Source organism: Sceloporus occidentalis, unplaced genomic scaffold (genome assembly GCF_023333645.1).
Source record: "Sceloporus occidentalis isolate IW3139 unplaced genomic scaffold, rSceOcc1.0.p SCAF_1, whole genome shotgun sequence".
Lineage (NCBI taxonomy): Eukaryota > Metazoa > Chordata > Lepidosauria > Squamata > Phrynosomatidae > Sceloporus > Sceloporus occidentalis.
This window is the reverse complement of record NW_028316981.1, coordinates 20,805,118-20,866,065: the sequence shown is the minus strand read 5'-3', so window position 1 is coordinate 20,866,065 and position 60,948 is coordinate 20,805,118. Positions and strand designations below refer to the sequence as shown.

General features: G+C 42.4%; 1 protein-coding gene and 1 long non-coding RNA gene across 4 annotated transcripts; one reads left to right on the top strand and one right to left on the bottom strand.

Moving 5' to 3' along the window:
• Positions 1 to 10,754: 10,754 nt before the first annotated feature.
• LOC149321089 (uncharacterized) lies at positions 10,755 to 28,511 on the top strand. 3 transcript variants are annotated; one of them, XR_016277390.1, is made up of 4 exons: positions 10,755 to 11,599; positions 22,220 to 22,406; positions 25,777 to 25,896; positions 28,293 to 28,511. It is a non-coding gene; the product is annotated as an uncharacterized LOC149321089 (long non-coding RNA). The 3 variants fall into 3 exon arrangements; XR_016277379.1 differs by lacking the exon at positions 22,220 to 22,406; XR_016277389.1 differs by lacking the exon at positions 10,755 to 11,599 and having other exon boundaries at positions 22,079 to 22,406.
• Positions 28,512 to 33,769: 5,258 nt separating this feature from the next.
• On the bottom strand, positions 33,770 to 53,947 carry KLRF1 (killer cell lectin like receptor F1). The gene is made up of 5 exons (XM_089508112.1): positions 53,860 to 53,947; positions 48,755 to 48,853; positions 38,099 to 38,253; positions 37,235 to 37,347; positions 33,770 to 33,890 (listed from the first exon to the last, which is right to left on the bottom strand). Exons 1-5 carry the CDS (start codon positions 53,945 to 53,947, stop codon positions 33,770 to 33,772), a joined length of 576 nt encoding a protein of 191 aa, XP_089364238.1.
• Between the last annotated feature and the right edge of the window lie 7,001 nt (positions 53,948 to 60,948).

Below are 60,948 nucleotides of genomic sequence, written 5' to 3'. Positions count from 1 at the left end.
TCCTCTCTGAAACATGTATGTGTATGCACTTCTGGAAATGACAGTTTGGAGCATGTGCAAAAAAGTTATTTTGAAGCTAGTAATGGGATTTGTTCTCATCTGTCTGAAACTCAAATTCACATTCAATCCACTTTCATGTCTAAGTAATGTGCTTTGAACCCTTGTTGTGCTCTTGGTGTGATAAGCATTACCAAATTTGCTTGCTTTTCCAGGATGCCAACACTTTAACCATTTTTTGGATGGAAGCACATAGGTCCCCATGTGAAAATGTCCAGTGTCTGTGTCTGGAAAGCAAAATGGCAGGTGTGCCTCTCAGCCCTTCCTACATTCTTTACTGGACTGCAGATGCACCTTTAAAGCCTTACATGGTTTGGGTCCAACATATTTGCGGGATCGCCTCCTTCCATACAATCTGCCCCACACACTCAGGTCCTTTGGGAAGCATCTCCTTCAACCAATAAAGACAAGGTTGGTTGCGGTTACCCAGAGGGCTTTCTCATCAGCTGCTCTCAAATTGTGGAAAAGATCCAAAACATTACCAACCTTGACAGCTTTAAAAGGGCTGTCAAGACGGCTCTCTTCTGACAGGCCTTCCCTGAATAACCCACCTGGTTTTCCATGGACACAGAGCATCACAGAGAATGCCCAAACTGCCCATCCTCTTGTCTCTGACTGGCTTGATTGTTGATTATTGTAATTATTTTAATCCTTAATTTTAAGGGGGGGGAGGGAATTAATGGGATGTATTTCAGTTGTATTTTATACTGTGTTTTACCCGATGTAAGCCGCTCCAATCGTACGGGGAGAGGCCGGCATATAAACATATTATTATTATTATTACTTCCCTTGTTTTTGATTGCATTTAAAAAAGGGAAAAAATTGAAAGAGTCAAGGGGGGGGGGATGAAGAAGGAGTGCTTAGTTCAGATGGATCCAAGTAATCTCCTCCGACCTCAAGCTGGCTAGATGATCCTGGCCCCTAGCCGTTTTACACCCCATTAAGCTTGCCTGATTGCTAATGTTTCAGGAGAAGATGGAGGGAGGTAAGGCAGGGAAGGGCACAAGAGTTCCCTTCTGTTTTTGTGACTGACTAACTGGGCTAGCGTTCTTTCCCCCACCTCCAGATCTACAGCTCCTTTCCTCTCCCCCCTCCTCTTTGACAGAAGCTCATTTGCTTCTGTGAAAATGCCACTTCAATAGTATGCTCCATGCAACAAAAGTGGATATGTAGCAAATCTGCTTATGGAACCTGAACAAAGCTTGAAGACTTCCCAACACAAATGCTTCAATGGACCAGAGCTTGGAAGTAACATGTCATCATTTCAAAAGCCACATAATAATTGGGAATATCATCTATCCAGTACAGTCGGCCCTTCTTGTACACAGATTTTTTTATACATGGATTCAAGCATCCACAGTTTGAAAATGTTCAAAAAAGTCTAAATTTCAAATATCAAACCTTGATTTTCCATTTTTTATAAGGGACACCATTATGCTATGTCATTATATTTAATGGGAGTTGAACATCCACGGATTTTGTTATCCACGTGGGGATCTTGGAACCAAACCCCAGCAGATGACAAGGGTCCACTGCATAATAAGTTAACTTTCTCTGGTTATCTTATTCCTATTATTCCTAATGTGCCCCCCTCCCCCCGGAAAAGCATCAAGCGATATAACAAGATGCATTTTATTTTCTTCTTGGGCCTCAAGTTACATATTTGAAAAGTTTGACTAGCCACAGAGGCTGCCGTGCCATTGCTGAGAGAGGGCTTTAAAAATTACTTTGAGTTCCCAGAATTTTTTGTGTGTAAAACTAGTTTCAATTTCTTCTCCTGCTGGATAATGCTGGAGGAGGTGTCTGTGTGCAAAGGGAGGGTCTGGCACAGCCTGTTTGCCCTAAAGATTAATTTTCAGTGATCTGCTAAAATAAAAAAAGATCTCCAGTATCTATAATATCATAGGAGGGGAGTGTCTGTCAAATCGGATGCATAAAAAAGTGCAGTTCAGCATGTTTCTGAAAATATTTTATTCACTGCTAATCATATGCACATGAGAACTGAAGCAATCAGGTCAGGTAAGCTTTGTCTGAGTTTTTTTAAAAAAATAATAACTTGAAAACTTCTTCCAAAACACATTTAGGTATGACTTTTTTTTTTCTCCACCCTCCACTAAATGATTTTCTTTCTTTGGCCAGATGAATAGATCCATGGCAGGATCCAGACTGGCGCTTTGCGCTGGCCTGGATACATGCTAGGGTTGCCTCGGAGCGTCCTTTAGAGACGCTCCCTAACCCTACCACATAACTGGGGTGGCATAATGGCAGCACCCTGTGTACATGGGTGCCGCCATTATGACATCACAGTTGCACCACCTCTAAACTGCACGGCGCGGGCATGATGTCCCTGCAACGCTGCAGGGTGCTTGGGGAGCCCTTTCAGTATCGCAGGAAGGAGCTCCAAAACGGAGCTCCTTTTCGCCATACGTATCGCTGGCGCAACCTTTAAATGGCCATGCCAGCGATGCGGAGTGGCCCCTATCTTTCCCTGCCACTGTTGACACCTATTTTCAGGCCATGGGGAAGCGGTGTTTTGCCACTTCCCCAAGGCCTGGAGAAGCAGCAGATTGGGGCCTCTGGGGTGCTGCTGTGGTTGCTCAGGCCTCAATCTGTCGGGGAAAGGGTGGGTGCAGGCCACCCCAAATAGGCGGTCTGTATCCCACCCATGTTTCTTTAATATTTTGGAAGGTTTAACTGGTGATGCAGGCTAGTCTGCTCTCTTCTTTCTGTTTTGCTGTTCCCACATAATCTGTAAGGAATTCTGGATGCAGCTGCTATTTACCCTGCCTCTTGTAGGAAAGCACACCCAGCTATAGTAAGATTGTCTAAAGTAGCATTCTTTTTCCCCGCTCAAGCTTTATTGCAGTTACTGCAGGCATGTTGGTGCAACCAGTACCAAAAATCTGTATTTGTCCAGCCCTTCTTCACCATCCTCCCAATGCCAATGCTGCTAAAAATGTCCAGCTAGACAGAGGACAATGAGTTTTTAATAGTTTTCTCTGCATGCGATTGAAGACTTAAAGTGGAACTCCTCAATGCAAAAGTCACCCAATCAGAATAAATGACATAATCAAATAGAGTCATATCTCAATTAACAAAGCCTCTGACAGTGAAGCTACTTTTTACATAGTATTCTCAGCACCCTCATCCTCTGTCTAGCTGGAAGATTTCAAGTATCATCAGCAATGAGAGGATTACAAACGAAGGCTGAAGAAACACTCACTTTTGGTGTTGGGTTGCAACAATATGTCTGCAGTAAACCATGCAATAAATATCAACCTAACTGACAATGCATGAACAGCAAAACAAAGAGAAAAAGAGAAAGCAGATAAGCCCACCTCACCAACTCCCAGCATGATTTTAAAAAATAGACCTATAAATCAGACAATGAAAGTGGGATTCATAAGAAAAATGGAAGCTAGTGAAAGAAAATGTCATCCTTCTGGGACCAAGATTTTTGTTAAAGAAGTAATGCCCAGGAACACTTTGATTTAATTAACAGAGGCGTACAAGTATGCAAATGATTTAGGAAAATAGGAATATTCTTAACTAGAGGTCTAAATGAATTACAACACTGGTGCCAGGGGGATCTTGGTGCCTTGAGTCTGAAGGTATAATTGTAATTTTGTTATTGTTTATATAATTACTATTGCCACTACAGCCAATGATATACAGGAATCACGATTGATATGTAACATTGATACAAAAAGCATTACTAAGTACAAAAAAACATTCTGTATGGCCTGTTATGGGAAGGAAGTCCGTGTGTGTGTGTGTGTGTGTGTGTGTGTGTGTGTGACAACATGGGTTACCACACCGGGTGACACCAACCTTATTGACGCCCCTGAGGATCTTAAAACTTGGGCAGGCTTATATGGGAAGATATGGTCTTTCAGATACTGTGGACCAGGAAGAACATGTTTCACGACTGAAGACACACTACTGAAGATCTGGAAAGTTGTGGCTCTTTAAAAAATATGGGCTTAAGGACCCAGTGTCAAATACACTGCTGCAGTCTCCAAAGACAGGATTGACTTTAGTTCTAACTAAAATCTGCCAACAAATATGGAAAACAAAACAATGGCCCACCAATTAGAAACAATTGATATACATTGATCCAAAAAAGAAGACACAAAAGACTGCAGCAACTACAGGAACATTGCATTAATTTCCCATGCAGAAAAAGCCATGCTCAAAATTCTACAGCAAAGACTACTTCCATATATAGAGTCAGAAATTCCATAGCTACAAGCTGAGTTCAGGAAAAGAACACGCACTAGGGATCACATTGCAAACATATGTTGGATAATGGAGTATGCCAGAGAATTCCAGAAGAAAATCAGCATGTGCTTATAGATCCTTTCATACTGCACTGTTGTAGCACTATGATTCCACTTTAATTGTCATGGCTGTGTCCTATGGAGTCCTGGTGTTTGTAGTCTGTTGACTCACTAGTGCTCTCTGACTAGTAATTCTAAATGTCCCTCCCTAAATTGCAAATCTCAAGGATTCCATGACATTTAAAGTGGACCCATAGCACTATAACTGTGTAACATGAAATTGTATTGCTATGGTGTACATTAGACAAAAATGTCCAACTACTTCCATGGGGGGACTTATTCAGGCATAAGATACAAACTAGATTCCATCCACTTATTTAGATGCTGTAGCTTCCCTCTCCTTCTTGACCCGCTACTGATTCAACAAGAAAGCTTTCATTTAGTCCTTAAAAACTAGTAAATGCACACTTAGCTTGCCATTTTGATGAACTGGTTTTTGTGTGGAAGTTGTGAACAGCTCTCCTCATGATGGTCAGGCCGCCAAGTGGTTTAAGGTTTGATGGTGACAATAAAATTATCAGATTTCAATGAAAGAAATACTTCTGAAAGTCTGATGTATATAGTTTGATTTGAAGAAGAGCTTGTCAGTAGCAGATAGAATGTGTTTTCCTCTGAGGCCTTCCTTAGCTCCAAAAGGAACAGCTATCATCCTTCCATGTAAGTTTAATAATGGGATTTATGTAGCATTTCCAAGCTTTCAAGGTACGTCACAGCTACTATATCAGCAATCTGAATAAATCTGTCATCATTATTATCCTCATATCACACCCAATGTTTCTTCTTGCTGTGCTGAGTTGTCTTTACCACAGTGCAAACTACTGCAAATTGCTGTATGAGGAAGAATCCAGAAGGAAGTGCACATGAAAAAACATCACACTCCAGCTCCTGTAGAGGTCCTTCTGCTTTCTTTAGAAGAGGAATTGGGAACATGTGCCTCTTTCAGAGTTTGTAGGGTTCACAATGTTATTAGCCTTAGTCAGTCAGTGCAGCTGCAAATCAAGCATAATGGGAGCCAAAGTCTAACACCACTTGGAGGGTATGGTTTGCATCTATAAAGGGAGATAGACCACCAAAATTGCATTTTTAAAAGGCAAGTTTTGATGTCCTCCAGGATAGGCTGGGAATGCCTGGGGGTGGGGGGGGGGGGACAATAGAAAAGTTTAAGAATAATCTTGATCACATTTATGGATTCGAGGAGAGTCCTGCCTCGAAGGCAGTCTATTCCACTGTCAAACAGTTCTTACAGTTAAGAAATTCTTCCTAATGTTTAGATGGAATCTCTTTTCTTATTTGAATCTATTGGTTCATGTTCTAGTGTCTGGAGCAGCAATAAACAAGCTTGCTCCCATCGTCTATATTTAAAGACAGCTATCATATCACCTCTCAGACTGCTCTTTTCCAAGATAAACTTACCCAGCTCCCTCAGTCATTCTTCATAAGGCTTGGTTTATAGACCCTTGATCATCTGGACATGTTCAAGCTTGTCAATATCCTTCATGAACATGTATTGTAAGCTGGTTTGAGTTCCACTTTAGGAAAAAGGCACGATATAAAACATATTATAAGCAATGCAGACTGTGATATGAAGAGTTTTGTTTTGTTCTTCAATTAAAACCAAGTTGAAGCAGTAGCATTCTGTAGGGTGATGCCAACCTTACTGACGCCACTGGAAGAAAACAGATAGGAAGGACATTAATTAATTCAAGAAGAGTGCTGAAGATACCATAGACAGCTAAAAAGACAAACAACTGAATCCTGGAACAAATCAAGCCTCAACTCTCCCTGGAAGCCAAGATGACTAAATTGAGGCTGTTCTTCGCCAAATAATGAGAAGGCATAACTAATTAGAAAAGAGATTGATGCTGGGGAAAGTAGAGGGCACCAGAAAGAGAGGAAGACAGCATGCCAGATGGAGAGACTCAATCAGGGAGGTCATGGGTATGAATTTGCAAGACATAAGCAGAGCAGTGGAGGATAGAGGGCCTTGGAGACGTCTCATTCACAGGGTGGCCATGAGTTGAGGTTGACTTGGAGGCAGCTAACAACAGCAAAACAGATTTATTACTTTAGAAGCTTTTGTGGACTGTGAAGGCTAAGTCCCTTCAACCAGGGTTTTCAGTCTCTGATCCACCAGGTGTTTTGTACTTCAACTGCCAGAAGGCTCCACCAACATGGCCAATGAGGAGCAGTTCAGGGAGTTGAAATCAAAAACATTTGGAAGGCCAAAAGTTGAGAACCATTGTCTTAAATTCACTGAACAGAGCTAACCATTAAATGTGTGGGGTTTGCTAAATCAACACATACTTAAATCCCATGAATGTACAAAGTTTGTTGTAGCTGGAGGTTAAAAAAGCAAACAGGATTTAGCCCTAATCCACTTCCTTATTTCAAAATACTGTTGAAAAATCAGCTTCTGTTTCATTCTTTCTGTGGGATACACATAATTTTATTTTAGTTCCTGTTCAAAAGTAAAGAAATCATCTCAACAGCAATCTAAGTTTTATTTTTTGTTTTTAAATAATGCAAGGGAGCAAGAGGAGCCTAGTGGCCACTATCCAAGTGAGTTCTGTCAACAGAAGGTAACCAATTTGTTTCTGGCTATGGGTGTAACTTGGCATGTTGACTGAACAACATTGACATCCTCTTTACCTTGTGAATAATGTTAACTTCCTCTTATCTTACAACGGTTGTTTCCAGTTGCTTGTGGCTCGTAGGACATAGTGCTTCTGCATGAAAATCCGGAGTGAGTGCAACTGTTTAGGGTAGGTCTATATGTTTGATATTTGCCTCTTTTATCAGTAAAGCGACAAATATAATACATGGCAACTCTGAAGGAGTCTATAAGGGTGCTTCTACATTGCAGAAATAATGCAGTTTGACACCCCTGTCACTACTGTACCTCTATCCTGTGTAACCTTGAGATATGTAGTTTTACAAGGTCTTTAAGTTTTGCCTCCAAAGAGGGCTGGTGCCTCACCAAACAACAAACTTCAGGATCCTGTAGGATGGAGCCATGGGAGTTAAAGCAGCATCAAACTGCATTGTTTCTACAGTGCAGAGGTCCCCCTGAGATCTACCAGTTAGGCAAGAAAGGCTGACTTCTAGCTTGATGGGACCAGAAAAGGGTGGGTCCAGCTGCCTTTGCAGGGAGCTGGTTTTTGTAAGTGGAGCTGTCCAAGGTGGTCTCTTAGGTTTTGTCTCTAGAACAAACCATCCAGAAGAAAGGAGGATTGGCGGTCTGTCTCCTGCAGTTGGCTTTCTGTGCAGATTAACATGGGGGCAAAGGGAGGAAAGAGGCTAAGGGGTGGGGAGAGGGCTGGACCCCATGGCAGTGGCTCCGGTGTCAGTGGGGCAGTGAATCCACTCCGGGTTTCAGTCTGAACTATCAGAGCCACTGGTAGGTGGATAAGCTTCAGCACTTTGGGCTATTCCTGTAAATATCAGACTGAAACCCAGAAGCAATACAGTGCTCCTGTTGTCCTCAGAGAGAGATCAGCACTCCTGGGCAGAAGAGGCTGAAGACCTTGTGGAACTACAAATCCCAGGACTCTGACGGATGGTGCTGCCGCACTTAAAGCAGTGTCCAACTCCATAAATTCTACCATGCAAATGCACCAAAGGGGTGTGTGGTGCATGTGTTTCAGAAGAAGCTCTCTTAATGCAAAGAACCACTGCCTCTTTCACACAGTTTCTCTGAGGGAAATTTGCACAACAAGGAGTGTTTTTGTTTTTGTTTTTCATCTTAAAAATACCCTGCTTTTCTGGGGTGGCCTTTTTTTGCAGAGGAGGAAACAGAGAAAAGTCAATTTTTCATGGCTGTGGAGGGGGAGAAGGAAAGATCTGCAATGTAACTTGAGCTTCCCTGAGTAAAGTAAACCTTTACAGACACAGACAGGTGTCGGGGGGGGGGGGGGGGGGGGAGAAAGCTCTGCCACGTAACCTCTGCCTTCCCTGAGTAAACATCCCTGAAGAAATTTCAGTTGACATCCTCACATACCAATTGCTTATATATGTCTGGGCCTGGCTTCCATTAGACCAAATGCACCTGAGGAAGTAGACTGAAGTCTAGGAAAGCTCCTGCTGTCAACTTCTTTCTCTCAGTTAGTCTCAAAGGGGCTACAGGACTGACTAGCTTCAAAGCTAAGCTAAAGACTATACTGTTCAGGGAAACATTCCCAGGCATTGCATGATTATTATTTGATGTTTTTAATTTGTTGCCTCCTTTGTATTATTAATATGTATTATTTTATTATTTCGTAGAATGTATGCCATAGGCAGGATAATTTTTATCTATTTTATTGATTTTATATACAGAGCTGTGTAAATATACAGTGCTAGATAAATAAAGCGTAATCATCATCATCATCTCTCTACATACTGATTCTAACAGACTAAAACGCCCATAGCATTGAATTCCCCAAAGAAAGTAAACTTGGCAGACTGGGCTGCCAGCCTCTTTTTCCTTTCTGAGCAAACATGGAGGCAAGCCAAAAGTGAGGTGATAGCAGTCATTGGTAAAGAAGGGTAAAGATCTTGTGAAACTACAATCCCAAGATTTCGTAGGAAGGCGCTACAGGGCTCAAAGCCATTTGTCTATGTGCATTGTTTCCACCTTTTGGGTTTTCCTTTCACCTAAGCATTCCGTAAATATATTCTCTAGTAACTGGTCAGTGGGTGAGGAGAGTGAGCCGAGGCCCTTATGCATGAGGAAAACTATTGTAACATAATGGAGTGCCACGGCTGCCCTCTGGGCTTTTTTCACATGCCATTGCAAAGGAAGAGTCCGTGTTTTCAGACTCATAATTGGTTGTGGGAAGTGACCTCTTCTCAGTCACACTGACCAAATGACCACAGAGATAGGCAGCATTTCTGTGTAAAAGACACTACCCCTTCTCAAGGAAAGAAACATAGATCTACAAAACAAGCATTGATGCCAATACTGCAACCATAGAGGGATGGAAATGGAAGAGCGAAGGCTAAGGGGTGCAGAAGGGGTGATATTTAAAACTTCTTCAGAGGAATCCATGGAAAGTGATGTCTGGCTCAGACAGATAAATTTGACCAGATCATAATCTGTCCATGACAACAGAACTGCTAAGAATTCCTCCACACCAAGATCACTATCAACTCACCCTGCAGAGAAAACAAGGTCCGGAGTGTGCCAAACAGTATGAGTAACTGGTGGTGACACCTCACCTCCTGCTTTGCTCCCAGTCAAAGAAGCAGAACATGGACATCAGAGTATAGCTGGTCAAGATGGCAAAGGTTCTTCATGAGGAAGAGCAGATGAGCTAGGACAAGCTACAGCAGTTTGCTTTTGCCTGAAATCTGTAGAGAAGGGCAAGGACACCCCCTCTCCCCCAAATCTTATCCTCCGGTTGAGTCACATGCCAGCTTCTCTTGCACTTTCAAGTCAGTTTACAGCAACTAAAGCAAAATGTCATCCCTGTTTCAACTCAGGTAACCTCTGTTATCTTGTTTCAGCTGCTGTAAACAGAGTTGAAAGTGCAAAGCGTACCCAGGGAGTAGGCAGCCAGGGGAACCTTTGCCTTCTACATCAGCTGTGATTATATAAATCTGCAGTTGACAGCATCTCAGTTGAAGCGTTCTCTGTGAAGGTAAGCCACGCAGGGTCTCTTCTGATTCGTAACTGAGTTTCCAGCCCATTCTGTAGGGCCTTTTGGTTGAGTTTACTCCAGGGATTGTTTTAACTGTGTACTCTGGAAACCCAGTTTTAATTTGTTTTCAATCAAAGTTGACAGAAAAGGATCTTGGGGTTTTAGTAGACCACAAGCTAAATTTTAATCAAAAGTGAGATAGAGTAACTGAAATAGCCAAAGAAATTCTTGACTACATCAATGGAAACATAGCATCTTATTTTGCCACCTTCTCTTGCTTTGGTCATACTCCACCTGGAATACTGAATTCAGTATATTTAGCTTGGAAAAAATGATAGCTGTCATATTGAAGATAAAGGAAGATTGTTTTCTGCTGCTACAGAGACTAGAACATGATCCAACTGTGAATGATAAAAAAGAGATTCTACCTTTGAAAGAGCTGATTTACTGTTTGGCAGTAGGATGGTATGCTTTGGGGAAAAGTGGGACACTAATTAATCAATTTTTGAAGTGGTGGGTGCTAGGATCTTGCATTTGAATGTATTTAAATGTGGGAGGGGAGGTGGAAAGCAGAAGAAAAAAGCCTTTCCATTTGAGAAAATTGTATGGGAAAGATGGTTTACAAGGAGCATGTGAAAAAGATCATAGCAGCTGAGCCATAGACTGACAGGTCACTTTGGAAAAGTTGCAGTCTTTCACTGTTCCTTATTTAGTTCAGACCTCTCCATTGACGCCCCCTTGTCGTGGGGGAGAGGCTTGCGTACCCTAATGAAGCTGTGAGCTATGCTGGCGGTAGTATAATAGCCACCGGCAGGGCCTCCCATGCCAGACAGGTCACAACCAAAGGGTCTGACCAAGAGCGCCAAAGGGCAGGATGGGCTCTCTAGCCTTATGGCAACCATCCTAGGAGAAGGAAAACTCTAATCCCAAACCCGGGCAGATGGTGACTATGTGACGAATGTTGCTGTCCTTGAGCAAGCAGGGATCACAAGCATTGAGGCCATGCTATTGAGGATGCAGCTATGCTGGGCAGGACACGTTTCTAGGATGAAAGACCATCGCTTCCCCAAAATAGTATTCTACAGTGAACTCGCCACGGGTCAGCGTAAGAGGGGCACCCCAAAGAAGAGATACAAGGACTCTCTGAAACAACATCTCAGGCTTGGCCAGATAGATCACCAACAGTGGTCCTCCCTGGCCTCTCATCGGGAGGCATGAAGACGCACTATCCATGACGCTGCAGCCTTCTTCGAAAGCTCACGCCGAATGAGCCTCGAAGAGAAACGACAACGCAGAAAGAACTGCAACCTGGAAACATCACCCAAGGAGACTTTCTGTTGTGCTTTCTGCAGCCGGACCTGTTTATCCCGAATTGGCCTTTTTAGTCACCAACGTGCTTGTACAAAGCGCGGGATGAATCTTCCTGAATCTTCATTCGCGAAGCAAAGCCAGAGAGAGAGAGATTTAGTTCAGACATACACACCTGTATACCTACCTCTGCCATTCTGCAATTCCCCAATTAAGGTTTCATGCTGATATAAAGCAGAATAATACAGAACAGAACTATGCTTCTTCAGATTATAGGTGAGGATGCTTTTTTATTATTATTGCCTGACAGTTCACCGCTCAGCCATAAAATCCACTGGGTGACCTTGGGAAGCAGCAATAGCAATAGCAGCTTTATTTGTATACTGCTTCATACTGCCTAAGGAGTCTCTAAGCAGTGGTTTACAACTGTAAGCCAATTACCCCCAACAAGCTGGGTACTCATTTTAGCAACCTCAAAAGGATGCAAGGCTGAATTGAGCCTGAGCCCTGACTGGTATTGAACTCACAACCTTTAGTAGCAGCTTTGTGACTAACTGAAAGAAAGAAATTGGCAGCATGAGCTTTTGTAGACTTCAGTCTACTTCCTCAGATGCATTTGGATTTGTGAGTGAGTGGCTGCAGTACAAGCATTTAACCACTGCACCACCACCAGGGCTCTAATAATATTCTCTCAGCAATTGCAAACGTCTTCTGAACAAATCTTGCCAAGAAAATCCTATGATATGGTTGCTTTAGGATTGCCATAAATCAGAAGCAACTTGAAGGCAGGCAACAAAAAACAAAGACTGGAGTTCCAGCTTCAATCCACCACTCAGGTATCATTTATTATATTGGTGTTCTGCCCTTCTTCAAGGAGCTGGTGTTGAACTACACAGTGCTCCTTATTTTTATCATGGTAATGACCCTCAGATGGCATATAAGGAAGCAGCCTTCCAATGCCATGGTACAGACCTGTTATTGTAGGCAGGAGCAGAACCATGGAAACACAGTTCCTCCGGCCCCAGAAAGATTGAGCCAGATCCCAAGATGCCATGGCCCAAAATACCCAAAGGCAGTGCAATAAGAGCACTCTCTCCCTCTGTCATCACGGCTAATTCAGTCCCAGTCCCAGATCTGAACCCAGAACAAAGTGAGTCTAGATACTATTATTGTTCAAAGGCTCCTAGAATTGCATTAAGACAACTCTTTCAAAGGCAGGGATTTGCTGTCCAGTGGGTTACCAAAGTAAAATAAAATTCAGTGAAACAGCTGCGTTAGTCTGGATCAGTAAGCAAAGGGATCTACTTGTAACCCAACCTCTTTCAGTTGTATTCTAAGGTGCTACAAGAAGATGCCTTTGCGAGGCAAAATAGCTAAAAGAGAGGGAATGCTGCCATCTAGTGGACAAAGTGGGAGGATCAGTATTAACAGACATGAACAACAGCTAGTTTCTTTTGCTTATGCAGATATTTGGTTTTAAAAGATGTGTCCTGTCTTTCTATTAATTTTAAAATCCTCAAGGTGATTTGTTTGTTTGTTTATGCAGTTATTTAGTTTTAAAGGTTTAAAAGGTGTGTCCTGCCTTTCCCTTTATTTTTTTAAAATCCATAAGGTAGTTTGCAATGGAAATAAGTAAATCATAATCGTACAATAAAATCAAATTTCTAAAAAAATATTAAATGAAAATTTTTTAAAAATGACTCAGTAGGACAAAAGAGAACCAGCTAACCATAAAATCGTATACAAAGTCATGACTTAATGTTTGTAGGTGTTATTTCACTAGTACAAGTAGCATAGCACTAGCAGATGCCTCTTTTTAGATCAGAAGTGGACAAGGTTCAGGTATCTAGGGGCCGATTTTGCCACAGCCACTTTGGACTTGTAATGGGACACAGTGACTCCTGAAATACAGTAATTTTGCTAGCTGCCACCCCAAACTGGAAGTGACTGGGTAAGTAAACTCAGCTTAGGCCACTGCTTTCAATAGCTCCGCCAAGGCCTTTAGTTTTGGCTGCTGCAGACACTGGGGTTAATGCTCAGGTAGTGAGGACTGAGGTACAGCTGGCCATCCAGGATCTCCCAAGAGAGAACAGGAGCAATATTTGTGAGGAAGATGAAGAGGCCTAATCTCTACTTGGGTTCTTTCTTTGGGTAACATACTTGCCTACTAAATTCATATCTTATAATGGAATACACAAATAGGTGGCTTGCCCTAGTATGCATCATCTAAGCGGCGAGGCACTATAACTCAAGAGTAACAAGATGAGGAAGTTATTTATTTGATATTTCACCTTTCTTCCAGTGCAGGACTCAAGGCAATTTACAACAAGGATTGAAATAAAATAACAGCTAAAAGTCAGGCTTTACTATCTCAGGAATGAAATGTGTGATTAAAAAACCCAAGTATAGTATATGGCACCTGAAGTGAAATATGCATTCCAAAGATAGTAGTGTAAAAGTCATTTGGCAGAGAAAGTGTGCCATTAAAATACCCATGCACATTTCAACGCAAACAAGCCCACTTATAGTTCTTTCTCAATTCCTGGAAGATGTGGGTGGGAATCTAGAGACTACATACATTCCATTGCCTATGAGTCTTCAAGCTTCCTCTTTCCAAACTAGAGCCTCACTTTCCTTGGAAATCAATCTCCACTAAAAGCAGGAATTGATATGGACATTTTGGATTAGAAAAGATTCCAAGTTAAATGGAAGCACTTCAGGTGTGCCCAGGTGTCCATTATTAGTAGGGAGTTCTGTATAAAAATACTGTTGAGAATTTTCAGGCCCTATTAGAGAATTTGGGACATCGGTTGTTAAACTCTGGGTCACACATAATGTGAGTCATTTGTATCAGTCCATTTTCAACCAGGAACCCTCTTTCCTTGTTTGCAATGTGTTGGTCTAATCATGATGGCTTGGACATTACAATGAGAAAGCATTGCTTTGAAACCCACATGTGAATTATAGATTGATTGATATTTGATGGTACAAAATAAGAAAAAGGAATGACTTGGCATTGGTTATTCAGGTGGGCCTTTAGGACAGATTTATTCCCTTCAACTAGGAACATGCAGAATTGGTCATTCAGTTCTTGTAGGTGCTAACTGAGCTCCATGGAAACCAAAATAAAGTATGTTAGTTATCCCATAATCAAAACCAAGGGCGTATAGTTGGAAGACAAATAACTGTCTTTACAGTGTTGAAGTAGACACTGTGAATTCTACACTTGCCCACATATATTTGCATTTTGAATTCTCCATATCAATGGATGCCATTTCTTTTATTTTCTCCATTTGGCCAGTAGATTGTCAGTTTTTCAGTAAATTTTGAGTGGGATTTTTTTGTCGCCCTAAATTAATTTTAATCAAATTGACGATACTTTACCTGTTCGTCTCAAAGGTGCTACAAGATCCCTTTGCATACTGATTTTCCCTACTAACATGGCTATGCCTTTGAATTTTGACCTGTATTAATACATTTTTAAAAATGTTTTGAAGTATGGGTTCTTAATTCTACAGGCTGTAGAAATGTTTCAAGGTTTTTCTAACAGGTGAACGTATTTTAACTGAAATATTTGGTTTGAACACAACAACAACAAACCTATGCAAACCATACATAATGTTTTCTGAATATTATTCAGACTTTTATTTTAAAGTATTCAGAGAGTGAAAAAGTTCCCACACATGATAATTCTGTGACTTACAATAATATTTCTTTATGTGGCTATTATGGAGTACAATAGTAAGGCACAGAAGACATGTTCACTTTAGTATGCCTGAAACCTATAGTTATATAAGCTTCTGATAAGCTTCTAATAATCCAACACCAAGGTAATTAATACTGTACTTTGAACCTGAAATTTGATTAATACCATATTCATTCCAATTGCCCAGATTGTAATGGATTCATTCATTTTGACTGATTTTTTAAATTTTATTTATTTTTTGAAATTATGTCCCACCTTTCTCCCATGGAAGATGGAAGTTTTGAACATATATTTATATATGGAAATTCTTCACATAGAAAATTCCCCCCTCCACATTGCAGCATTGATTTCCACTTCAAACTGCTTTTTTTGCCTTGAAATTTCTGCATTTGTTATTGCATATATGGAGGTAGGCAGAGTACATCCCTCCAGATGTTGCTGGACTGCAAAGCCCAGCATTCTCCACCACATGCTATATTGGCTAAGGCTACTGGGAGCTGCAGTCCAACAATATCTAGATGGCTGCATTTGGCCCATCCCTGAAATAGATGGTTGAAATGAAAACATTTAAGTCTATTTGGATGTGGAAATCAATTAAGCATATTGTCTTATCAATGTGCATAGGAATGGAGGACCTATACCTACTTTCTCTACTTGGACTTTATCCTGCTTCTTTCCACACTTTCACACAGTTAGCATAGACAGCATGACTTAAAATAAATAAGCCATCTTCTTGCCTGTGACTCTGTTGAGTTGATTGGTCACTTTGAGACCACAAAATAATCCTTTGATTTTGTTGTTTATTGCCTTAAAGTCAACTTTGATCAATGGCAACCCTATGAATGAGAGACCTCCAGATTACCCTATCCTCAGGTATCATAGACTCATGGCCATGGGATCTCTGATTGAATCTGTCTTGTATATGGTCTTCCTCTTTTTCTGTTGTTCTTCACTTTACCAAGCATTATTGTATTTTTCAGTGAAACCTTATTATGATATGGGCCAAAGTAGGGCAATTTCAGTGTAGTCCTTTCACAATACAGATATAGGGGGTAGCTGTGTTGGTCATGTAACAAATCCAAACAAAAATCCATCCGTGATACCTTTATTGGCCAACCAAAATGCACAATATACATGTGTGTTCATAAGGAGCCCTAAGTAACAGGGAGTTCAGGTCCATCCAGAACAACATAAATAAATAATAATAAAATAAAATTTTTATTTTTATACCGCACCTTCCAAAGATCAGGGCGGTTTACAGTAGGATAAAAACACTACAGGTAAACAACATACATTAATATAAAAATACATACAGTGAAATAAAAATAAACTAAAAGCCCCGTTAGCCGATCCTCTTGCTCTTAAAGAGGAAGGGAGGTCTGTTAGGACTTTACTCGGGGAACGCAGACTGAAATAGAAAGGTTTTTAGGTCCTTTCTAAATTGGGCCAGGGAGGTGGCCGAGCGGAGCTCTATGGGCAGCGTGTTCCAAAGGGCCGGGGCGGCGATGGAAAAAGTCCTCCTCATGGTGGAGGTAAGCCTAGCCCCTGGTACCCTAAGTAATTGCTGCCCAGATGTTCTGAGGGTGCGAGACGGAATATACGGGGAGAGGCGGTCCTTCAGGTACCCCGGGCCCAAGCCATTTAGGGCTTTATAGGTAATCACCAACACCTTACACTGTGCCCGGAAGCGAATGGGCAGCCAATGGAGGTCTTTTAACACCGGTGTTATATGGCTGGCCCTGGAAGTACCAGTGACCAGCCTGGCTGCCATGTTCTGCACCATTTGTAGCTGGATCATGGATACCAAATCCATGATCAAGAGAACCACCTCTCCAGGGTAAAATTCTGTGACAACCCATCAAACAAGAATCATCAACTCAAGCAAAAATCACCAAACATTACCTTTTGGAGTGATCCACCAATTATCAAGGGAACCATTGAAGTGTGATCCTTCATTTTGCCATCTTTGATAAGCAATACAGGAGGATGCCATGAGTTATAGTGTTACCTCAAAAGATGGAAGGGACCTGGAGTTCCTGCCAACTGTGTCAGCATCTTCCGACATGTTTGGGGAATTGCTTAGCTGAAAGGACACTTGCAAGAGGTAGGGTAACTTGAGGATCATTTTTACCTGTTTATATCAGTACTAAGTGTGCAAGGACTCCAAATTAATGAATAAAGGTTTTATTATAGAAATGGGCAAAAGACCATACAAACACACAGAAACAATTCAGTCTGAGACATCGTATAAAGCTAACTGAAACAGAGGTATAGAAATGTGTGAGTGAAGGCTGAGGGGTGTAGAAGAAGTGATATATACAACTTCTTCAGAGGAAGAACTATTTTTCTTCAGGCACTTGATCCGATATGGTTGAAGGTAAAAGACAGTGGCAGCAGCTAGCATGATGACAATAACCCAGCTATGGCTAGCAACCCAAGGCCAATATATACACCTATATTGGAGGAAAGGGAAAACCAGAAAGAAAAGAGTTTCAGTATTTTAGAGGAACAACAAACAGCTGATTTAAAAAGCCATCTAGTGAAACAAGCAACATTCTTGGTGGTGGCGGTGTTGTTGTTCCTGTTACTACTATTATTCATCTATATCTGGCCTTTCTCCTAATATTAAGACTCAATGAGTCTTATAGAATATTAAACACAAACAGATTAAAAACATACAAAAATCACTGGAAATATATAAAAAACTATTTTTAAAAGCAATGAAACAATATATAAAATTAAAACTATTTAAAATGGCTGTAAAATAGGATATAAAAAGAAGCAAAATAACACACCTATTCAAAGCATGTTATGGCCCATACCTGAATGCCTGCTAGAATAGGAAAGTTTCTTCTTGATGGCAGCAAGAGAACAAAGAGGGAGACATATTAGCTTCCCCTACAGAGGGATTTCCAAAGTCGGGGAGTAGCTACTGAAATGGCCCTGTCCCTTGGACTCAGCAAATGTGCCTGGGAGAGACAGTCCACCCCACACACTTTGGTCCTCTGGGAAGAATCTGCTACAACCTAAGAAGACCAGACTTTCAGCAGTGACCCAGAGGACCTTCTCATCAGCCGCTCCCAGGCTCTGGAACGACCTGCTGGACGAGATCCGCCATATTACCACCTTGGAAGCCTTCAAAAAGGCTATTAAGATGGATCTCTTCTGGCAGGCCTTTCCAGACTAGGTAAGATCCATTAGATTCATTAGACTTGCCTCCCCCTCTATTGATACCAACACCAAATTGACTGATACCATCAATCCCATCCCCCCTCATCTAGAGGAAGATTCATTTCTTGTGCTAATCTGCCCAAAATTTTAATGTACTCCTATTGGATAGTTTTAATTTTTTTTTATGTTTAATCTTTTCTTATAGGTTGATCACTGTTTTTATCACCAGGGAGAGGGTTGGGGTTTGGGGGTTTTGTAGTTGTATTTTTTAATTGTTTGCTGTTTTATTTATACTGTTGAAATCCACTTTGATTCCTTTGTGAAAAAGTGGAATACAAATAATAATAATAATAATAATAATAATTATTATTATTATTGGGCGGAGGCTGATAGAAGGGCCTCCCCCCAAAATCTTGGAGCTAGACAGATTCATTTAATGATACACAGGTTAAGGTTCATATTTGTACTTAATTTTAGTTATATTAGGTACTGTACCTAATAATATTTACCTTATCAGTAATACCAGGTATTGTATCTAATGCCTAATATTACTCCTACAGGGCACCCACATTCTGTTCCTAGTAGAGTCAAGAGGCAGCAGATTCAAATGACTGAGTAAATTTTTGGAGACATGTGCAGAGATGGGCACATCTGAGAACAAAGACACAGTTTCTATTTTGTCCTGACACTGGTTCTGAAGGGCACTGTATTGCAAACTGAACTTTGAAAAAGAACAGGTTTATCCCCTCTCCCTTCCCATACTTACCATTGCTTCGAAAAGGAGATACTATGGATCTAACATACATAGTTACATTAGATGGGGGTGTTATATCTGCAGATGAGGGAGGATCTGGAAAAGAAAATGAAGTTAGAGATGGTTCCTAAATATTCCGTTCATTAAAATGTTGTACTGAAGTGTATCTTGGGCAGGAGATTTTTCATTGCACAGAAAGCCCTTAGGTTTCCAGGGACTGCACAAGGGGATGCATTTGTCCTGCCTTTAGGGTTCCTCTTAGTGGTAGCTAAGCCACACAGCATTATGGGGGTATGGGGGTGAGAGTGTTTACATAGTCCACACAATAGCATTCGCAAGTGCACGACTTTACTTTCTCCTGCACATAGTAGGGTACATCAAGGGTCCCACTGCAATGGAGAATAAATCTTCCCCCAGGATTAGTAGATATATCTAATTTACTTTGTTTCTACTTCACAGCATAAAACAGAAGGGCTTTTGCTGCATATGGCAGCTGACTCATAAATGTACCATGTCCTGAAGCCTCTTTTAAAGCAACTCTTTCCTTCCTTGGAGCCCAGCACTGACAACAGAGTGCATCCCTCTGCAAGACTGAGTCTCTGCCCAGACTGCCATCATCTTACTCATGGAGTCCTTCCATTCTATCCTGTGAAAAAGTCAGGCAAGCATCAGAGTCAGGAAAAGAAGGATGAATTCTCTTTCTCCAGCTGCAGGGGCAGCCCGTGTGTGTGTGTGTGTCTGTGTGTGTGTGTATCTTCACCCCAGCGTATGTGTGTGAAAGTCAGGTAGAAACCCTGGCTCAGAGCATGATTTGCTGGTTTCCCGCTCTGTTCCAGATATCAACCTATTTACAGATCTCCACTGACTACTACTATTTCTGTTTAACTCACTCTTCATATTAGAGTGCAGAGAGGGGATATGACAGAAGGATTCCTCTCTATAAAAAAACATGTACCCCACCCTATGGCCAAACCTGCTCCAAAGATACTAGGAAAGTTTCCCCTTGCATTGTTAGGTAATCCGAAACCTATGAAAAGTGGCATTTGGGGCTACAAATCACCCTTAGCCAACATAGCTAGTGCTCTTGCTGGCTATGGTGCTCTGGGAACTGTAGTAGTAAAGGGGGATTTTTCCATGTTCAAGATGACCTTGTGAAATAAGGCACACTATTTACTCCATCTAATGGTAACAACTAGATTGCCTAGGCCTAAGCAGAGCTATTAGTATTGTCAAAATGCAAACTAGTCTGCAGTCTAGTCTGCTTGGCTTTTGGACACCGTCGTGGCAATGCATTTATACCTTTTCTCTAGGCATATGGACACACGGTTGATCCTTGATCCTTTGACATGGAAAAATTCAGAGGGTTGCACTTTCTTCTACAGGTCCAAATAGCTGTATCAGTGTAGACAATTTGTACTAATACACAGTTTTTGTCAGGTTTTATCCAGAACCACATTACAGACTCTAGCTGTAAACACTCTCTCTGTAAGGAAAAATGTACCCCTCTCTATAATCTCTATGGCCAAATGTACTCCAAAAGTACATAGTAGGGAACTTTCACCTGGGGAGATTTTTTCAGAACTTACCAAGAACAGTTAGATTTACTTCTACCAAGCATGTTCCAGGATTGTACCATGAAATTCTGTAGAGGCCTTCATTTGTCTTTTTTGCATCCTTCACTATAAATTTTTTGTTGATCAGAGAAACTCCTCTTTCATTTGCAAGATTGTGAAGATTCTCGGGAAGACCAATAGAAATGTCTTCTTCTTCACCGATCTGGAGGTCACATCTGGAGAATGATATCTGTTTTCTTAGATTATACTCAAGAACAGATGACTTACTCTCGCCTTGATATATGCACATATTGTACTTGCGGAGACATTCTTTAGTTTCTGTCAAAGCAAAATGTTAACATGATGAGATAGTGGCATTATTAGTGTTAAGGGCATAATAGAAGCCAGGTGACAACCAGGTGGTCTGCTGTCCATGTCATTTTGCGCACACCTTTCCAGTGCTGAATTATCTGATCTGGCTCCCAGTGAGTTTCTAAGACTAAATATAGAGATAAAAATAGTGCCCTCTATGCATACTGTTGCAGATTATATTTTCAGAGTGAAGTATTTTGAAAACTGTAACAGAAAACAATGTTACCAACTGGAGTTACTTCAGATAATTGAGAATTTCAGGTCAATAAAATATCATATATACTTTAGTTTTAGTCAACCTCATGTATAAATTGAAGTCAGGTTTGGGGGACAAAATTAAAGATTTTATATGACCTGTGGATAGGTTGAGAGTAAAACTTAGTGAGATAGCTGGGTTGAGGAGGAGGCTTGAGGGACAAGCCTATTGTCCTACGTATAAATTGACCCAGGTTTTTTGGGTCAGTTTTTGGGCACAATTTTTTTAAAACTTATAGTTGATTATATATGGTAAGAGACATTTACAATTAATCACCAGGACAGAGTCAAAAAAGGTGTGAGATAGATAACTGTGGAAGCTGTAACTGTGGTCCAAAAATATAGCTTTTCCAAATTCCAGCTTGGTATTTTAAAGGACAAGAAAACCATGTGGTTGTGTATCTTCTTAATAGTTGCTTCATACAATAGTAACTGTTCTGATTTTAAGATGTGTGCAGCGTCATTTTCAGGATGGGGTGCACAAAGCAAGACCACTCCTAGGCAATCAAGACAGTTTTGTCAACACATTCTTTAAACAAGAATTTAAATTTTCTTATATATGCTTTTTATAAGATTGGTGGGGAGGCTTTGTTTTTGTGTTTTCCTATTGAAGAATACCTTTTGAGGTCCAAATACATTCACGCTTATTGACACATCTCTATTTTCATGTATGTTATTGTTATTCTATTTCATTCCTTAAGTTTAGTTTTTTTTTAAAAAAAACCTTAGGGTATTCATTTTGATTCCGTTTGTATATTTCACTTAAATGGATATTGTTTTGGTAAGCCTTTTTAGGTGGCTGTTTTTCAGGATAAGTCATTTTGGGTTCTAGATACCCACAGAAGCTTTTAAAAATTATCCAATGGGTATTTCTTTGCACCTTTTTAGGAGAGCTTTAACCTTTCTTCATTTCTAAACTTTATTTTTGGAAGGGTCTAGAAACCATGCCTTATGAGGAAAGACTTAGGGAGCTGGGTATTTTTAACCTGGAGAAGAGAAAGTTAAGAGGTGATGTGATAGCCCTGTTTAAGTATTCAAAGTAGTGCCACTGTAAGGATGGAGCAAGCTTGTTTTTTGCTTTCCAGAGACTAGAACAGGGAACATTGGATGCAAGCTACAGGAACAGAGGTTGCACCTAAACATTAGGAGAAACATCCTGACAGAAAGGGCTGTTTGACAGTGGAACCCACTTCCTTGGAGTCTGGTGGAGTCTCCTTCTTTGGAAGCCTTCAAACATAGGCTGGATGGCCATCTGTCGGGGATGCTTTGATTGTGAGTTCCTGCATGGCAGAGAGTTGGACTGAATGGCCCTTGCGGTCTCTTCCAACTATACAGTTATATGAAGATCAATATTAGAAAGTTTATTCCACTCTGAGATATCATGCACTGATATCAGAGTACTTGAACCAGCTGTTGTCTGTAAAGCAGCAGTGATCATTTCTGCAAAATATTGAATTTGCATGTTGTGCTTCTGACAGACATAAACGTAGTTGCTTTAAAGGAACCAATTTAGGCTGCTTTCACAACAGGAAGATGCAACTGATTGTTCTTTATTATGATCATCAATCTTTTTGATATTGTTAATCATTCAATGCGCTTCACTTTTTGAAATAAGGTTAGATTTTGATGGGGCTGTTTTAAGGCTCAAACGTTTGTCTTTTGGGGACAACTGCTTTAAACAAGTGCATTTTGATTTTACAGATTCATTGTTAGATTTTCTTAGAAATGTAGAGTGTAATTATTGTAGTTTGGAATACCATTGTTTGGAAATGCACCATTTATACGACCACTTAGCACTAAAGAACATGTTTTCATACTAAATTGTGGCTACACTAGTTACAATCTCACAGGTTAGAAAAGCAGAGAAATGTGTGTGTGTGTGGGGGGGGGGGATTAAAACCATGTAATTCCCCACTTCAGTGCTACAGTGACTAAAGAACATGTACACTATAGCCTTGTTCAGTTATGACTTCCATGAATAGGGCTAATGGGGGCATGGAGAACAACTAGCAATTAGAGTTGGCAAAACTGGGGGAGATGGACCCTGAATATGACTCATTTGTACAAAGGCACCTTTCTATGGTCCTATTGCCCTGAATGTTGGACAGACACTTTACATCTTGACAAGCAGGACTTTCTGGCTCTTGCTGGGAACTATTTTATTATTATTATTATTATTATTATTATTATTCTGCATCAGAATAACTATTCATCAGATACATACCCTTGGCCCTTGTAGTTAATGACTGCTGTTGTTTTTGTCATTATTGTATAGACTGCATGTGTTTTATTGTAAAAACTCAATAAAAATTGATTAGGAATAAAAGGCCAGTTTTGCAGTGCTGTGGTCCTATGGGTGTTTATAGCAAATCAGTCAATGAGCTTTATTCTGAGCAGTTATCCATATGAATTTCTGGAAGTATTACAGTGTAAGATTAAACAGGTGTTGTTAAGAAGCATCTCAGGACTGAGGAATTAACAAATCATACTTGTTAAATATGATCAACAAAATTAAAGTACAAGACAGAAATAAACACTGGAAAATAATTTTATACATGGTCTCACTGGCAAGGATCCTCATAGCACAAAGATGGAAATCTCCAGAAATTACAACTATCGAAGAATGGATGATTAAAATGTGTGAAGGCATTGAAATGGACAAACTAACAAGATCGATAGAAAGGCACTTATTCAGATGGGAAAGAATGGGATTTATTCATTTTTTACTTTTTGTAAGGAAAAGTGGAGTTGACAAGGATAAGCAAAGGCAAGAACTTACATGAACAACAAATCAACTTTCTAGATAATTATAAACAAAACTGTAGGGGAATTCACATTTCCAAAGGCTTCAGCCCTTGGTAAGGAAACAAAAATATCAAAACGATCAAAGCCAAGCCTGTGGGTCTTGCTTGTAAATCAGCAGAGCAGCAGAAATGGTCTTTTGCCTTAAGATGCTTCTATAAGAACTGAGGCTGACACAAATAGCTTGTCGTTTAAAAAACAAAACTTTACTAATGGCTTAAATCTACATATACATGGAAGCTACATCCTTAACCTATCTAGTGAATAGTTCAGGTAAAAGAATAAATTTGTATCTCACCATCTTTCTGAGGAAAGATGAGAGAACATGGTGATGGAGAGACTGAAGGGAAAGCAGGAGAGATCAATTGAGTGAGAGAACTTCCTAAGGAAGTTACTTAGATCCCATGATCTGTTTACCAACTTACAAAGGTATTTATTGCCCCTGTATTTTAGCAGGACCAAATGGCATGCAAATAGAGATAGAAGACAGTCGAGATGCATGCAGGAAAATCCTATCTATCTGAGGAGGGGGAGAGAGAATGCAATGGTTTTCCAACAAAAAACACATATTAAGACAGAGAAACAAAGATATTACAGTTGGCCCTTCTTATATAAGGATTTTTTATACACGGATTCAAGTATCTATGGTTTGAAAATGTTCCAATGTTACCTTAAATGACAATATATATATATATATATATGTGTGTGTGTGTGTGTGTGTGTGTGTATCATATACAGTTTCAGGTTTGAAGGCATCCTTCCCAGCGGAATAACTTAACTGGCAATCTATCGATATATTTATATATTATATATTGTTTTAAGTTTGAAGGCATCCTTCCCAGCAGAATAACTTAACTGGCAATCTATCGATATATTTATATATTATATATTGTTTTAAGTTTGAAGGCATCCTTCCCAGCAGAATAACTTAACTGGCAATCTATCTATCTATTTATATACTATATAAAGTTTTAAGTTTTAAGGTATGCTTCCCAGCGGAATAACATAACTAGCAATCAATCAATATGTATGTATGTATGTACGTACATACATAAATACATACATATTGATTGATTGCTAGTTAAGTTATATAGTTAAGTGTGTGTGTGTGTGTGTACACACTGGCAAGCGGAAAAGATGGCCGACCATCTTGGACTAGCGAGTGAAGGGTTTGGCTCAGTAGCCAGGGCCAGGCTTTGGGCATGGGGCGTTGGCAGGGGCAAGGAAGCTGGTGCCAGTCGGTTAAAAACTCAATGATATTCAGCAAAAGGGCTCAAAAAAAGAAAAGGAAAAAAGGGTCTGATTCCTGAGCCAGAAGGCTGGAGCGGGACAAGGCCAGGGACCCAGTCCACCCCACTTTCCCCAGCGCCATCCCTCCTTCCCCCTCCGTTGGTTTCATCTCCTGCATTCCGGGGGGGTCTTTACCTCGGCATGGTCGCGGGACGGAATTGCCGGACAGCAGGAGAAGGATCGCCCCAAGCAAGCAGAGCCCCTTCCTCTCCATGGCTCTCCTTCTCTCTCCAGCCCGATGGCGAATGAAGAGAAAGAAATGGCTGGGGATGGCATGTGGGAGGAACACTCCTCTACATCGTTGCTCTTGGCGTGTTCTTACCGCCCCCAAGTGATTTCTGTTCTATGGTGACTCAGAGGTTTATATTCATATGTATGTGTACCTGTCATTTCTTCAGAGAGGATTTTTTTAGATTGTAAGCCTGAGGGCAGGGAACCGTCCAATTAAAAGATTGTATGTAGAGCGCTGTGTAAATTTACAGTGCTTTATAAATAAAGGTTAATAATAATAATAATAATAATAATAATAATAAATGTCTTTGCTTTTCAGATGACACCAAATTCAGAGGAGTAGCTAATACCCCAGAGGACAGGACCAAAATTCAAAACGACATGAATAGATTAGAAAGTTGGGCCGAAGCTAACAAAATGAATTTCAACACGGAGAAATGTAAGGTCCTTCACTTAGGGTGGAAAAATGAAAAGCACAGATATTGGCTGGGGGACACCTGGCTGAATGAAACCATGTGGGAAAGGGATCTGGGAGTCCAAGTAGACCACAAGTTGAACATGAGTCAACAGTGCAATGCGGCAGCTAAAAAGGCCAATGCGATTCTAGGCTGCATCAATAGAATCTAGATCAAGGAAAGTAATAGTGCCACTGTATTCTGCTCTGGTCAGGCCCCACCTGGAATATTGTGTCCAGTTCTGGGCACCACAGTTCAAAAAGGACATTGAGAAACTGGAGCGTGTCCAAAGGAGGGCAACTAAAATGGTGAAAGGTCTTGAAACCATGCCCTACGAGGAACGACTAAGGGAGCTGGGTGTATTTAGCCTGGAGAAGAGAAGGTTAAGAGGTGATATGATAGCCCTGTTTAAATATTTGAAGGGATGTCATATTGAGGAGGGAGCAAGCTTGTTTTCTGCTGCTCCAGAGAACAGAACCCGGAACAATGGATGCAAGCTCCAGGAAAAGAGATTCCACCTCAACATTAGGAAGAACTTCCTGGCAGTAAGGGCTGCTAGAGAGTGGAACCCACTCCCTCGAAGTGTAGTGGAGTCTCCTTCCCTGGAGGTCTTCAAACAGAGGCTGGATGGCCATCTGTCGGGGATGCTTTCATTGTGATTTCCTGCATGGCAGAATGGGGTTGGACTGGATGGCCCTTGCGGTCTCTTCCAACTCTACAATTCTATGATTCTATGTTCTATGAAAAAGCATTACAGTTGAAGAAGAACTTGTAGGAATGCAGGGTGCAAGTGTAGCATCCATTGCTAATAATAATAACAATAATAAATACTTTTTACCTCAGAACACATGTGTGCAACCAAATAGCAGCACCGTCGTGCAAGTTTTTAAAAAGCAAAAGCCTGCTTATCAGAGAACATCAAAAGGAGGGCCAAAGATTGTTGCTATTAATACAGGAGAGCCAGATCTTACAAAAAATAAATGGAAAGGAGACAGAGAGCTGAGGTTTTTTATTGTGTTGTTTGCTAGTGTTAAATATGGGATGCAGGCAGTTGACCTTTTCTCAACGAAATGGGCACCACATCCCAATAAAATTAATTCAAAAATACAAACATGGCATACTTTAGTTATGACTAGTTTAAGAACTTTACATTACATTGAGTTCACTGTAAATACATCCAGGGTGTAATTTAGTCCATGGAAAGAGGACACCACCAGATTGCTGCATTTTCAAAAGCTTGCCAAGTGGCAGATTGTAATATTTGAATCAGGAGAGCTCAGAGCATGGAAGGTTTGGATCAGTATTAGGCAAGACCTTAGAAAAGTTTATTTTCGTATTGAAACTCCCAGTATCCTCCAGCCAACACAACCACTAACCCTGCCACTAATCATGCACCGATTTTGCAATTTTTAGTTCAAGGCTGCATCTGCCCTGCAGAAATAAAGCAGTTTGACACCACTTTGGCATGGAAACAATAAGATTGAAAAGTCAAAAAAGGCCAAAAGCAACATAAGTAATCTTTTATTTCTGTTGAAAAGAAACAATGTACAGTACATAGCAAAAGTATTCAAAACTAGTACAGCCAAAAGAGAAAAACATGAACGAAGGCAAGCAAAGTAATACAAAATAGCAAATATATCAAACAATGTCAACTACACTGAAGCAGTGTAAGACAAAATGTAATGCAAAGGGGGAAAGGGTAAGAGAGAGTAAGTCACAAAAGAAAGCTAGTCTTATAAAGGCTCAGTAGCTGATTTAAGATTATGTAACAATAACAACAACAACAACATAATACAACTGAAGGCCATTTCTATCTCAGCAGCTCACCATTAACTCAATAATGACCAAACTTCTAGATTTTGCCCATATTCCAACATTTAACTGTCATGGCTCAATGCTATGGAATCCTGGGATTTGTAGTTTGTTGTGGCACCAGAGCTCTCTGATAGAGAAGGCTAAATATCTCACAGAACTTCGAATGCCAGAATTCCATAGCGCTGAGCCATGGAAGTTAAAGCAGCGTCAAACTGCATCATTTCTGCAGTGCAGATTAGACCCTAAAAAACCTTTTCAAGCCTCTGAGCTAATGTAGACACTAAATAAGGAAATACTGTTTGTTTGTTTTTAAAGTTGATAATCAACTGGTGAAATCTATCCTGTATTTTTACTATGAATTAAAGTGTGGATAGGTTTGCATTAAATCCTGGGGTGGATTCACTGCCCAAATGAAACAGAAAGCCTTTAGCTGTCACTGAAGACCCCCAGTGAGTTGCAAGTTACAGGAAAATTAAACCAATCACAGTTAGAATAACATTCTGTAACCAGTTTTCTCTCTTCTCCCCTGTTTTCTGACCGTATTTCTTTTATCTCTTTTGCCCAGGTTGCTAAGCCATGCTGGGACATCCTCAAGGAAGCTGTTCATTGCATTTGATAGCATTTAATGCTTTCTTCAAGGATAATCTCATAATGAACAGAGTGGAAGGAGCCCAATCCATCTTCCTCAACTGTTCATCTGGGACTATAATGAAGTCTGGAGTTTCCATACCTTGCTTCTCCCTGGATCACAGCCATCATTGGCAGATGGACCCAGAACCCAAAAAACAGCCTGAAAGTTAATAAATAGCACACATCTGATGGACAGTTAGAAATCAGTTCTCAGCAGATATCCTTGGATGTATGGAATTATTTTTGTGGTTAATCTACAGAATTTACAGAATGATTTATCTGAAGAAGCAACATATTATTGTTTTGATTTACAGGTATGTATGTATAGATGATTTTAATTTTTTGTCTATATGTTATATTCTATATTACAGCCTCCTCCTATTCATATTTTCTTTGAGAATGATGAATTCCCGATGGGGCTTACTTCCCAGTCAGTACATGGTTAAAAGTGTGCCATGCTTGACAGACAGTGTGGTGGAGTGGTTTGAGCATTGGACTAGGACTCTGGAGAACAGGGTTCAAATCCCAGCTCAGTCATGTAAAGCCCATTGGGTGACCTTGGGCAAGTCATGCTCTCTCAGCCTCAGAGGATGGCAAGGGCAAAACCCCTCTGAAGAAACTTGCCAAGAACACCCAGTGATAGGTTCGCCTTAGGGGCACCAAACCTAACTGAACTAACCCTAACTAAAAGCCTATTATTTCAGTGCACATCCTGGTTTCCTGTATATTTACACACATCTGTAGCAAATCCCAACACGTTCAGATCTTGTTGTTAATAATAATAATAATAATAATAATATCACCACCACCACCATCACCATCATCTCCTCCTCCTTCTCCTCCTCCTCCTCCTCCTCCTCCTCACCTTTTTCAGTTTGGGACTCATGGTGACTTATAACAGTTAAAAAAATACTTTAAAATAATACATTAAAATTCACAGCATCCAAAAACTTCAGAAATAATGCAATTATTTCTTTTTTTATTTATTAGAGTACTTATACCCCGCCCTTCAGCCCTAAAGGCTATCAGAGCACCTTACAATTATTATTTTTAATTAGACGGTTTAAACACTGTTTTAACTGCCCAGGCTCAATGCTCTGGAATCCTGGGATTTGTAGTTTGGTGTGGCACCAGAGCTCTGTGACAGAGAAGGCTAGAGATCCCAGAATTCCACAGTATTGAGCCATGGCAATTCAAGCGGTTTAACTAGAAAATTATTAATACCAAATGGAGAAATGTAGTTTGTATGGTTCTCTCAAGAAGTTACTTGATTTGTTGTTGTCTTTGGCTTTTATTATGTATGACGTGGGTCTTTGTGTTGTTATTGTTTTTAATCAATAAAATTATACTAAAAATTAAATTAAATAAAAAACGTTTTGTAATTGGATTTCGATGCTCTTTTACCTTTCCATGGGGTGCACCTACTTCCTCTTAAAGTATATTTAAAGGCTGGTGGTGATGGTCGCATCCCAGTTTCATCATTGAAATCATGTTTCTAAATGGCTGAAAATCTATAGGCTCCAAACATCTGCAGCAGAGAGCCTCATTTCTCCCCTCTACTTATTTTATTTTAATTGAAATTTTTATTCTTTCATATATCTTGACCGAAAAGACAATTGTTACAAATGTTCACACTAATGAGCATGTACAATAAACACAGCGTTTTCTTTTTGTTTCCTTTTGTCTTCTTTATGTTTCTTCCTTTCTTCTTGACTCCTGTTAACTTCCTTATTACACTACTCTGGGTCCGTCTGATTTCAAGTGATGTTGAAATCAGGGTCCGCCTGATTTCAAGTGATGTTGAAATCCTCCTGTGGTGTTTGTGCCTTCAAGGCTTTTCTATTAACAGTGACAACGCGAAAGGGAAGAGCTTATCAGGGTTTTCTTGGGGAAATTTCTTGCTAACGGTTGGCCATTGCCTTCCCTTGAGGCTGAGAGAGTGTGACTTGCTCACTGGGTTTCCTTGACTGAGCAGGGATTCAAACCCTGGCCTCCCTGCTACTTTGGCAAACGAGAGACTGAACGTGGATAGTATCTCTTAATGCAAGTGGTTTGGGCACAGGTTATGAGTGGAGAAGGATGTCGGGTTTGTATTGTAAAGGGAGCAACCTTCATCACTGGGTTTTGAAACTGAATGGAGTGGCCGAAATCATGGATAGATTTTCAATATTGCTTACGGGTCTTAGATCTTATAGAGTCATTTGTAAATGGCTGGAAACCTCCGATTGATTATTTTTTGGTGAAGGAAAGAAAACGATTTGGTCGTTGTGGGTTTTGGGAATTCAGTTCAATTAAACTGTTGTAATCCGTTTTGATTCCTCTGCCAAAAGCAGAATATAAATATATTATTATTATTATATTATTATTAAATCGAGTGGATTATTGGAAGAAACAGGCTACAGGGAGAGGCACTGCATCTGTATGCATTATTATTATGATTATCATTATCATAACCACCGGAAAGAAAGTCGGAAGCCGCTTTTCTTAACTTTATTAGTCGTTACTATCTATAGCAGTCGTTTCGATCTACGTTGGTTTTCTTTCCTTGTTTTATATTTTATCTATGACTTTTAGAATATACTGAAAACGTCAATAAAAATTGTTTGAAAGAGCCAGTGCCATCGACCTGTCAGACACGTGTCTTTCAAAGGTGTTGCAGAACACGGTACAAGACTTCGGGATCTAACCCTCAGGGATTAAGGGCTGCATCCACATTGGAGAAATAACCCGGTTTGGCATCACTTTAACTCTTTTTTTTTTTTTGGCTCAAGGCTATGGAATTCTGGGAGTTTGTTGTGGGCCGTCCAAAACACACTGCTAGGGAATCCTGGGAACTGTAGTTTGTTGTGGCACCAGAGCTGCCTAAGAGAGAAAAGGCTCGGTGTATCCCAAAACTCCACTTCCCAGGATTGCCTAGCATTGAGTCAGGGCAGTGAAAGCGGTCTCAAAGTGGACTATTCCTGTAGTGTGTTTTGAGATCCAGTTAGAGAAGGGGAATTCCGGCTGGCGGAGTGGGCTGACTAGGGCTCCTTCGAGGGGGCTACGGTTGGAAACCCCCTCGAGCATGGAAGCTGATCTAGGGCGAGTCACACTATCTATATATATCTAGATCTATCTATCTTTAGCCCTCACACCAGCATTTTCTGAAGATACCCGCTGGCGAGGAACAAGGGCCCCAGAGCCCGAAAAACCCACCAAAGGCCATGACAGCCTTGGGCTTCCCCTCGCTTGATACTTATTCCTTCGATAAGGGAGTGTTTCGCAAAAGATCTGCGGCTTTGGCAAATGACAGACTTTTTTGTTTTTGCTGCCAACTCCGTGACTTTGGGCACAAGGGGCGAAGAATGGAGAGGGACCTCGGACTATTTAAAGAAAAGGAACCCTGGATCCTTGTGTTTTTATACTGAACGGACTGCCCAAAGCAATACCGGCTCGCGGCTAGGGAATCCTGGGAAGGGGCCTTGACTGCGGCTTATGGGAGTTTGCCAGAGCTTTCTCACAGAGAAGGGTAAATGATTCACAGAACTACAGTTCCCAGAATTCCCTGGCATTGAGCCAGGGCAGTTGAAGTGGTCCCAAACTGGATTATTTCCAAACTGGGGGTTTTTAAATCTTTTTGTCGGAAGGCTCTTTAGAGTCAATTGTAAACGACTGGAGACCTCTGAGGGATTTTTTGATGAAGAAGAGAAAATGGTTTGACAGTTGTGGAAGGAAGGAAGGAAGGAAGGAAGGAAGAAAGAGGAGTCAAAGGCTCCTCCTTATCTTTCTTCCTTCTCAGGTTGCTCCTGGCTTCAGCAGCGAAGGATCGGCTTCTCTTGCGGTAAAGAGGAGGAGGGGGGGGGATCCGGGAGGGAAGGGAGACCGAGGACCCCTCCTCCATTTCAGCCTTCTTCTCTAGGAGGCGTTTCCAGGACTAAGGGGCCGGGATTGACATTTCTAGATGCCTCTTTTTTTGAGCTCTTTTCTGGGTGGGGGTAGTGTCCCTCTTTTTTCTGGAGGATATCCTCCAGAAGGAAGGTGGGAAGCCAACTGTCCACCCCTCTCTCCCCAATCGGTTTTCCCATGACACCAATCCTAGGGATGACACTGATCCATATATAAATCAGTGCATGTTTTAAGATCTGCAAAGGAGGGCTTTCCCTCAGTCTGACCACCTTCGCAGGTGCTGTTGCTGAGGACTCAGAGAGAGCCTTCTGTGTGGCTCTTCTGTGCTCCTTTGCACAGGTGGTCCCATTGGCCCCTTCACTGTTCTCTTTCCACTGGCACTAGTGTAATGTTATTTCATTATGTAAAATAATATAATGCATTTATTATGTAAAATATATAAAGAGATCTTTTTAATGTTGTTTTAACTTGTGTTTTAAAATCTGGTGTTTTAACTTTTGTGTTGATTGTTTTTAAGTTTTAAGATATTGTGTGCTGTCTTGAATTCTGTAGTGAGAGAAAGGCAAGATATAAATGAAATAAAATATAAAATGAAAATTTCGCAGCACATGTACTTTTGTACCTTAACAAACTATACTGGAATGTAAGAACTAGTGGCTCAGGGCTCCCATTCTCCTGAGATTCTGGTCAGAAATGTCAGGGTGGGAGACAGAAGAACATTTCTTTTCCTTAATAAAGTTGGATTCTTGATTCACCAGGCCTGGTCTTCTGATTTCTCCTGGGTGATAGGGGAAGGGAAGTCCCTTTCTGTACACATAGTCCGAAAAACACAGAAAGGAGTCTGGCATACTGTTAGTACCATGGTGTAAGCTGGGCCTATACCATTACAATTTACTTTTATAGATGTTGCACAGGTCAGTTTTCCATGCTCTTCAACATGTAACAGATTAAAACTGGAACAAAACTGGCCCTGCAACATTAGAGTGTGGCCAACTTGGCAAAATGAGAAAAAAACCCACACAAAGTAGGAGGGGCTGCAGCAGTTTGCTTTTTCCTGAGCCTACTGGGAAGGATGTGATTCCACCCTTTCAAGTATTTAACCTATCTGCATAGGAACATAGCTACCCTGGCTTCCATGCTTCCTCTTGCTGCTGCCCCACTCACTCACCTGCCCATCTGATCCCCAGTCAGGGCTGCCAGAGTGCTGCCAGGCAAATGAGGCAGTGGGAGAGGTTGCCTCTGCTGCCTTGGCTTCCACCTCACAGAGAGAGCCAGGGCAGCAGAGAAGACGGAATGGGCACTGGGCAGCCCCAGTGTGTACACAGCACAGCAGGAGGAGGGCCCAATGGGATTCTCACCCTTCTTAGGAAGTGTAACCCAGTGCAGCAGTACACACCTCACACAACCCCCTATTGATGCCGCTGAACTCCTTTTTCTTCTTAGAAATAATTTTTATATTGTTATTGTCATTCAGGACATCTGAGGAAAGGCAAGGTGCTTTATTAGCACATTAAAGTTGGTCGCATGTCAGAGCAAAATGGCTTCTTTTTCACAAATCCACCTAAATTCAGCAGTGCACATTTCAGAGCGAGGTTTGCTCTTAATGACTCCACAGCTGGCCCCACCTTCTGCAGGAAGTAGCTGGATCCTGAGGAGAGAAAAGGAGAACTTCTTTTTCATATGCTGTATTTATAACCAGGGTATGTGCTGCCTATCTGTGGAATATTCACAGCTGATAACTGTGCAGCCCTCCAGGTGCTGTGGAACTGCAGCTTCAGCATTCCTTACCAGTGGACCAATAGTTAGAGATACTGGAAGTTGGAGTGTCACAATATCTGGACAGCATCACAGTTTCCACCTCTGACTTAAACCATAGACATTAAACCATATTCTCAAAGTGAAGCGCAGTTTCTGACCTCAGGATCCCTTCCCACTCTTGATTCTAATACAGGAAAAGTTATTGGATGAAATAATTTTGAAAAGTTACACTTTTGGACTGCAATTCCCAGAATCCTTCTGTCAGCACAGGCTATGTGCTATAGGGATTCTGGAAGGAATAGCAAAAAAGGGCATATTTCTAGCAAGCAATTTTGGCAAAGGCATTTTGTTTATGTTCATCCATTGATAGTAAGATAGCAGGCTTCATTGACCAGCAATAAACTGAATTGGAGGCCTCTTCCAGCCTAAGAAATGCTGCAAATAAGCTTCCTTGTAATTGGGGTGTGTGTGGGGTGTGTGTGAATTCAAAAACAAACAAACTCAGATGGAGGGAGCTGCTGTCTGCAGCAAATCCAAATATGATAGTATAGTCATCCCTCTGTATCCACATATTCTATATCAATGTATTCAACCATCCATGGATTAAAAATATTTTTTAAAAATACAAAAAGCAAACCTTGATTTTGCTATTTTATATAAGGGACACCATTTTATTATTTCATTGCACTTAATGGGACTTGAGCATCCATGGATTTTGGTATCCACGGGGGGTGGTGGTGGTGGTGGTGGTCCTAGAACCAACTCCCAATGGATATCAATGGTCTCCTGTAAATCCTTCTCTCCAAAATCCAGTAGGATGTGCTGTTGGACTACAAGTCCAATCAGCTAGAGCCAGTATAGGCAAAGGTGAAGAATGCTGGGAATTGCAGTCTAGAAACATTTGGAGAGCCACATATTTCCTCCCCTGTCTTAGAGTGTTAAGCTGTTGAACCTCCACCTATTATCAAGCTGTATACAGGTATGCCTCAGTTAATGAAGCATATGTGCTCCTTGACATTATTTCCTTAACAGAAACTTTGGTATAAGAGAAAGAAATAACATGGAAAGAGTAGAAGTAGGTTCCTATGCCACAAAATGAGGAGCAGTTCACCATGTGTCGGCAAACATTTTATTTGATACTGTCAATATGCACATGTGAAATGAAACAACAGGCCAGAGGAGCCATGCACAGGGAATTTTGAATCTAGACACCCCTTGAAGGTGCATCCAAAGATAGCTTTTTCTTTCATCAGCCTCTACTTTTTTCTTTTTCTTTTTGGTTGTTAATCATCCTAGGTTCACCTTGTATGCAGAAAATATCATACAAAGAACAATTTTAGAATCAGAAGAAGTAGGAGTGAAGATAGAAGGAAGGAACATCAATCTAAGATATGTGGATGACACCATACTAGTTGTGGAAAGCATCACAGACTTGAAACAATTACTAAAGAAGGTCAAAGAAGAAAATGCAAAGGCTGTGTATTACTGAACATAAAGAAAACAAAAATAATGACCACAGAGGACCTACATAAATTCAACCTAGATGATGAGAAAATCAAAACAGATAAAGACTTCCCATACATTGATCAGAATGGAGATTGCAGTCAAGAAATCAGAAGAGAACTAGGAATGGGAAGAGCAGCTATGAAAGAACTAGAGAAGAAAATGTACAGCTATATGACAAAACACTATAGTTAGAATCATCCAAGCCATTATATTCCTCATCACCATGTATGTATTTGAGGGCTGTTCATTGAATATTAAGCAGATAAGAAAATCAACTCATTTGATATATGGTGATGGAGAAGAGTGCGGAGGATGCAAAAAGACAAACAAATTCTCTGTGAACACACCAAGCCTGAACTTTCCCTGGAAGCCAAGATGATCAAGTTGAGGCTGTCATACTTTGTCCATATCATGAAAAGGCATGACTCATTAGAAAAAAAATAATACTGGGAAAGGTGGCAGGCAATAGAAAGAGAGGAAGACCCCAGACTAGATGGACAGACTCATTCAGAGAGGTCACATGTATGAACTTACAGCACCGGAGCAGAGCAGTTGAGGACAGGGAGTTTTGGAGATGTCTTATCCATAGGGTCACCATTAGTCAAAATTGAATTGAGGGCAGTTAACAACAACAACATTTGTCATGTTATGGTATTCTCAGATGATAAAATGTATGTCTGAGAAGGTATCAAAGATCCAAATGACACAGGCAGATATTTCATATTATCAGATATTGGCCAAGATCTTACAACAGATTAATGGAGCATAATGCTCTGCCCATGCAGTTCCACATATCCGCTCCTGCCCTGTAAGTTGTCAAACACTGGCTGCTGTGGCTGCTCCTTACTAATGGAAAAGGGAGATATGGGAAGGCAGTCTAGAGGGTTCTCCCTCTAGATGCTGCTTGTCCAGGCTCCTAGGTGGGAAAAAATGAGGATTCCTTCTCTTGGGACGAATGACAGCCACTGCTTCTGTTGGAAAAATATTCCTTTAAACGGTGATGAAAATATTTTGGCTGACAGGATGCATCATATATCCTATGAGACTGTCCTAAAAATGCTGGGTCAGAGCACATGGCATGATGCAACTTACTGCAAAAGGTTGCATCATGCTGTGGGGCACAGGTTGATGATTCATAGCTATCACAGTATATAAGTGCACCAGGAGACAGGTCATTTGTGGCTGGTGATTGTGGTTTGGATGGCTTGTGGATCGTTGTGTAGTTTGGAACTGTGTGCTGAGTTACAACAGACAGCAAATTTGATAGAAATCAGTGAGAAGACTCTGTAAATATTTGTACATATTGCAACTCAAGATAAAGAACCTCCATGGACATGGAAGATATCAACTGTGTCTATGAATTTATTTGTTTAAGTGTGGAATGTGGTTAGTAAGGAGCAGCGCCAGCAGCAAACTCGGCCAGGACTTGACAGCTGTGGAGGGGGAGATTTTGGATGAGAGACAAAAGGACAAGGGGATAGCCCCCTGCATCTTGTGCAAAAAGAGACATTACACACACATACACAACTCTTACACAAGTGTAGGTCATTAACAGGATTCTACTCATTGTGTCTCAGACATAAGGCTTAGTAATTGAGATGTTTCATATGTGCTATGAGTCATTGTCACCACTCCAATCAAGTGGCAATATAGGAATGGAGAGCTTATAATTCAGGTCACTCCAATATGAGATACAGTGTGTTTATGGGAAACAAGAGAAACACTTACAGGGTTTGATTTAATGTTGTTCCATCTACCCAAGTCCAGGATTTCACTGAGGGTGTAAAATTAAGTCCAAGCCAAACAGGATATTTCTCTTGAACACTGTCATAGATGAACTTCTGCCAAAAACATTAGGAACAGTGTCACTCCTATCTGTGATTTTTTAAAGTTACATTTTACATGATATCCATGTTCTTATTTCTAACCAGTGAGGCCAAGGTTGACCTAAAAGCTTAAACTCTCCATTAGAAATTGCCTGACCGTTATCAGTTATCAGTCTGCAGAGGTTAGTAAGGGAAAAGGGATCAGATAGGGCCTGGCAACTATTTTCTATCTCTCAGAGCACTTCAGCCACACCAGACACTTACAGTAAAACCGAAAGTGACCAAAGATCACTTCTGGTTACTCAAAGTCTGGAGGAGGGAAGGACTAAAAGAAGATTCAGGAATCATCATATCCATCCATGGAGACTTCTGGAGACATGGTTTTCATTTTTACAATGGGAAAGATTTGGAAGGCCACATGTGGCCCCACTACTCTAAACTGTTGGTGGGATAATGATACGATTACGGTGATGTCACATGACATCATTTGAAAATCTTCACACAATTGTGAGATAGTGACAGGATCATCCTGCTATGCTCCCGTCACTTTTGGCCATGTGAAAATCTCCATTGTTAATAAAATATTGTTAGTATCACAGCATTATGTTTTGACCTCAGGAAACTGAATTGTGCATCAAGATGCAGTGGAGCTATAGAGAGCTTGGTTTCATTCATACCTACAACATCAGAATTTGCATTTTAGGGTTTATATTCACCACATTTTGCTGAGCTTACTCTTGGCTTTCAAAACAATTGTTCATCTTACCATTTCTTCTGTGTCTTTGATCACAAGCATTTGGGCTCTCTTCCTGGAACAGTCACTGTAGCCCTCAGACCAATCCCTTTTCTCCTTTGAAAACCAGTAGCAGGTTCCTTTTTCTTCTCTCCAGTTGGCTGGACAAAGCTTACATGTTGCATTCTCTAGAAGAAGGAAGAAGATAAAGGAGTTTCTCTTATTACTGACTCTAGTCTGTTTGTTCCTTCTGGTATAAATAAATTAAAAGCTGAACTTGTCCAGTGTGAGGGACTTCTATCTCTCTTTTTCTACACTGCACAAATTCCTTAGTAACTAATGTCCCTTTCTCTCTCTCTTCAACTTACACCTCTGTGCCTTTTGACTCACAGTTTAGCAGTGGCATCTCTGGAGAGTGTGTGTGTGTGTGGGTGCAAACTGTACTGGGTGACATCTCAGAGGAGATGTCCTCCTATGGCAGGGGAATGTGTGATCAGTGGTGCTGCTGTGCCCACTGCCCGACTGTCTGCACGAGGAAGAAGCCGAGAGGCAGAGAAGGGGATAATTTACACCCCTCCTCCTCTGGAATAGCCTTGAGGTGTGACCATTTGCACTTGCTCCTCTGCTGCTCAGTTTCCTCCTTGTGCAGAAGGAGAAAGAGGTGTGAAGGCTTGCCCTTGGGTGTTCCACTGCACAGCTTTCTCCTGAGGAGGAAGCTGAGCAGGCAGAGGAGGAGGAGGAGGACTGGCAAGTGTGCCCCTCCCATTCCCTCCTGCTGTCTCACTTGCCTGTTCATCCCTTGTCTGGGTAAATGGTGTGTGTGTGTGTGAGAGAGAATGAATGAGGCAACGGGGGCAAGGAGCCCTGGAGGAGTGCAAGGAGCCCTGGTAGCGCAGTGGTTAAATGCCTGTATTACAGCCACTTACTCTCAAACCATAAAGTTGCAAGTTCATTACCAGCCAGGGCTCAAGCTCAACTCAGACTTTCATCCTTTCAAGATTGCAAAAATGAGTACCCAGCTTGTTGGGGGCAATTAGCTTACAGTTAGAGACTGCTTAGGCAGTATGAAGCGGTATATAAACGAAGCTGCTATTGCTATTGCTATTGCTATTGCTATCATCCCCAACCATAATGGCTTTGTTGAGGAAGCTTGATTTAGAACAATCTCCCTTTTCATAATCATTTAAACAAAGAAATCGTGAAGCGCCTTTGAGATTGTGGGAAAGAATTCAGAGACATAACTGTGTTAGTCTGGAATATCAGTATGCAAAGGGATCTTGTAGCACCTTTGAGATTAACTGTGTGAAAGAAGTTGGACTGAACATTTTCATAGACTTGAATCTGAGGAAGTAGACCAAACAGTGTTTGGAGAGATTTTAGTAATATGAATTTTAACATTATTCTTATTTTCCTTAGTGTGTAATCCCCACTGAACTCAATGGGACTTACATGTGGATATGTCAAAGTCACCTGGGGAGGTTTCTTTTTCTTTTAAACCTGCATCTTTTACAAAATTAAAATTAACTCATGCATTCTTCCTACCCTTCATTGTCACTGCTTTCATGCTGAGCCTCTTGCTGCTTGTTTTGCTAACCACACAAACCACTTCAGCATCTCCTCCATAAACGTTAACTCCCACTTTGATACCAACTACATGCTGTGAAAAAATGTGTGCATTTCTCATAGAATCTTACAATCAAAGAGTTGGAAGAGACCCCAAGTGCTGTCCAGTTCGGCCTCCTGCCATGCAAGAAGATACAATCAAAACATGCCTAGCAGATGGCCACCCAGCCTCTATTTAAAGACCTCCAAGGAAGGAGACTCCATCACACTCTGAGGGAGTGTGTTCCATTATCAACAGCCCTTACAGTCAGGAAGTTCCTCCTGATGCTGAGGTGGAATGTATTTTTGTAGCTTGCATCCATTGTTCCATGTTCTATTCTCTGGAATATCAGAAAACAAGTCTGCTCCACCCTCAATATGATACTCCTTCAAATATTTCATCAGGGCTATCATATCACCTCTTAACCTTCTCTTCTCCAGGGTAAACATAGCCAGTTCCCTAAGGGGCTCTACAGACCGCCCCAATAGAGTGGTGTCCTGCTGCCCCTTTCAGCACCAGATTGGAGCCATGGCACCTGCATACTGTGGTGCTGATCTGGTGCTTTGCTGGCACTAAAAGAAACAGCAAAATGCCACTTCTTTCAGAGCCAGCATAAAGCTGCCCTTGCCATCACCGTGCACTTTTTGGCTCTCCTTTTGGCGTGTGGTGTATCAATGCTGCGTGAAAGGAGCACTGTGATTCTGCCTGACGGGCAGCCTGGCAGGCAACATGATGCTGGTGTGGGGGTGGTGTCAGGGCATGCATAATCCAAATGCTATGCTCCCAATGCCACCCCCATGCTGGGGCTTCAAGACAGTCTGTACAGCCCCTAAGTCTTTTCTCATAGGGCATGGTTTCCAGACCCTTCACCATTTTGGTCACTCTCCTCTGGACATGTTCAAGATTGCCAACATCCTTTTAAATCGCGGTGCCCAGAACTGGATGCAGTATTCCAGGTGAGGCCTGACCAAAGCAGAATAGAGTGGCACTATTACGTTCCTTGATGTAGACACTACACTTCCATTGATACAGCCTAGAATTGCATTGGCATTTATAGCTGCTGCATCACACTATTGACTCATGTTCAAATTGTGATATTCTAGGACTCCTATATCCTTTACACATGTAGTCTTTTTAAGCTAGGTGTCCTCCATCCTACATCTATGCATTTCATTTTTTCTGCCTAAGTGCAGTGCATCTTACATTTCTCCCTGCTGAAATTCATTTTGTTAGTTTTAGCCTAGCTTTCTAATCTGTTAAGGTCATTTTGAATTTTGATCCTGTCCTCAGGGGTATTAGCTACTCCTTCTAGTTTGGTGTCATTGCAATCAGATAAGCATACCCTCTATTCTTTTGTCCAAGTCATTGATAAAGATGTTGAAAAGCACTGGGCCCAGGACAGAACACTGTGGCACCCCACTTTCACTTCTTTCCAGGATGAAGAGGAGCCATTGCTGAGCATCCTTTGGGTACTGCCTAGTAGCTTAGTCTAAAGGAGGAAAGGGAAAGAGAATCAGGGAGAGAAAAGGGGAGATAAGTGTGTGTGTGTGTGTGTGTGTGTGTGTGTGTGAGAGAGAGAGAGAGAGAGAGAGAGAGAGAGAGAGAACCTTCTCAAAAGGAAAAGGATGTTAGTGTACTGAAATAAGGAACTTTGTGTGCATGTTTCTTCAAGTTGCCTGTTGACCTATGGTGACCCCATGAATTTCATCGGGTTGCTTTAGACAAGGGATATTCAGAGGTGGCTTTTCCAGCCTAAAGCACCTGGTATTTGTTTGTGGTCCCTCATCCAAGTAGTAACCAGGGCTATCCCTGCTTAGCATCAAAGATCAGATGGGATCTGGTGCCTTAAGGTATTTAGGGGTTGTTCTCACTAGGTGAAACCCCGCGTTCTGAATCGAATCCAAGGAGTGGCGTTCCTATTAGGATCCGATTTAAACCTAGAACGGTTCTAGAGCAACCCGCAATCGTCTCCACTACAAATCGAATTGTAGAGCGGAATAAAATTTTGATTCGAGTTTTCCTCATTTAACGCGTGTTAAAAAAACACTAGGGTCTGACCTACGTTTTTCCATTGATTCGATTTAGGAACCGGAGCATTTAAATAGGAACGACAGCCTTTGAAATTGCGTTAGATGAATGGGAGGAGCGGAGTGCGATGGGGCTGTCCTTGGGGGAGTTGCCCTTTCTGTCCCCATCCATCTGGCTGTCGCCATTTTTGCTTCCCTCACCCCTTTGTCCGCTGTGGTCTTTCAATAAGAGATAAGGATTATTTTTATTTTTTATTTTAATGGTTTACAGGCGCTTAATCTCTTCAGCGCTTTAAGCGCCTGAAGTCCCGGCTGCTCAAGCGCCTGCATCTGCCAAAGGAGTACAAGGCTTCCCCCGGTGGATTGCAACCTCCCCTCTGTGTGGGGAGAGCCCATTTCTAACGGAGGAGAGGCAGGAAGGGAAGGCTCCTCTCAAAGAGGCATTCCCTGCCCGCTTGGGCACTGATCTCGCCCAGGCAGGGAAGGGAAGGCTCCTCGCGAGGAGGCATCTGATCTCGCCCAGGCAAGGAAGGGCTCTGATCAATGGCGGGGGGGGAATAGAGCCTTTCTCCCTCTCTTTCTCAAACGGAATCTGCCTTCTCCTCCAACCCTGGAAAGAGAATCTTTGGGAAGAGTGCTCCCTCCCTGCTTTTCCAGCAGCCTCCTTCATTGATCTCTGTGCTCTCTGAAGGGATTCTCCCTGGCTGTCTTGGGAGACAGGATGCTGCCCTCCAAAACCTATCCCATAGTTCCTCTGGAAAGAGCTTCGCTTTTTGCCAGAAGCCTCTCCCATTGATCTCTGTGCTCTCTGAAGGGATTCTCCCTGGCTGTCTTGGGAGACAGGATGCTGCCCTCCAAAACCTATCCCATAGTTCCTCTGGAAAGAGCTTCGCTTTTTGCCAGAAGCCTCTCCCACTCTGTGCTCTCTGAAGGGATTCTCCCTGACTGTCAATGAAATGGAAACGATGCCAAAAGATATAATAAATAAATAAAATTTTTATTTGTATACCGCCCTTCCATCGGATCAGGGCGGTTCACAGCAGTTAAAACACAATAAAACATACACTTTAAAATCATACATCATTACAAAAACATAAAAACAAAAGGCCCCAGGTTAGCCAATCCCGTTGTCAGTGCGGCGGGGGGAGGCCTATAGGACCTCATTCGGGGGATGCAGTCTTGAACAGGAAGGTCTTAAGATCCCGTCTGAATTGGGCCAGGGAGGTAGCTGAGCGGAGCTCTGTGGCCAGCGTGTTCCAAAGGGCCGGGGCGGCGATGGAAAAAGTCCTCCTGGTGGTAGAGACAAGCCTCGCCCCGGGAACCCTAAGTAGTTGCTGCCCAGATGTTCTGAGGGTGCGGGACGGAATATATGGGGAGAGGCAGTCCTTCAGGTATCCTGGGCCCAAGCCATTTAGGGCTTTATAGGTCAACACCAACACCTTATATTGCGCCCGGAAGCGAATGGGCAGCCAATGGAGATCTTTTAATACCGGTGTTATATGGCTGGCCCTGGACGTACCAGTGACCAGCCTGGCTGCCATGTTCTGCACCATTTGCAGCTTCCGGGTTTGGTATAAGGGTTGCCCCATGTAGAGTACATTGCAGAAATCCAGTCTCGAGGTTACTAGGGCGTGTACTACAGTTTCAAGGTCCCTCTGGGCCAGGTATGGGCGCTTCCAAATATTCCGGATTAACGTTACGTCATTCTGACGTACTATTGATTGACAGCTCCAAATAAGGTATGGAGGAGAAGAATCGCTTTATTTAAACACCGATTTCATGCCAAGTAGGAACGCTTGCAGGTAAAAACTTCGATTTAAATAACCAGATGGGAACGATGAACAAAGCGATTCGGATAGCGGGATAAGAACAGTGTTATTTTGAATCGATTTTATTAAAAACGTTGTATTTTAAATCGTTTCAAATCTTAAGTGGGAACAACCCCTTAGGCCCTAAAACAACTAGTCAAGGCAAACTTTCAAGGGTACTTTACCCTTAATGTTGCCAGGTGGAAAGCTGCTGGAGGAGGCTCCTATACCTGTAATGATTGTGCAGATGAAGGAATTTCAGCAATTATGCTGCAGGTCATCTGGTGGTATTATTATTATTATTATTATTATTATTATTATTATTCATACCCCACTCTTTAGAAATGCTCTCAGAGCAGCTTACAAAATTATTAATAAGACAGTTCCCTGCTCTCAGGCTTACAATCTAAAATCCGGCTCGAGCGGCCCCCAGAAGCCTCGGCGGGGGCTGCTCGAGCCGTGATTGGCTCAGGCAGGAGAGAAAGGCAGTACTTCCGCCCGCGCTGCTGGGGTCTACAGGTCCCAGCGGCCTCTGCGGGCGGAAGTGCCCAATGATTGGGTGGTGTCATACTCAGGCACCGCCTGGGATTGGAGGGAGGCTGGGAGGCGGGCCTTGCCACCCCATGCTGGCCTCCCATTGGCCAATAGGCCTACAAAAGGCCACGAGGCCTCGATGGATGGCGCCATTTTCGCTTGGCTCAAGCCGGGGAAGGAGCTTGAGCCAGGGAGCTGGGGGGCTCGCTGCTGCTGCTTCTGCCATTGCCGCCATCGCACCTCCCCCGCTGCAGCAATTTGGGGAGCAGGTGCCGCTGCCGCTGCCACCCCATCTGCTGGGCGAAGCAAAGGGCCGACACAGCCCATCCCTCAGCGCAGCCTTGGGCCTGCTGCCCATCTGTGGCGGTTGCATAGGTCTTGGATCTGGTGGGCGTGGTTTCCAGGGCTGCGTAGTGCTGGATCGGGAGTCCATCCGGACACAGGGGGCGCTGCGAGCGAGGCGGTGTTGCCATTGCGGGGGCATCACCAGCACAGCGGCCCCCGCTGGCAAGGGATAGTTATGCGATGATGCGCAGTTGCGGATATGCGATCAGTCACTTGAGCGATCGATGGAACATGAGCGATAACCCATAATCTCTTGCCATCCTGAAGCTTGGCCGTGACCAAGCACTTTGGTTCATCCACTCAGTACTGGGCTGATGGATGACAGATCCAGACCTCATGCATTAGAGCCAACCCTACATTTTGCATTGGTTTGGCCTTTGGTTATGTTAATAAAGTTGTGGCCTTTACCTCCAATGGGCTGTGGTTTCTTTGTGTCTGCGGCGGCGTCCCTCTTAGGCAAAGGAGAAGGGAATGGCAGTGGGGAAGGGGATCAAGTCCAGCAGTTCTTCTCTCTGTCTGAGGGCTGGGTGATGGCACATGGAATGGAGGGAGGGCACTTCTGTCTCTGGGCGAGGCCTGGTGAGGCTGGCCCAGTCCCTCGTCTCACTATGAGGCCAGGGACATGGCAGGTGGGCTGGAAGGAGGGCCCCTCTTCTATTTTGTTTTCTGTTTCTAGACAACACCTGCTAGAATTCCCTATTCTGTATTGGGTAAGGCTTCCACAGGAAGGTGCTTCTGAGGGCAGCAGCAGCACTTTGGGGGGCAGTGCTGCTGTTATATTTTATTGTGTTGTAAGCCACCTTGATCCTGCTGGAGAGGTGGGATAAAAATAAAATTTCTATTCTATTGTGTTGCAACACCACTCTACTCATGAGTAGAGTGGCACAGCGGTAGCAAAATTGGGAGAGCGGGATATGGTCCTTTCCTTCACAGTTGCCATGCCATTCTCCATATAAGTAGAGCAGTGTCATGGCAGTGAGGTTGGCAGGGGTTTGGAGGAGGCCACTGCTGGTGCGGTGAAGCCGGGGTGTGTGAACACTCACCCCTCCTCAACCTGCAGCAGCAGGAGGGTCCAACTGGGTCTCACCCCTCTTCTGGCATATCACCGAGTGTGGGCTAAATCCTTCACCCACCCCTAGTGATGCTACCGGTACAGAAACCCTTTCCAATCCTGCAGTTGTTTCACTGAGACTGAAACAATTTGGGGGGAAAAGAAATATTCTTAAGGGGTGTTTGGGTTACTATCCACTCTCTGCCACAAAATTTCCATTTGCATCACTCTTTCCTCCCCAGTCCAACAGAGATACTTTCAGTCCTGCAAATCACAAACTAAACTAAGTGTGCTACATCTTTCTCTTTTCTCCCCCATACTGCACTAAGTAAACTATGAATCTGGGATTGGCCCTCCATTAGACATGGACAGGCAACTTCAGGGTATTAGGAGGCTACCTTGCCTCCTATACATGATTGTATACCCCTGCCAATTTTTTTCAATATTTGTTATCCCCAACTCCATTAGACACGCTCTATAGGAGATGGGGTAAAATTTCACCAGGCCCCCTAAGCCATTTTAGATGAAGAAGAAATTCTTTTCACAGTAGAAACTGAAATAGAGGTTGACTTCTGGGTTACATCTTACTAGAAAAAGAGCCTGCCTCAAGCAAGATCAAAATATGAAGAAATTTCAGTACCCAATTTTAGTCCTTCTGGGTCACAAAATCACCCTAGGAGTTCATGTGGCCTGCAGACCGCACTTTCTCCCTCCTGCTGCCTGTTTGAGACTTTTACCTCCAGCAACACAGGCAACTGAATTAAAGAATACCCTCCACTTGGAGGCACAATTGGCACCAATACTGCTCTGATTCTAGTAGCAAGCCAAATCATGGTTTTTATTATAGCTTATGGGGCATAACTGATTTTTGGGTCCAATTTGCATATGTACTATGGTCTACAATATTTTAAATTGTTTTAACTGGCTTTAAATTCCCTGGTTTCAAATAATAAATGAATTAATCTTATTTTTTTCTTGTAAAATTATTGTTATTGCTATTTATTGTCCTAAATCATTTTTATTGCATGCTGTCCTGTGATTATTTGATATGCAGTGGCATATAAACATGTTAATAAACAAATAAATGTTTGTTGAAGAGTCATGAGTGGCGGAGAACTAGTGTTGTGTAGTGGTTTGAGCATTGGACTAGGACTCTGGAGACCAGGATTTGAATCCCCATTGGCCATACAAATCCACTGGGTGACCTTAGACAAGTCACATACTATCAGTCCCAGAGGAAAGCAAAGGCAAACCACCCTGTGAACAAATCTTGCCAAGAAAACCCTATGATAGGTTTCCCTTAGGGTAACCATAAGTTGCTGAAGGCACACAACAGCAAGAGTTCTTAGAAGCAGGAGAACCACTGTGCTCCTTTTACACTAGCCACTCTCTCTTAGGTACGCTAGAGGAAACTGTTCCATTATTAGGCGCAAAGTTAAAATCCAACTGCCAATTTGGTCAGCATTTGTACATAACATGGAAGAAGGTGCCATCTAGTTCTTTGATTCTGATGGCAAAAATTGAACAATCTGGCCTCAGCATACTGAGCCAGGTGAGGTTTGTCAACACATCACAGTAGCACACTGACCTGGCCATGGATAGATTTATCCTCCAATTTTTTTCTAAGTCTTTGTTTAAGCCATCAAAAATGTAAATTTTATTTAATTTATAGGAATGGAGGGCAGAATTTACCTCAAAACAAATTCTGAAGTCATATTGTGATGTTGCATTTATTAGACCAATGGAATAGCACAATAGTCACAAGAAGATGATGGAAATTTTTCAGGTATCTTAGGAAGAACAGAACAGATGTGTGGTTACCTGTAAATGGTTCACACAGGTGAATGACAATCTCAGAAGAAGAAGGGCTGATTTCTATTCTTTTCAAGCCTTTCATTGTTCCACCTTCATCTTCAATTGTGTTTATGGTTTCAGCCTCACCTTCATGACAGCCACTTTGAAAACCTTGAGCAGTAGAGTGTAATTTATACATTTAGTTGTTGCTATTGCTATTGCATGGCTTTCCTTTTTTCACACTTGACCTCATAACTTTCCTGTTAAGCAAGGAAGACTGGGAGGGACAGTGACTGGTCCAAGACCACTCAATAAGTTCTAGATATGAGTGAGAACTGGAACCTCCAAACACTCTGGCCAAGATACTGCATTGACAACATGGGAGTTTATCACACAGGGGGAAATTGGTAGTTTAAATAGGGATTATCTCATGAAAATCACGCAATTGCAATTAAAACACAATTAACAGTTTCACACACAAGCATTATCCCAGGAATAATCAGGCAATAAACAGCACCAAGCCATTCATGGGAAAATCCTGTGAATTATTTGTTGTTGTTCATTGCCTGGTTAATGACACTTTAATCACTTTTCAACATGATGTCATGTGAAAACGTTTATCGAATTGCACAGTTTTCACATGATATTCCCATGATAATGGCAGTTTAAATACATGTGAAAATCTTAATCACGAATGTGCGATTTTCACAGGATAATTCCCATTTGTATTTCCAGTTGTCCCTTTGTGATAAACTCCCTAATCACAGTGAGGCAAATGGTATGAGAGACACTACACAATTAGTGTTATAATTCCACTTTAACTTCAGTAAGCCAGAAAAATCAGCAGTGGCAAAACACATTATAAACCATCCTATGCATAAAATGCTGTTTGAAAACACTGGAATTCTGAAACATGCCAACAGCTATCAGATCAGAATGCACAGGGAAGCCATTGAAATCCACATGCAGCTGGACAACTTCAATGGGAAAGAAGAAACCTTTAAAGTTAGCAAAGTTTGGCTATCAGTCCTGAAAAACCCTAAAATCAAGAGCGAGCAAATGCAAATGAAAACCACCCAGGAGACAATGGATCTCTAATTAAGCAGATAGAAATGCTCTTTGCATATCCTCCCACCCTGACACTTTGCCATTCAGTAACAGAACAATACACAGATTAACATGGAAATCACTCCTCCCAACCCAGGGTAACATTGTGTGTGTGTGTGTGTGTGTGTGTGTGTGTGTGTGTGTGTACCTTACCCATTTCCATGCCAGCATTCTCTGAAGATGTTAGCCACAGATGCTGGCAAAATGTCAGGAACAAACTCTGCTAGAACTTGGCCACATAACATAACCGAAAAACCCACAAAGAACCTATACAAAGGTTTTTGCCTGTTGGCAAAAGGAAAGCTGGGAGGGGTACAGCCTAGCCTCTTGCAGAAAGGAATTCCAGATGGTGGGAGCAGCCACATATCATGTGATATTATGACTTTTAAGAAGTTTTAAAACTAACATTTAGGAACTTACCAAACATGACCACCACAATCACAGCTGATCCTAAAAGGGCACAGATTGCCCCTAATACTCCTAGTGAGATTTTGTAGTGAATGAGCCTCTTGGAAACATCTGAAAAAAATAAAAATGAAAATGGTGAAGAAACAACCAAAATTGTGAACCTTGGAATTTATTCTTTGAATCATACATATTAAGTTTAGGAAAAGCAACACTTCTTTTGATACAATGTCAGGTTTTTGCTCCTATTTTTGGTTTATGTTTCTGAAAATGGCCATTATGTCCTTCATATTATGCACTAGGAGTATCTTTTCGATCAGGGAAGAAGCTGTTGTGATGTAAAGGGCTCACTGGCTATCTAAAATGGCCTCTGTCTTTCCATTTACAAAGTGAAACAGTCTCAGATTAAACTCTAAGAATGTTCAATGCCATTTTCAAGTGATAATGTAATAATAATAATAAATAAATAATAAATTTTATTTCTACCCCGCCCTTCCAAGAAATGATCAGGGCGGCTTACAGAATTTTAAAAACATTACAATACAGATAAAATTCAGTTAGCAATTAAAACCATTATTACAAACAGGAACAGGAAAATGATAAGTAAAAATACATCTAACAGGGGCAGTAGAAAAAGGCAGAAACAATCATCAATCCAGGGTCAAGGAAACAAAAAGGGGCAGGAAAAACAGACAAACAATTTAAGGTGGGAAGGCCAGCCGGAATAGATATGTTTTCAGCTGTTTTTTAAAAACATCTAACGAGGCGGCTGAGCGAAGCTCTGCAGGGAGCGTATTCCAAAGTACAGGGGCAGCAGTGGTAAAAGCCCTCTGTGAGGTCCGAGTCAAATTAGACCTAGGGACCTCCAGCAATTTGGTCCCAGATGTTCTGAGTGTGCGGGGTGGATTGTGTGGGGAGAGGCGGTCCTCCAAGTACCCTGGGCCCAAGCCATTTAGGGCTTTATAGGTCAAAACCAACACCTTGTATTGAGCCCGGAAGCGAATAGGCAGCCAGTGAAGATCTTTTAAAATAGGTGTTATGTGGTCCGACCTGGAACTACCAGCGACCAATCTGGCTGCCATATTCTGCACTAATTGCAGCTTCCGAGTTTGGTACAAGGGTTGCCCCATGTAGAGCGCATTGCAGAAATCCAATCGAGAGGTTACCAAAGCATGTACAACAGATTCTAGGTCCTTTCGGTCCAGGTAGGGACGCAGCTGGCGTATCAGCCGAAGCTGATAACAGGCACTCCTGACCGTCGCATCCACCTGGGAAGTCAGCTGGAGCGACGAGTCAAGGAGTACTCCCAAGCTGCGCACCGAGTCCTTCAGGGGGAGCGTGACCCCGTTCAAGGCCGGGTGACAAATCTCACCACCAGGAACCGGGGAGCCTATCACCAGTACTTCCGTTTTCCCTGGATTCACACTGAGTTTGTTCTCCCTCATCCAGCCCATTACTGACGCCAAGCAGGCATCTAGAGGAGAGATGCCAACCTTAGTTACTGCATCAGTCGGAGACATAGAGAAAATTATCTGGGTGTCATCAGCGTACTGATAACACCGCGCCCCATGTCTCCGGATGATCTCTCCCAGCGGCTTCATGTAAATGTTGAATAGCATGGGGGACAAGATCGCTCCCTGAGGGACACCAGATGTCAGGGCCCTCCTATCGGAGCGACAGTCCCCCAGCTCCACCATCTGGGATCTGCCCGAGAGGTAGGAACGGAACCACTGCAGAGCAGTGCCCCCAATTCCCAACTCCCTCAGGCGTCCCAGAAGGATACCATGGTCAATGGTATCGAAGGCCGCTGAGATATCCAAGAGCACTAACAGGGACACGCTCCCCCTGTCCATGCCCAGACGGAGATCATCAACTAAGGCGACCATGGCAGTCTCAACTCCATAGCCCGCCCGGAAGCCAGTTTGAAATGGGTCCAGAAAATCGGTGTCGTCCAAGATCGACTGAAGCTGGAGGGCGACTGCTCTCTCGATCACCTTCCCTAAAAAAGGTAGCAGCGAGATTGGTCTATAATTATTATGAAGCAGGGGGTCTAAGGAGGGCTTCTTTAGCAGGGGTTTAACCACTGCTGATTTTAATTTAGATGGAAACTGGCCCTCACTTAGAGATGTATTAATTATGTGGTGCAACATTAGTCGCACCACGTCTCCCCCCTGAGCTGCCAACCATGAGGGACAGGGATCAAGAGAGCAAGTCATCCTCCTAACACTTCGGAGGATCTTGTCCACTTCATCGGTACTAACAAACTCAAAGTGATCCAGTATAACAGGGACCACGGACGCTTCGGACACCTCTCCTACAGGATCTGCACAAATACTGGCGTCGAGATCAGCCCTTATCCGAGAGATTTTATCCGCAAAGAAGTTGTTAAAATCATCGCAGCAGGCTTTAGATGACTCCAAGATAGGGCTCAGGGAGGGAGGGAGCTGAGTTAGCTCCCTCACGACCCTGAACAGCTCTGCTGGACGCGACTCTGCGGACGCAATACGTGCAGCATAGAAAGAGTTCTTTGCTGCACGTATTGCCACTCCATAAGCTCTTAAATGAGAGCGAAGGAGTGTCCTGTCAGACAAGCGCTGATGTCTTCGCCATTTGTGCTCTAGTCGTTGCGCGACCCGCTTCCTTGCCCTGAGATCTTCCGTATACCAGGGTTGTTTATTGGAAGCAGGCCGGAAAGGACGCTTGGGAGCAATGCTGTGTATAGCCCTAGAGAGATTAGAATCCCAGATGTCAACTAGGGCATCAACAGAATCGCCGTCAGAGCCAGTCGTATATCCCTCTAGGGCTTCTTGGAACCTTATGGGTTCCATCAGCCTTCGAGGGTGGACCATCCTAATAGGTCCGCCACCCCCGGGAGGGTTAATGGTAGGAGCCTTGATTCTAGCCTCAACCAGGAAGTGATCCGTCCATGGCAAGGGAGAGACATTAGAGATCTCAACCCACGGAACCTCCATGTCCGTACTGAAGATCACATCAAGAGTATTACCGGCACAATGAGTTGGCCCTGAGACTAATTGAGACAGGCCCATGGCTGCCATGGTAGTCATGAACTCCCGAGCCGCACCTGTTGGAATGTCACTGGCCTCGAAAGGGATGTTGAGGTCCCCCAGAACAAGGAGCCTAGGGGACTCCAACACCAGTTCCGAGACCAGCTGTGTCAGCTCGGCCAGGGAATCTGTTAGCGCACGGGGTGGCCGGTAGACCAACAGAATCCCCAGACTGTCTCTGGCCTTCAGGGACAGGTAAATACATTCGATGTGATCTGTTTTCCGGACTGGGATCCTGGTTAAGGAAAGAGTGTTTTTATGGACCAAGGCAACACCGCCCCCCCCGCCCACCTAACCTGATCTGGTCCTTAACTGAGTACCCGGCTGGAAGGGCCTGGGCCCACACTGCCTCATTCTCAGGCCCCAGCCAGGTCTCAGTAATGCACGCCAGGTCACAGTTTTTATCTTGCAATAGATCATAAACAATGTGGGTCTTATTTTTTATAGACCTGGCGTTGCATAGGAGCAGAAGCAGGGTTTGTGGTACGACTGGGCTGACCCTCAGGCCTCTTTGGTTAGGAAAGTGGAAGGAAGGAGAGATAGGTATCACACATCGATCTCCCCTTCCAACTAAACACCTATCCACAGTCCTACCGCCATACCTCCCCTTACCCCGCACAACCTCAATAGGGGCTCCCATTACAAATGCATCCGCCGCCACAGTTGGCCTCCCATATCCCATTCCCACCCCACAACCGACGAAATCTAATAATAACAATAAAACCCCGCAGCAGTGTAGCAAGCACTAGCAGTTTCTCAATCTCACTGTCTACAGTTACCTGAGATAAAGGAAGAAAATTAACACCATTGAATTCAGTGAAGTCAGATGTATACATGAAGATAAACCATTTTATATTGTTTGTTTTGGCTTCTGAACAGAATTCAACACACAGATAGCCCACATCAAAGTTCCTTCAGGCCCAATTTCCCCCATATCAAACACAACACCCTAAATATTTGGTTGCATCCATGACCCCAAATCTGGCACTTTTTTCAGGGAGACTTGACTGAAATGATATTCCTAAAGCTTTTCTGCTCATCCCCATCCCAAAACACAGGGTCCAATATGTCCACATACAATAAGATCTTCAGAAAGGTTCCATAGTGTGCCAATCCCTTTAATAAGCCAATAATAAGGAGGGAAATGCTATTTTATGTTTCTCTTTTGTGTTGCTACCAATACATTTATTCGCACATTATATCTGAATCCAGGACTGTGTGCCAAACTGTTGCATATTGCAGGGATCACTGGGATTCTGCAAACATGGCAACACTTTACACCTCTCCCCATGGGATCCATGTTCATGAAAGGTGTGATCCATGGTTTTGGGGAGCCGCAAGGAAAATGGAGGAATGTAAAAATCCTCAGCATTAGAGTATCCCCCTGTGTAGCAGGCACCATCTCTCCATGTCAGAGAACAGTAACTGCTCAATTATCTGGGGATTCACTTATGAAGGGGTTCACTTATGAAAAACATTACAGGGGGAGGAATTGAGACCTTAGCCTTTCTCCTTGTGATCCTATCTATTAAATCAAGCTTGCCCCTCTCTGGACAGCTCTCCCTTTCTTGGTCACTTTAAAATGTGCCAAAATAACAGGCTTGCAATGAAGAAGACGTAGATGTAACAATAGACAGGATGGATATTACTGTCGAAAAGCAGTTGCTTGAAACTGTTGTAGAACAGATCCCGATCTTCCTTCCTAACAAAATGTGAATTCACAACACACAACAGACCTCTCTATACAGTGGTGTTTGGGAGTAGAAATTCCACTAAAATACAAACCCTTTCAAGAGAGGGGAAAAGTTCATGATGTACCACTTCCTAGGAACAGTAGCTTCCCAATGGAATAAATCAATCTTCATCAGGTTCTAACATGTTCCAAAATATGACCTTCAGTATCTGAACAAGTTGACCATTCTTAATTCAAAGAGTGGGACATGGGCCCATGAGCAGAACACTGCTTGATAGTTATAAACAAAGCATTTGGTTTTCCTTTACTCAAAAATATACATACAGAACCTACATGTTCAAATATGTCTGGGGAAAACATACCTTGGCTCCTTTTGGCTTGTGCATAATGGATAGATGTTCCACTACAGAGCCGGGGGCTTAATGCCATGTAGCCCTCTTCATCTTCCATAGCCCAAAAGAGTTATATTTCAAAAAAATCAAAGAAGACTGAACTTGACTAGAGGCTTTTTTTAAAAAAATCTTCAGCCTTTTGCTTAGGGCTGGAAAGGAAATGTGAGCACCTTTTCCGGCGTCTCAAGTGTGAAACCACAGGCAAAGGTTTCAAAAATGACCTTTTACAGATCACAATCTGGAACAGTATAACAGGCTTGCATAGCAGCACCCTTGTCCCTGGTGGCTGGTGGTTTCCACATCAGTGTGGTAGTGAATTCACACTGCGTTTTATCCTGAATTTTAAATAAGTTATCCAAGGAGTTGAATGTATCTTGAGCATAAAGATCAGCACCTTGGATAGCTCTCGACTCAGAAGCTACTACCACTGAGCTTCCTTTGGAAGTCTGACACCAAATGTATGTGCTAGATGTCCAGATAATCATTTCAGTGAAGGAAACTGAAAGCAGCATGAACATGCACACTTCCTTCTGCTAATGGAAATAAATAAAATAATAAATAATAAATGTTTTATTTGTATACCGCTCTTCCGCAGGATCAGGGCGGTTCACAATATTTAAAAATACATAAGAAATTCCAATAAAACAATTTTAAAATTACAAAACAGTACAAGGATAAAACAACAACAAATGCCCCTGGGTTAGCCAACCATTGCCTGTGCGGCCTTACGGCGGGGGGGCCTATGAGGACTTAGTCGGGGAATGCGATTTTAAACAGGTGAGTCTTCAGCTCCCGTTTGAATTGGGCCAGGGAGGTGACTGAGCGGAGCTCTATGGGCAGCGTGTTCCAAAGGGCCGGGGCGGCGATGGAGAAAGACCTCCTAGAAGTGGAGGATAACCTCGCCCCGGGAACCCTAAGGAGTTGCTGCCCAGATGTTCTGAGGGTGCGAGGCGGAATGTATGGGGAGAGGCGGTCCTTCAGGTATCCTGGGCCCAAGCCATTTAGGACTTTATAGGTCATTACCAGCACCTTGTATTGCGCCCGGAAGCGAATGGGCAGCCAATGGAGGTTTTTTAAAACCGGTGTTATATGGCTGGCCCTGGACGTGCCAGTGACCAGCCTTGCAGCCATGTTCTGCACCAATTGACGCTTCCGGGTTTGGTACAAGGGCTGTCCCATGTAGAGTCCATTGCAGAAATCCAATCTCGAGGTTACCAGGGCATGTACCACAGTTTCAAGGTCCCTCTGGGCCAGGTATGGGCGCAGCTGGCGAAGAAGCCGAAGCTGATAACAGGTGCTCTTGACCGTCACATTCACCTGAGCAGTCAGGTGAAGCGACGAGTCAAGAAGCACCCCCAGACTGCGCACGGAGTCCTTCACAGGGAGCGTGACCCCGTTCAGGACAGGTGGAACCACCGCCATTCCTGGACCAGGGGAACCTATCACAAGTACCTCCGTTTTCTCTGGATTCAGCTTGAGTCGGTTTTCCCTCATCCAGCCCATTACTGACTCCAGACAGGCCACGAGAGGAGAGACGCCATCCTCAGTCACTGCATCAGTCGGAGACATAGAGAAGATTATTTGGGTGTCATCAGCGTACTGATAACCCCACGCCCCATGTCTCCGGATGATCTCTCCCAGCGGTTTCATGTAGATGTTAAATAGCATGGGAGACAGAATGGCTCCTTGAGGGACCCCAGTTTTAAGGGCCCTCTCATCGGAGCACACGTCTCCCAGCTGCACCATCTGGGACCTCCCGGAGAGGTAGGACCGGAACCACTGGAGTGCAGTGCCCCCGATTCCCACCTCTGCCAGGCGTCCCAGAAGGATATCATGGTCTATGGTATCGAAAGCCGCTGAGATGTCCAAGAGCACCAACAGGGACACGCTTCCCCTGTCGATGCCCAGACGGAGATCATCGACCAAGGCGACCATGGCCGTCTCAACCCCATAACCTGCCCGAAAGCCAGTTTGAAATGGGTCCAGATAATCCGTTTCATCCAAGACCCCCTGAAGCTGGATTGCAACCGCCCTCTCGATCACCTTCCCTAGAAATGGCAGCAGTGAAACAGGCCGATAATTATTATACACCAGGGGGTCGAGGGAGGGCTTTTTTAACAAAGGTTTTACTACGGCCAATTTAAGGACAGATGGAAATTGCCCTTCCCTCAGAGATGTATTAATTATCCGGCGTAACAGTGAAGTTACAGCCGGTCCCCCCTGGGCTGCTAGCCACGAGGGACAGGGATCGAGAGAGCAGGTTGTCTTCCGAACACTTCCGAGGATCTTGTCCACATCCTCGGTACTAACCGACTCAAACCGATCCAGCTTAACTAAGTCCACGGAGGCCCTGGACGCCTCTACGTTTGGTTCTGCCTGAATGTCGGCGTTAAGACCTTCGCTTATACGAGAAGTTTTATCCGCGAAGAAGTCGTTAAATAAGTCGCAGCTGGCCTTAGAAGGTTCAAGGATCTGGTTCAGGGCAGGAGGGAGCTGAGTAAGCTCCCTGACTACCCTGAACAACTCTGCTGGACGCGACTCCGCGGACGCGATACGAGCACCATAGAACGAATTCTTTGCTGCTCGTATCGCCTCTCCGTAGTCCTCTAACCGTTGGGCTAGGAGAGTCTTGTCGTGTAGATAAGACAGCAATGGCAAACATGAATCTACGCCATGTATCCTAGAAAATATAGACCTGTGCCTGAACAGGCTGTGTAACCTCCAGTTTCCCTTTCAAAGTGCCTGTGGATGTGTTTTAATAAAGTTTTGAAAATCCTAGCTTTAATTTGTCATTAGAGTTAAATTTGAACTCTAATAAAGTTCTCCTTATTTATCTACTATTTCTTTATATCTATTTTGTCTTCATTATTTATTTACTTTTCTTTATATAACTATTTCCCCCAACAAGAGACAAGTTTTTTTAAAAAAAATACAGCTAAAGCCTGTTGATAGAAAAGTTAGAAAGCCAATTAAATTAGCTGTAGGCAAAAAACAAACAAACAAAAAACCAAAATTTAGCATATAAAACTATTTAAAAACATAAAAAGAAATATAAAAATCCCACATACATAGTGGAGTCTCCTTCCCTGGAGGTCTTTAAACAGAGGCTGGATGGCCATCTGTCGGGGATGCTTTCCTGCATGGCAGAATGGGGTTGGACTGGATGGCCCTTGCAGTCTCTTCCAACTCTATGATTCTATGATTCTAACCTCCCTAGGGAGGGAATTGTAAAGCCTGGGAGCAACTACTGAGAAGGCCCTCTCCCATGTGCCTGTAAGGACAGTGTGACAAAGAAAAGGGCCTACTTGGAAGATCTGAAAACATGGGCAGACTCAAATGGGAAAAAAATGTTCTTTCATATAACCTGAATTCACACCATATAGGGCTTTACAGGCCTCTCAGTTTAAAGGTCCTGCCCCTACAAAAAAGAAAGAACAGTGCAAACATTCCTGCACGCATGTCATCATTCACTGTCTTGATTTTAAAATTTAAATCTAGAAGTGCAGCCTCACACTGCTTGGGGTTAGGCATTTGATCCTTGGTGAGAGGATATTTTGGGGGTAAGAACATTGTTTCATATGGTTAAAGTGAAAAGTTGGTAAGATATTATGTTTTTAAAGTTTTTTTTTAAAAGATCCGGGTTTTTTTGGAAAATTTAAATTTAATCCTTTTTTAAAAAAACAACAACAACGTTTAAAATGTGTTTTTAAAAGACCTGGGGCTTCTTCTTTCTCCTCCAGCTGAGCCTCACTCATGTCATACCATCTGTTCAGCATTTTAAAGGGATACAGGCGAATGCCACAGCCTATTTCTGTCAAAGGGTACGTGTTTAGGGAGCCCTGGTATCAACCCCTCTTAAGGTGTCAGCTGGTGTGGTCCGCTCCCTCCACACACACCTTAGTGATGCCTCTGCTGCTAAGGAATTTGAGCAATTTTTCATGTCATGATTTTAATGGAATGAAGAGGGAAAACTCTTTCAAACTGTGACATTTTAAAGGTATCTGACTAAACCTGGGCTGGAGAGAATTTTTTTTCTCCCTATACTCCATCTTCTCTTGCATAAAATGACACTACGGAGAGCAGCATCCTCCTTTTTTCTCTTTTCTATTCATTTATCCCCATCAGATACTGTGCATGCCCATAAAAATTCTGATTGGTTTCTTAATATTAGCTTGATTTTATAAAGAAAACTTCATCACATTCATCAAAAGAATGCATAGGAAGAAAGGGTAACTCATCCACAAGAACCTCCAAAGAAAAGGAGAAAAGGAGCTGGCCAGTGACACATAGTCCAAGAAAGAGCATCACCAGCCAGAGAAAGGTGGGATTCTCTTGAGTTTTTGTGATAAGTACCAGGAGAACTGTTTCATAACATTAGGAGTTTACTTTAAGATGAGCATTTCATTTACAGGTTGCTTTGTACTGACAGAAGTTCCAAAGACTCTCTAGCTCTGTTTGTCATACCCTTCTCCCATTTTCCTTGTCTGTTTGTATCACTTGCATGGCTTCTGTTTGCATTTTAAAAAAATGAATTGAGGAATTAAAAAATGTTATGGCCCATTAGGAAATAAAAAAGGACACTGGCTGCTGAATTTTAGCTTGGGACAGTTCATGCTGCTTAATGGAGAGAAATTAAAATAAACAACATGGTCGATGTGAAAGTTTTCTCTGCTTCCTACCCTCTCTTAAATTCCCTCCCAAGGAGTAAGACAGAAGCAGGGGAACCCAATGTCAACATGGGAAGAACTGGGGACATAGGATGTCCCCCCCCCCCGAGAAATGGCCAGCATAAGCAAAGGGGTCAGGACTAGCACTCTAGTGGAGTGGAGAACTTGTGGGGCATGTAACACATATCTATTCAGGAAATGTCATCACAGGAGCTAATGACATCACACACAATATTAGAAGGCCTTTCACTTGCTCATCCTCTATTGTGATATATGCCAGCCTCTGCCAGCAATGCCCTTCAACAGGCCAGTATCTGCACCACAGAAGAAAGGGACATAAAACAGGTATTAGGAATGGGAATAGACAAAACCCAGTCATGGAATGCTTTCAGTCTTCCTAGGCATTCCTCTCTGACCTCAGGACCTCAGGACTCAACAACAACAACAACAACAAAACCAAACCACCCCCCTCCCCAAAAAAACACACCTACAAAGGAAGATTGGAAAGAGAAACAGCAGAATTGGAATATACCCACAAACTCCAGTCCATCAACAGTAGATTGAACAGAGACAATGGTTTCCTGGTACACTGCACACATTATTACACTAGCTAATCTTCCAGCTTCATGGAGGTTCCCTTGGCCAGTTCATCACATCTCTTTTCTGGTTCCCACATTACATTCCAGTAACTCCCATCACCATTCATATAGTTAAGTACTCACCTTGGCTTTAAGAAACACTCTGCCTTTGTCGCCCATTTTTGTCAATATACCACTTTTGCTTTATTAACTTTAAATCCTGTCAGTGCACTGAATTGTTCCAAGATTTCTGTCAATTTTGGGATGTTCTTTGTTGGAATATCTAGAAAGACTGCTAGATCATCGGCAAAGACATGCAGTTTGAAAGTGTAATTTTGGATCTGCAAACCTTGAATTTTAAATTCAAAGTAAGAACTTCCTGATCATAAGAACTGTTCAGTGGTGAACCATGCTGCCCCAGAGTGCAGTGGACAACATTTGTTGTACACTGCTTTTGAGTCAATTCTGAGTCACTCAGTGACCCTATGGTTGGGACACCTGGAGGAACCCCTATCTTCCACATCTCTGCTTAGGTCCTGCAAACCCATACTTGTGATCCTCCTGAATGAGTCCATCCATCTAACATGCCGTCTTTCTCTCCTTCTACCCCCTATCTTTTCTAGCATTATTGTCATTGCCACTGATCTATGCCTTTTCATTATGTGGCTAAAGTACAACAGCCTCAATTTGACCATGTTGGCTTCTCAAGAGACCTCTGTGTCGATCTGTTCCAAGACTCATTTGTTTATCTTTTTGGCTGTCTGTGGTATCCTAAGCACTCTTCTCCACCACCACATCTCAAATGCATTGATTTTCCTTCTGTCTGCTTACTTTATTGTCCAAATCTCACATCCATACATGGTGATAGAGAATACAATGGAGAATAATATACATAACTCATATACAGATAGATAGATAGATAGATAGATAGATAGATAGATAGATAGATGATAGATATTTGTGAAGATATGTTATTAAAAGAACATAAAATGGATTTTATTTTGTATTCATCATTGTACTGTACATTTTATCTTTTAAAAGAATTCTACGATTTATAAATATAATTTATAATTGGATAGACAGATAGATTGACAGAGTTGATACAGAGACATTTTGTTTTTGTTTTTCTTTACAATCGTAACAGGTCTTCTAATGAGAAAGCACAAAGACTGTAGCAGTTATAAAAACATATAAGTGCTGTTCTGATCAAGACTTTTGCAGCAACAAGATGCAGTTCCTTTGCTGAGCTACGTGGAGATCTAGGTACTCTCACAAGAAGTCTCACCATGGTTTGGAACAGAAAAACATGACTTCTACCTTCTGACTTTGCAGTGCAAACAGTGTGTGTGTGTGTGTGTGTGTGTGTGTGTGTGTATCATGAACATTCTATGAAAGAGCATGGTGTAGTGCAGTGGTTTTCAAACTTTTTGCCTTTGTGACCCGTTGAAATCTACATCTGGATGCCCCCCCCCACGTGTAGTATGTGAATAAAAATATGTTGTTTGTTTAGTGTGCATATTTTCATCTTCACATTCATGAATAGCCATATTTTAACATTCTATAAGGAAATAACATTGTTCAAATTAGAGCAGTTTTATTTAAATAAATTCAATACTTAACATGTTTAAATTTTCCACATAGTCAGATACAGCCACACTCACATACACCAAAGACCTCCCAAATATGTGTGACAGAAATAATACATATGTGATTGAAAGAGGGTCACAGCGTGTATGTGTGTGAGAGAATCAGCATGTGTGAGTTTGAGAATATGTGCAAACCAACGAAGGAAAGAGACCATGACTTGAGCATTT

Excerpts from the sequence above, each read along its gene's own strand:
- KLRF1 (XM_089508112.1), bottom strand. The coding sequence starts at position 53,947 with ATGGAAGATGAAGAGGGCTACATGGCATTAAGCCCCCGGCTCTGTAGT. Across the intron at positions 38,254-48,754 it reads GATTGTGGTGGTCATGTTTG|AGAATGCAACATGTAAGCTT; the intron begins GTAAGTTCCTAA and ends TCCTTCTTCTAG. Across the intron at positions 37,348-38,098 it reads TCAAAGACACAGAAGAAATG|AAGTTCATCTATGACAGTGT; the intron begins GTAAGATGAACA and ends TGTTTTTGGCAG.